At 41.0% G+C, this 72089-nt stretch overlaps 2 protein-coding genes across 2 annotated transcripts; both read left to right on the plus strand.

The window, feature by feature from the left end:
- Positions 1-750: 750 nt before the first annotated feature.
- Positions 751-26166, plus strand: lrrc1 (leucine rich repeat containing 1). The gene is made up of 14 exons (XM_063490878.1): positions 751-1483; positions 10534-10651; positions 11182-11260; positions 14516-14605; positions 17084-17140; positions 17229-17292; positions 17765-17839; positions 18024-18168; positions 19154-19272; positions 20399-20482; positions 22098-22213; positions 22728-22894; positions 23939-24081; positions 24552-26166. The coding sequence occupies exons 1-14, from the start codon at positions 1325-1327 to the stop codon at positions 24708-24710; spliced, it is 1575 nt and encodes a 524-aa protein (XP_063346948.1). The 5' UTR covers positions 751-1324; the 3' UTR covers positions 24711-26166.
- Positions 26167-29909: 3743 nt separating this feature from the next.
- LOC134639625 (uncharacterized) lies at positions 29910-34440 on the plus strand. Its single transcript, XM_063490913.1, has 5 exons — positions 29910-29973; positions 30242-30302; positions 31374-31646; positions 31802-31900; positions 33617-34440. Exons 1-5 carry the CDS (start codon positions 29969-29971, stop codon positions 33737-33739), a joined length of 561 nt encoding a protein of 186 aa, XP_063346983.1. The 5' UTR covers positions 29910-29968; the 3' UTR covers positions 33740-34440.
- Positions 34441-72089: the final 37649 nt, after the last annotated feature.

Genomic DNA, 72089 nt, shown 5'->3' on the forward strand with positions numbered 1-72089 from the left:
TATATTAGTTATTGTGTGTAGGCTTGTAAGAATAAAAAGGTTTTAAGCTCGCTTTCGAATTTAGCTGTAACTGACCTCAGGTCAGCTGGTAGCTTGTTGTGAAGAACAGGATCAAAGTAAGAAAGTCAAGACACTTAGATTTAATTCAAGGAAGAGTTAAAAGATCTGCCCCTGATGACCTGAGAGGTCTGACTGGGTTAAAGATACCGAGATGCACTGGGACTTTATGAACTATAATAAAAGGATTTTAAAGGTAAGTCTGTATTAAACTGGGAGCCAGTGAAGTGGCTTTGTCAGTTTTAAGACATTTTATTTGTACCATTTTAAATGAGATCTAAACATTGGATATATATTATGTGAAATTCATTGCTTTCTGTTTTTATATTGAGTTCACACAGTATTTCCACGCTTTTTTTGTTGTTGAATGAAATAAAATAAAATAAAATAAACAAAGCAGGTTAAAATAGTACAGGATAAAACACTGTAACCCTTTAAACCTGAACCATGGACTAATTACCAGAAAATTCTATTTTTTTAAAGTACTTATTGAACCCAATGGCATTTAAAAAAAGGAAATTAAATCACAATTTGCATATATGAGTAGTACAGGTCTCAAAAACTCATGTATCAAGTATGAGTAACTTGCAAGTGAGTAACAAGTTAAAGTTGTAGACATAATACAGGTTTGAACCCGGATAATTCACATACTTGAGGTCCGGGGTTTACACTGTGGGTGCCCTTCCCCCGCCCCGGGCCGCTGCCACTCATCTGTGCCCTATCATGGCGGCCCCGTGCGGGACGGGATCCAGAGGAGGGACCGGAGGGAGGAGCAGCCTGGAATGATGACGTAGGATTGGAATGAGGGAGTGAATTTTCCGGGTCAGAAACAGGACGGGAGAGGAAATTAACTCCAGGACGAGACGAAAAAAAAAGAAGAAGAAAAAAAACACACGAGTATGCCGCCCTCCTTTACACTGAGATGTAGCCCGTGTGTTTAACGCTTAAGAGGGGGCTTTAAAAAAGGCGGACGTTGGACGAGGAACCGAGTGGAGAGAAAAAACAGGTGTCTGCAAACTACAAAGTGAACCTACGACGGGGACTAGAGCACCCATGTTACTCGCGACCTGCGGAACGTTAGCTCGGTAACGTTACAGCGGCTGACTTACAGCGGGAGTTTCGGTGTTTACTTGCCTGCGAGTTTCGCCTTGCTTGTGTTTGTCGGTGGCTGTCCCGCCATAGCAATCTGTTGCATCTTCCACCACCTCCTCCTCCCCGCTGCTTGTTTTATCGCACGGGTACGAGATTTATTTCCACCTCCCCCGTGATGTTTAACTGTATACCCCTGTGGCGGTGCAACCGTCATGTCGAGACGATCGATAAACGCCACTGCTCCCTGCTCTATGTGCCCGATGAGGTTTTTCGCTACGGACGGAGTTTGGAGGAGCTGTTGCTGGATGCCAACCAACTCCGAGACTTGCCCAAGGTAAGGAGAAAGCAGCTTCCGCTCGCTTAAATTAAATGGCAGGTAACTGAGCTGATCTGGCACCCCGTCTAGGTGGGTCCGGGCACGAAAATTACACAAGATCAGTAAAGTGAGACACCGTAAGGGTGGAAATTTCCCCCAAAGATACACCTTTGCACCGCAGGGTAGCTAGAATTATGATTCACAATCTTAAAAGTTAAGCTCTCAGATATTCATCTTACACTATATATAGCACTGATACTACTATCTGAACTGCTGAACCTGTTTGGGCAGGTTATGATGACCTTTGTGTTTGTGCTTTTTCCTTACATATAGTATCTTTCTGCATGACAGAGAGCCATAAATGCAGATGATGTAGCTTATGTATATTTCCCCCTGAGAGTATAGAGTTAAACAGCACTGCTGCTCCAGGCTGAAATTTATCCATGGTATGGATGTCAGATTTTAATGAAGAGAAATGCAGTCATCATTTATGTGGATGTGGTTGCCAAGCAGGAAGAGGCATTCACTTCTTTAAATGAAACAGCTGTTTTTGCTCTTCTCTAATGCAAATGCTGAATGGCCTTGGATATGTGTTGGCGAAAGAAGCAACCTGTCTGCCGATAAAAGCACTGAAACCTCTATAAAAATTCCATCAAGAAGATCATAATTTTCTGTCTGTGGCAATGAGGTAGCTTGTAATAAAACCAGGAATAGACAATAGATAAATGATAGGACAATCAACACTGTAAGTGGGTATTGTACTATGACTACTAGTCTAGAGACACTGCATGTGCGATTAATTGTTTTAGGGCTATCTGATAGCACAACTTGGCAGCACAAACTAAACTAACTAACATAAATGGGTACTTTGACATTAAAAATAGCAATCTTTGCTGTGGGTTGGTCATGATCATGGCTGATGCTTCATCTGCTGCTAATACAAATTTGAAAAAACAAAACAAAAAATAGCCCTATCACAAGCTTGATATCACAATTTTGCAGAGACCAAGGTGATGCTGTCAGATTGCTTGTCCAAAAAAAAGGAAGCAGAATTGAGAAATAATCACGCTGACACCACACATTCACAAAGTTTTACTAATATGTACGTGAATGTAATCACTTAAGTGAGTCACTAATGGATTGTCTTGAAAAGTTCTGTAAAGCCAAACTGCTTTTCCCCCTGACATTAGATATTATGACTAAAGTACTGGTCCTTCATCCTTTAAGAGCAACCACGTATTTTGATTGCAGGCTTCTCAGTGTGACTTACAGTCTTGGTGAAGTTGGGATACACAATCCTAGTCTGCTTACATTTGACCTTAGAGATCTGGATTACTACTCAGAAGATTTATGTGTTTTTTCCCAAGCGCATGAATGGGTCGTGTAGACTTTTCTGGCTGAAGATACCTCACCTGACATTCGTATTCTCTTTAGCAGAAAAGTTGGTTTTTAGAAGGTGCCCTTGGTTCAGCTCTGAGTACATTTTAAGGTGGAGAAATTGTTACTTGTTCATGCTGTAACCTAGGAGTAGTAATTCATTGGGTTTACAGCTGTTCCCGACAAGCAAGACCTTCCTGAAGTCACGATGGGTCAGATGGAAAGCTTTGGTTCTGGAGGGCAGTTTTCTGCTCAACCTTTCTTCCTTGTGTCAAAAAGCTGAGATTTAGCCATTTTTAAAGCTGATCAACGTTATCTAAACAGGATGTACAGTGATTTAGTCTGCAGTTTTCAGAGAGCCACGCAGGAAAGAAAAGACCACAGAGAGAATATTTTTGGGTCTGGCATGAGCATAGAAACGTGATGGAACAGAGATAATGTGAGCAACCTCCCATGGCTGTGCCACACTGCTTACTTTGTCCATCGAAGAAAAGCACAGGAACAGGTATTCTGTCTGAAAACAAAGACTGCATTATGTGTTTTGTTGTTGCTTCACTAGAGCAATTGTGTGTTCTAGCATTTTCTAATGAAGTCATAATGAATCAATGACCTGAATTGTAAAGTACAGACTGATAAAGCCCCAAACAAATGCACAAAAAAGAGAAAGGAAAAAAATCCCCAACACTTGACAGACTGGATATTTGCACCAGACAGGATGCAGTTAGCAGGTGTAATCTCACTGTGACAGTGGACACAGAACTGTGTGACATTTAAGCTATTTCTACACTTAGTTCACAAATATTTTAAGAATGTTTAGGGGATGGAGGGATTGCATCATTTGCGTGGTGACAAGTGGAAGTGTTGTCATCAATGCCGAGAGAACCCAAGAAATGTTCAACTGGGCAAACTGTTGTATCCGTCCAGTTCAGTGCGCACCTCGCAATCTCGTCACATTTGCCTCGGAGGTGGCTAACTGATCGCACTGAAGCCTCCCCAATGTTATCGTTGTATTGACAATGGCATTACAGAGCCTTGACAGTAACGTATTTCAAGTCGCTTCTACACAGCAGGCAGATAAAAACATGCACGAGGCAGTTTTAATAGCAAGATAAAACAGCAAAGGTGTGTTTTTACTGTGACAAGATGGGGCAAGTTGAGCAGATGGTTTCATAGTTTTACCAAGACAGATCAGCTGACCAAGTCAAGGAACCTGAAGCGTGGGTTTGTGTGAGTAGGGTTAATAGTTAGGCCCTGCTTCTCTTTATGTTGGTTTAATTGTTTTATGTGCTATTTGTTGCCCAGGTACACGACTAAGTTTGCAAACTGTAACTCATGACTGTCTGTTTATTCAAAGTTCCCTTTGAGCAGCTGGCCCTTAGAGTACACACATCAGGCTGGCTGGTAAACAGCGTTCAAACGAACAAACTGCCTGCAGAGACAGAATAGGAATGCAAGACTAGCTAGCTGTTGAAATGCACTTGCCTGTTCATCCAGTTTAAAAATGAATGCAGTTTCCAGCATTCTGAGCTTCACTGAAACCGTAAGACACAGAGGTAGCGGTGACTCTGTTAAAGGTCTTTGAATGTTTTTTTTCTTTACCTGTGTAAGCATCAGTTTGTAATATCAGACACAACACAGAAAACCAAAAAGCATTTAGTAGAGTAGAAACTATGATGACAGCCGTTGATATGAAAAGCTAAGAGCGGCCGATCTGGCCTTTACTGGGAAATTTAAAATAACTGTTTTGCAGTTTAACAAGAAAGTTGAGGACAATGCCGCCCTGATGGGTAGCTGAAAATTAACCTGCGAGGACACGTCCAGGAGAAGTCAGAATACTTGATGACTTTCAGGCTACTGTAAAGCTGAATAAATGAAAACAGACCGATTAATCAATAAGTCAGTCAACTTTCAGTCCACTGAAAATTGGTTCTTGTTTTTGATCACTGTGAATCTGTCACAGTAGCATGGTTCATATGTTTTTACTGTAAATAATCTGCAGATTGAGTGACAAAGTGAAAACAGGCGCTAGTTTTTGGCCTCGGCAACCTTTTAGAGATCTGGTGTGCATTCGTTCAGAAAATACAGACACAGTGACTGTGGTGATGGAAGGAAGAAGCAATATCCGGTCTGAGACAGGAAGCTGCAGGGTTTATGACCCGAGTTAAGTGGTAAAGAAAGTTGTGCTCGGAGTATTCTGTGATCTACAGGAAGAACTGTCATAAAGGTAGTGCAGTTGTTGGCTGTCTGACATGCGGTTGAGACGGTTTTAACTCTCGCCTATGCTGCGATATATAATACTATAGCCTACACTGCAGTGAATTAGACTCCACAACACATTTGACACTCATGTCTTTCACTTAAGCTTCTGTGCTTATAGGATTGTGCCTGGCAGTCAGTTTTGCTAAGTGTGTCAACATGTAATAGTTAAGTTAGTTTAATGCAGTCTGTTGTTTGTATGGACTAGACTAAAATAAACAAAGATATTGTAAAGTAATTGTGTGATTATGTTTCCCGTTTGCAGTCGTTTTACCACAAAATCCCTTCAGACTGCTGCTTATGTTCTAACTAGCGCTGCTGAAGGTGAACCTGAGGATTCAAACGTCGAGAATGGTTAATGTTTTCTTGACTTGCCCTGTTTTGGTTTTTTGCGTTTCATACATGGGTGATTGTTTGGGGCGGAGCGCTGAAAACCAACAGGAAGAACAGGTTTGCTGTCAGGGTTTCAGTTAATGCAGGACTCTGTCACAGTTAAAATAAAAGGTGGTAACAACACTGGTACCGGCTTTGCATTGCTCCCCTTTAACTCTCATTGTCTTTATTGTTAAAAGGATTTCAATGAAACTGTCTCTGTTTTGTCCTTAGCTGTTCTGAATCCTTGACATTGAACCTGTATGTCCTTCCCGTGTTGATTGTTGTGTCATAAAAGAGTTACACAGGAGGAAGTCGGATAGAGAAAAACACGCTATAATCGAGTTTAAAAAAACAAATTTTCCAAATGTGTTAAACTTTCAGTTAGTTTCCTGGTTGGAAACATGACAAATCTCCAGGTGTCCACTTGTAATATAGATACTGGCTTAGCAGAAAAAAAAATGCACCCACGCAAATGTGTTTTTTAGTGAAAGTGAAAAGAAGGGGTTTAGGATGCAAAAGATCAGACATATATTGGACATCAGCTCTGTTTGATTGTTGAAAAGACAGATTAAGAGGTGTTTAAATGTCGTTAAGAGCTTGGAATAACATGTGCATTTTGCAACAGGGTGGAGTTTGACTTTTGGACTCGTGGGTTTTATTTATTGTGCACGGATTATTACAGTGTGATCTGTATCTGGATTTGGTCTGTGGATAATGAGCAACACATTTACACCTCACTGACAGTAACTCAGATCGGATCTGCTGTTGATTTGGCAGCTCAATAACATTATCATTGTATTTGGTGCTGCCTATGGTTACAGCTTTTTATATTGCTTATCAACATAGATAGCATCTGTAGTCTTTATAAAGTTTAAAGGTGGTGGTGTTTAACTTTGAGGAAGTGGCACAATTTATTAAGTATTAGTCAGAAATCATTAAAGCTGGTAATGTGCTGAACAGGTAAGTTTAACTTGGTAATCATAAGCTGCAGGCATTGCCTGTGTGCTAGGCAAACAAAGGGGAACAACTGTCTAGTTTCCTCTAAACTGTAAAGACAAATTTTTCCCATAGCCTGCAGGGTTTCTCTTCAAATAAGAGAATTGTTCCCCTAAAAAATGTTTTGTTAATGAAATGAGTAGCCAAAAAGTTTGTACTAAGCAGCTGCAGTATGAATTCATGTAGTTTTCAGTGGATTACAGTTGTGAGGCATTTTTACATTGAAGTTCAAATACAGTGAACCTAATGTGTTTGGAACAAACCGGACATGCAGCTCAAAAGAGAAGAAGTGGTTGGTTGATTTAAATGATATGTACAAAGTGGATGAACCCTCCTGGCCTCTTGGCACACCTTGTAACTCACAAAGCCCAGAGGGGAAGATCAAGAGTTATTCAGTTCATGCCAAAACATTAAGAGAACCCCCCCTACACACACACACACGCACACACGCACACACACACACGCACACACACACACGCACACACACACACGCACACACACACACACACACACACACACACACACACACACATTCAAGGCTCTGCCTGTTCTTGTTATGGCTGTCAAGTATGTGCCTGTGATAATTGATTTTTGCATTGTAAAGAAGTGTGCTGGCTTTCTTTCTTTTTTGACCTTGTGTCTAATATCATAGTCTGAAGGACACAAAAAAGATCAGAGGGGCCTGTGGTGAACGTAGCCTGTCGGTATTTTCTATTTTGCTTTAACTGTTTTAAGGTAATCAGTGTTTTTATAGTTATTTATTTTATTTCTTTTGTTAATTCATATTGTATTTGGAGTTTTTATTTCCATTCAGTTTAGGACCAGCTAATTCATTACTTTCAGTATTTGTTTTAGTCTTTTGAATTATTTATGTGAATGGAGGGTATTTGTTAGGGGTGAGTTGATATTACAGTGCAAACAGGCTTACAGTCACACAGACATCCCAAGTTTCAATAAAGTACCAAAGCAGACGTGCGCCAGAAAGCAAGGTTAACAAACCCGGAGTCTGATCACGAACTTCTGAGCTCGGACAATTAGACTCTGCTTTTAGTATGATCACCCTGAGTTAAACATGCGCGAGGGAAATTTTTAAAATGGAGCTCAAGGATTGACTGTTTACAGGTAAATAAACATCAGAGCCTCCATTTTACTCCTTTGAAACTGTAAATGTGACTGCATGTCAGTGGGGACCACAACGTTTATCTTTAAAATACAAGAAAAAGAATTATATAATTTATTATGATCCCTTATTAATATAGATAAAGTTGTAATTCCAGCTGAATTTTATATCAAATTTGTAATTTTTTTAAAAATAGAATTTTTCATCTCCGGTTTTTTGTGCAGCTCCCTTTTTGCTGCTAATTTCACCTAATGACAGCTAGCAACCACTCGCCAACCCGCTGGGGATTACACATTTTTCCTTAGTGACCGGAGTTTGCCAGGGGTAGGCTGACTGGTCTCTAGGCTTGCGTGACCAGGATTGCGTTACATCATCTTCAACAAAATTCCTACAATGACAGGAATTTATCCAAGATGGTGACAGGTCACAGCATGAAAAATGACTCCTTATCAGTGTTTATGCGTCTGAAGTTTCATATAGGTTTATTATCTACACAGTGAATAACACATAGTAATAGATAGTAGAAGGTTCAGCACAGAGGAAATGGCTCACAGCCTGACCGCTGCCTTACTGTACACAAGCACAGCGTTATGAAAACACAACCTATAGATCTACAATGCCCAGTGATCGCCATCACTATCCTGTCCTAGAAAACTAACATCTAACTGGGATTTCAGTGTTTGCAAAGATGTACATTTCTTAATTAATTAATTAGTTAATGCGCTCTGATATGAGTTTACAAATCGATTGTATGAATGTGTTTGTACACCACTCTGCATTTAATCATTAGTTATTATTAATCTCTGGCTCTCTGCAGTGAGTCTTCTGTGCTGTCTTCCTCTCCTCATCCCCAACCGATCATGGCAGGTGGCCGCCCCTCCCTGAGCCTCGGTGGTTGGTTGATTGCTGGGGTTTTCTCTGTATTATTGTAGCATCTTTACCATACAGTATTAAGCACATTGAGGGGACTATTGTTGTGATTTGGCACTATATAAACAAAACTGAACTGAACCGACTTGAATGAGGAAATAAAAACAGTGGGTCATACAAATGCATTGGGAGGAGTTCAAAAGAGTTGTAGTTTAAATTAATACTCTTTCTGGAAAGTCTACAGTACTCTTGCCAAAACTCAAAGTTTAAGCTAAACCTGCTCTCTGGAGCAGACCTCAGGCAGGTTGTGTTGACAAATGTAAGTAAAGTCACTAAAACATAGGCTTTTAATTTATTTTCATTTTAATTTGATTCAGTTTTGTTACTTTTTCTGTGTCAGGGAATGTTGCTACTATGTAACAAATTTCTAACAGTGAAACAATTATTTTTCATTAAGTTGGAATAAAATAATAGTGCAAATAATTTTTTTACAGTAGCAAGTTGATGGAAGAGTCATAAATAGCAGCACATGCTTTTCATTGTATTTAAGTTCTCCCTCTTTACAAGACTTTTTCTGAGTGGTTGCTAGTAGCCGTTTTGTTTTCGTTCAAGTTTCTTGTCATGTGCTGCTTACTTTTCAAACACCTCAGCTTAAGTAGACACATGACTAACAATAAGCAGACATTTTGATGTGTCATACTAGAGAAAACACAGATGTTAATACCATTAACCTCCTAAGACCCGACCTCTTTCATGGCATGAATTTTTATTTTTTGTTTGCTATTTGGGTTGATTGGGACCTAAAGAATGTAAAAACAAAGAATTTCCAGGTTTTGTTTTTTTTTTTTTTTGTTTTTTTTAACCTAATTCTTGTTTTTGAGAAAAATGAGATCCACATATGAGGACATTCATTTCAAATTTTGATAGAACAGTGGCAGTATAATGTCCTCGTAAGTGGATATCAAGCCTTATAGAGAAAAATTTAGTATTTTGGTGTAGACGTCTACATATGTGGACGCCAGGTCCTAGGAGGTTAACGTTGGCTCTGTTCTGTGTCCCAGTAAGCCCCGACAGTGAACCACCATAACAACCCCAAGTTCTAGAAACCGCTAAATATGTTCAGCTTTCTTCATTGTATTATTTACAGCTGTGACACAACCGTGGCAAAGGTCTGTAAAGTTGTTTGTGATAGGAGAGCCGTATATTTATCATGACAGACTTAGGTCATCAAATATTTCAAGACACAGAAAACTACTTGATGTTAAGCGTGGGGGACAGGCATAGTGGCTTTTGTGTGTGTTTCTGCAGTACAAAATCAAACCTGTGAAAGATCAGAATAACAGATTTTAAAGGATTTAACAATTGCGTTCTTGAAAATAAAACCTCCTTCAGTATTCAGTTTTTCCTTCCTACAGTTGCCTAGTTCGTCCTTCTAGTGATCATCTGATTGTTGAGGTTTTCTCTCTATTGGAGTTGAGGTTTTCTCTTTATCTTACAGTAATTGAGGAATCAAGGCAACTTTTGTTGTGATTTGGCACTATACAAATTGAACGGAAGTAAAAATGCATTTAGTCTGTTGTTGTGACATTGTGGCAAAAGTAAAATAAAAAGCTCTCAGACTGTTTTTGTTTCTATTAATTTTGTAATCCAGTGTCGTACAGTTTAATCATCACTTATTATTCATCTCTGGCTCGCTTCCACAGCATGTCTTTTGTTCTGTCTTCCTCCCCTCACCCCAACCGGTTACGGCAGATGGCCCTTCCCTGAAGGTTGTTCTGCTAGAGGTTTCTTCCTTTTAAAAGGGAGTTTTTCCTTCCCGCTGTCGCCAAAGTGCTTGGTCATAGGGGGCCATATGATTTTTGTTGTTTTCTCTATTGTATTATTAAAGGGTCAACCTTACAATATAAAGCGCATTGACGCAACTGTTGATGTGATTTGGCGCTGTATAAATAAATAAAACTGTCATGAATTGAATTCATACAAGAATGAATCTTTGACCAGGTTGTGTAATTTGAATGTTAAATATCTTGAAGCCTATTAATAAATCTATGTTTTCCCCCCTTCCATCTTTCAGCAATTTTTCCAGCTGGTGAAACTTAGAAAACTTGGCCTGAGTGACAATGAGATCCAGACAATTCCATCTGAAATAGCCAACCTTATGCAGCTGGTAGAACTGGATGTCTCTCGAAATGGTAAGCAGAGTAAACACTGGTATATCACATGGCTAAACCACAAAATAACAACACAAGTAAACATGTTCAAAGGCATTTCATCTGTCACTGCTAGAACAGGTTTTTACACAGAAGAGCTCAGAAAAAGAATTGCACTTACATATTTAATTGCCATTACAAAAACTAATGCCACAAACAAATTTAAAGATAAATTGACTTATTCTTTTTGATATACTGGTGAGGTTCCTTCTGTAACAGAGCAAGCCTTTCTCAGCTGTAGCTGTAAAGACCTCTTAAGTTCAGAGACAGCTTAAACAGTCACTGTTCAGGCCTTGAATCAATGGTTTGAAACAGTCATACATTCTGATTTGGAGTAAGTACTCAATAATAGAGCTGCTGGATAGTGAAACAGCTTTGTTCTACATAAAAACACGTATTATTTCATTTATGTACTTTTCATTTTGCTGCTTTTTTTTTTTAAGTTGGTACATTTTAAGACCCAATTGCAGTCAATGAGCAGTGTTATAATCAACATATTTTCTCTTGTTCAGATATTTTGGGCATTCCAGAGAGCATTTCATACTGCAAAGCCCTCCAAGTGGCCGATTTCAGTGGAAATCCATTAACAAAGTAAGAATTTGACATACTTTAAAAAACATTACCTGTGATTGTTTTTAATACTTTTACAACAGTCTGCATTCAAGGGTTTTCAAACAGTACATTTCATATGTGTTTATTTTTAAATGAAATTATATATATATATATATAATTTCATTTTCTGCATTGTGTGGTGTTAACCTCTCTGCTGTTAGTAACATTAGTAATATTTATATACCTGGCAGATTGCATATTTCCCATACTCTGCTTTTCCATGTGTGGGTGAGATCATGTCTAATTTGCACCTCAGCAGGGGCACAAAGCCACACAAGTTTAGGAAGTAATAGTGACGCTTTGGTGTTCAATACTGTTAAAGTGCACACACACACACACACACACACACACACACACACACACACACACACACACACACACAACACTACTTTTCCAGAGTAGTAACCTAATTTCCCACTCTTCATTCTACATCAGCCCTATTTTAACAGGTTAATAGTAACACTCCAGGGATGACTGGACTGTGGCTTTACAGGAATGTGACATCATTTGGTTATCAGTCATAAATTCAATGGAGCAATAAAGCCCAAACTAGCGTGTGTGTGTGTGTGTGTGTGTGTGTGTATGTATATATATATATATATATATATATATATATATACAGGGCTCGCAAAATTTCAAAATCCCTGGTAGCCCTTCGGGCAGGGACTCTTCAGTTTTTGGTAGCCCAAAATAAATTTAAGTAGCCCGAATAAAAAAGGCAGCAATTTTTTTTATGTTTTGTTTCCGTTACAATATGATACTTTAATGTATGATATTGTAACGGAAACAAAACATTAATCAAAAAATTGTTGAAACACAAATTACAATATTGTATAAAAATTACAATCATCAAGTCAAATACTTGGTTGTAATTGAACAGAAATTTCTATGAACTTGTAAGAACTGTACAACAGGAATCAGTCTGTGTCAGATCCTGAATTTGAAATTTCCACTGGAGTCACAGGTAAGAGGCAAGTGGAACCAAGATCTAGGACATTTGCTTTTTGAAGTTTGCAAAGACTGCTAAATTTTGCCAGTGGTAGTTCACTCTTTGCAACATAGTACGCTGTTCTAAACAGATTTTTCAGGTTGATTTTTAGTATGTTATTTGCAGACTGAGCAATAATCCATTTCTTGCATTTCTCATGGGTTCTAATGGGGACCTTTCTTAAAATTACTGGTCCCAGTAACAAAGGCACTTGTCGACTCAGAAATCGAGGGAAACCAACAACACACCCGGCAGAACATTATGTTATTTACACGGGTGCACATAAGTGGTCCGCATGTGCGCATTCGCTGTCACAATAAAAGACGCGCACCAGATAAGAAGTTGCAACGCGCGTTTGCGTCCATATAAAAGGCACTGTTTTTGTCTGCTAGAGTGGGATTTTCATGTCACATTCTGCACCAAATCTCTGTGCGTTCATCATTTGTTTAAAGCCAGCTCACCTCCTGCAACCACTTTTCCTAGAATACGCGCTTCTTTTGTGGTTCGGACTCCATCTGACATTTCTTTGGAGGTGGAGGAACACCAAAGTAATTGCTTAAAGGAGCTTCTTCGACATCTTTAAGACTTCTAAACAAATGTCTGTCCTCCTCCAGAAAATCTTATGGACGCAAACACGCGTTGCAACTTCTTATCTTGTGCGCGTATTTTATTTTGACAGCGAATGCGCACCTGCGGACCACTTATGTGCACCCCTGGTTATTTAGCTTGTCATATTCCAGCCACAGAAATTCTTTTGTCCATGAAACCATAAAGCTGCACTTTCTTTTTGCCTTATAGTCTGATTTGTCATAACTTTTCCGTTTTGTGGTAGGCTTTTCTTTGGCTGTCACTTCTTCACACTGACCGGTCTTATTTGGCTCAGCAGAACTAAAATATATATCCTGCTGCCTTTACACACGCACTCACATAACGCTCAGCGATTCTCTGCGCGATCAACCTCTCACATGTTTAAGCTTCCTGCGGGAGATTTCACTTGTCATGTTTGATAGTAAACTAACGATTGATAAGACGATGTCAGAGGAATTGGTGCGCAAATTATCGTCACTCACCAATCAGTACTGTCGCTCTCTATACACAGTTCGCGCGATTGCAAAGTGAAAGCAAAAAACAAGCGCAAATTCAAATGCGATTTCAATATGTCACATATAGGGCCGCTCGATTATGGCAAAAATGATAATCACGATTATTTTCACTGAAATTGAGATCTCGATTATTTGATGATATTTATTTAACAATAACAATGTATTGAATAATGGCTTTAAAGATTGTCAAAAATAGTATAAAATAGTGTGCAAATACAGATAACAGTGCAAATGTTTGCAATATAAAAAAATAAAATGTAAACATCTATGTTTAGTGAACTTTGCCATGTCGCTCTGTGGTGCAGCTACGACACCAAAGTTTACACACTATGTCTACTTGATCCACGTCTGACTCCGCGAACCCATAATGTTTCCACACCACTGAAGGGTTTTTTTTTTTACCTCTCTTTTCAACCAACGGCAGTCACTCTCCTCTCCAAATAACTTCTGCTTAGCTTTCCGAGCTTCCCTCTGTTAGCTCCTCTTAATTGTTGTGCCGCGTGATCGAAACGCAGAGAGGTGCGCTCGATTTGCCACACGGAGCAGCGCGAGAGTAAAGCACGAGGGAGGTGCTAATAATCGGCTCAGTCATTTTTAATGATCGTTGAAAGCCCAGATCGTAATTTAGATTAAAATTCGATTAATTAAGCAGCCCTAGTCACATATTGACAGTGGTTCACCGATGCCAATGACATATTTACCCAGCTACATTTCCGAAAGAATGCAAAAGCATTGACATAAATTTTTCCTTCCTATGATAGCCCGACGGGCAGGGCAGGGATAGATTCTGGTAGCCCGACTGGAAAAATCGCTAGCCCCGGGACGTCGGGCTAGCGATTTTGCGAGCCCTATATATATATATATATATGACAGACTAAGCAGACCAGTTGTCTTTTTCCATTTGTCAGTGGTCTGTGTGGTGCATTTTTGGGATATGCATACACATAATAACACCTAAACTTAAGGTTGCGTATGGTCTTTTGTTTAATATAAAAAGGGCAGAGATGATAAGCAGCAAACACAGATAATGGCAGCAAGGTCATCAATGCTAAAGAATACTGTCTGAAAGATTGAAATGTCTGGATCAAATTATACTGTTAATTCTCATGGATTCACTTTGTGTCTTGTTGTTTGTTCATCCAGGTTACCTGAAAGCTTCACGGAGCTGAGGAATTTAACCTGCCTCTCCATCAATGACATTTCATTGCAAGTGCTTCCAGAAAACATTGGAAAGTAAGTGATTTAGCACAAGTATGTAAAAGTTAAAGTGTATATATATATATTATCATGAAATCTGAAGTGTGTCTAATGGTAACATACTCTGTTCAGGATGAACCCGAATCTTTCTAAGCCTACTAAGGGTTTGTTCTGGAGAGTTTCGATGCACTGGTAGACTGATGTTTATCCAGTTTAAGGGTGACTTGTGTCTGATAATATCTCACCTGCCTCTTTTTGCATTTTCAAGTCACATACCTTGCTTTAGTCTTTGTGATCTTGCCAGAAAGGAATTTGATAATTACTGTAACAAAAGGCACATATTTCTGTTGTTTTAATGGCACCCTCAATTATGTGGTTTGTCTGTTACTCTGCTAAAACAAAGCACTTAGCATAAGCAACAACATTTTTACTTTAAAACACACAAAGCTCCAAAGTATTCCTTTAGGGTGCCACTTCTCTGCGTGATAACTTTGTCTAGTGGCAAATTGTCGAGGTTGGCCTCCTACACAGCCAATTAACACACAGTATGTTCCTTCTGGAAAGCATTTCAAAATCTGTGATGCTCCCAGGTCATTATTCTACCTCCCACTATTCAAAGGTTACACCGTTAGAAACATAGAAGCAGGTTTCATTTGCAATATCTCCTTTTGCCGTCATTTCGTCTTCTTCAGAATCTCCTCCATATCACCGTATCTCACAGGCGAACATACCAACCACATTACTCCTTACCAACTCATCAGTTAGCGTCTTTTGCCTATGTTCATAAAAGACAAAAATGCTTGTTTGGAGATGGCATATAATCCAGAGTAGTTAAAGGCATGCCTGCCAACATTCCCAGTCCCATGGGGTCCCTTTTTAAACGTTGAGATCAGTTCTAATTGAATTTAATAACAAAGCTATTTGCTTTCAGGTCAGAGTGCCACAGGAGATATTGTAGTAGAGGTTTGGTATTTTAAGGTAAACTGAATTGGAGGCCTGACAGGGATAGGATTATTCCAGATGTGTGAAGCTGTTTGACTGTTTTTCTCAAGAACGGTTCTCTGCCAGGTTTTCATTTTGCATCTCACTCTGGGTCTCAAAAAAAAAAAAAAGACAAGAAAAAAACCTGTGGAAGGATTACTGTTTGATTACAGAAAGTCTCTGCTAAGAGTAACTCTTAAAGCTCCTTTCTGAACTGAGCGGCTTCTGTCATATTCCAGGTCTGCTTATAACACACAATGCCACAGCAACCTTTTCAAGTGATCAACAAACCGAGTCTTTATCATTACAGTTCATATTGAGGTGTCAAACTTGTTTTTGAGGGTATAGGGGAGGTCATCAGATGTCATCTTTATGGGAAAAAGAGTTAAGGGAGAATGACAATTCAGCCTTTAGAAGCAGAATACATTTGATTTTTTAATTTCCAGTGTTTGTACTTGCAAGCCACTATAATCTTCAGACTCTTCTCAAAAAAGTGCAGACCAAATAGATAGTTGCTTTTCATATTGTTCACGTTTTTCTCTATGATATGAGATATATATGGCTGAGTTTTATTATTTTGATTGCACAAACTCTTAGGATTGCCTCTCCCCCCTCTTTCTGCCTCATGGTACGGCATGTTCCGCACATATGCCCAATATTTTATCTCGCTTAACACAATGGCTTAAGGCCTGCTCTCTGTCAAAAGGAGAAGGTAATGAAAACCATAGCGCAGCTGGAACAGGATGCCTTGGTTTTTTAGAAGTAGATAAGATAAATGTCCAAGGGGTTGCACGGCAGCAGCGGTTTATCTTGTGAGATGGGAGTGTTTGCTGACGTGAAATGGCACGCATAGAAATCGGAGAGTTGAGCAGTAAGGTGGCGTGTTTCAAATCGAATCTCAGGCACGGTGCGCTGGAATTGGGAAGATTTTCTTTTGTCTTTTTAATATCTGGTTTTAGTGATCTGCTGCGGTGGAAGCAAGGTTAATGAAAACTAGCAGCAGTGTTGGAGTTTTGCATAAATTAATTTATTTGCTGCTGCGTCTGTAGTTTTCCGCAGTGAAATTGCTAACATGCAAGGAATGCCGGCTTGGCGTTTCAGTCAAGGGTGTGCTGTAAAAGGCGTCGTCTCCCTGGTCCATCAATAATAACACACAAAGTCTAACCTATTTAGAGTTACTTCTCGTAAACAACATAGACTTTGTACTGTTCTAGACGGCTACTCTTATAAAATCCTATACCAGCTAGGTGCATGTATAGCACGAAGGCATACATGAATGGCCAGAAGACAACCCTGTCCTTTGGTCTGCGATGTCTCTGTTTTTTGCTCTTCATTTAAAGTAAGCAGACGTTGTTTATCCTGCTGCAATTTTACAGCCTCGATAAGATGGACACGCCTCCAAACTACTTCCTGTTTTCAGATGTCTGATTGCAAAAAGACTGTCTATGGCCATTTTTAACTGTCATTTAAACTCATTGTTTTAAAAACACTCAGTAACATGTAATCATCTTTCTTTTTTACCTGTCATTGCAGCCTCGCCAATTTGGTATCACTAGAACTCAGAGAAAATGTATTGACATTCCTACCAGAGTGAGTACTCATTGCTTTATGTGGATATGCATGTGTTCCTAAGCATTTTTCCATTTTTTTTAACTTGTCTTGCACGTGTCATCCACAGGTCATTATCACAGCTTCATAAACTTGAAGAACTCGACCTAGGCAACAATGAACTCTACTCTTTGGTGAGATTTTTTTGTTTTAACCCAGAAGAATGCTACAAACACAACTTTTCTCTTTGCCTTGTTCTTGTCATGTCCGAGTAGATTAGCATCCCTCGAGAACAGCTTTCACCTCTTATCGTGCAGCTGGGAGGATGGCCATCTGTTTTCAGCTTTGGTTTTAAGTTGTAATCTTATGTGAGAGGTTTAACTCCGATGGTGAATGAGGCACTGGCAGATCATGCAAGGATGAGCTGCCAAGAATTGTCTAACGGAGATGGTGTTTAGAAATTTGAATTGACTCTTTGCTATTATGCCAAAAAGCAGCACAACAGGTGCAGTCATATTAAAGCAAGCAACATTGTATTGGAGGGAAACTCATGTTCAGTTTAAAGCAAATAACTTTTTCTGCTTTGTCCCTTTTTTTGGTCTCTTTCTCTTTTATATTTTCCTGGCTCGCACTCTTATGGTTCCTGCATTTCTTCCTCCCACGCAGCCTCAGTCAATAGGCCACCTTGTCAGTTTGAAGGACTTGTGGCTGGATGGAAACCACTTAACAGAAATACCTGCAGTAAGCTAATCATGCATTTCATGTCTATGTTTTATAGTCTGTTCCAGTATTACTGCTAATCATAAAACCACTGTCATTTGCATACTGTTACATATATAAAGTTTTGAAAAAGACCGTCTCTGTTCCTACTCCTTGATCAGGTTTGCCGTTGTATTATTTTAACATACACAAGTTTTTGCCTTAGGAACTGGGCAACATCAAAAGCCTGCTTTGTCTGGATGTATCAGAAAACAAACTGGAGAAACTTCCAGAGGAGATGGGAGGCCTGGTGTCACTCACTGACCTGCTAGTATCTCAGAACAACATTGATTCTCTACCAGAAAGCATTGGTATGCATATGAATTTGTCAGCTCTTTGATTGTAATAAATCTGAAACATAATATGTGGTTCACAAATGTTCTTGGGTCTCTTATGTTTTTAAATGTATAATAATAAAAAACAATTAGTCATGACTTACGATCCACCAGAGGTGTGTTAAAGCGAGCAGAGAAATCATCTTTGTCTGTTGTCATATTCTTGGTGTGTTTGAGATGTTTCTGACCTTAAACCTTTTGGGCAGTAGGTGTGTAACCAACATCCAATAACAACTGTAGGTCTAACCCTAACCCTGTCTGTTTGACAAGGGTGGGGCTGAGCTACACACACACGTAGAGCAGGATGAAGGGTGACTTTTGTCCGCATTTACACCAGTTGCCCTAGAGCAGTGGTCCCCAGTCTCCGGGCTGGTTCTCGAGTCGTTTGGAACCAGGCCGCGAGAGTTGAGGCTCAGATGTGAAATTTATGGTTTTCAGGATTTTTATCGTTAACTCGGTTTCTCTGGGTCTTTTCCCATGTTGTAGTTGTGTGTCTTATTTTGAAAGAAATATTTACACGTTACCATAGCGACCAGAGAGCATTAAGGGGCAAAGAGGAGGATGTTACTCTCAATGTTGTTGGCGCATTTCAGGAGGACGCTGCTAATAAAGTCACACAATTACACAGTGAATTCGCCTTTATTATTATATTTACAAAATACCACAGTTTTTGTCTTGGTCGTATTATTTTATTTTGTTGTATTTATCCGCGACACCTTAAAGGCAGGTCCGTGAAAATGTTGTCTGACATTAAACCGGTCCGTGGTGCAAAAAAGGTTGGGGACTGCTGGATTAGAACACGACTACCATGAAGATACAGATAAATATGCAAACAACAGATCCCCAAGATTGATGCTGATATAAATACCTCAGTTGACTGACTGCCTTTCAATGCTTACAGGGTTTATAATGTTTAATGTATATCATGTTCAACATATGTATATATTTTCTTTCTCTGCAGGAAAACTACGAAAACTTTCTATACTAAAAGTTGATCAGAATCAGCTGGCGTATCTTCCAGAGAGCATTGGCAACTGTGAAAGTCTTACTGAACTTGTGCTCACAGAGAACCAGCTACAGGTTTGTTTGGGGTCTTTTTCAACTTCATGGATCCTCTTTAAAAACAGATTAATGAGCTCATGGTCAAATGGAAAAACGGCTACAGCCAAGGTTATTGTGCAAATGTTTAAACTAAGCCTAAGGTAAGCCTTGGTAAACTAAGTATTTACCAATAAATATACACTCAGTGGCCACTTCATTAGGTACACCTTGCTAGTACCAGAACTGTCTTAATTCTTCGTGGTATAGATTCAACCAGGTACTGGAAACATGTGCCACAGAGATTTTGGTCCATATTGACATGGTGGCATCACACATTTGCTGCTGAATTTTCAGCTGCACGTCCATAATGAGACTCTCCCATTCCACTGCATCCTAAAGATGCTGTATTGGATTAAGATGTGGAGACTGCGAAAGCCATTCGTCATCAGCCTGAATAAGGCAGAGTGGACTTGTGCTTGTGCTGACAGCCTTAGTTTGCTGTTCTTAGCTGTATGGAGCAGCACCTGGTGTGGTCTTCTGCTGCTGTAGTTCATCTGCTTTGAGGTTCAACCTCAGATGCACTTCTGCATACCTCGGTTGTAGCGAGTGGTTATTTGAGTTTGTGTTGCCTTCTTAACAGCTCGAAGCAGTCTGACCATTCTCTGTAATCCATAGACATTGGTATGTGGGAAAATCCCAATGGATCGGCAGTTTCTGAAATACAGCCATGCCACCTTCAAAATCACTGAAATGATCTTTCTTCCTTATTCTGATTATTATGCCTGAATGCATAAGCCAGATTTAAGATATTTTTTTCTTTGAAGACATGCAGGAGATGGACAAATTGATTACAGTTAGGTTTCTCAGGATGCACACACTGACACACAGTGGTAGCAAACAGTGAAACAGAAAGTATTGTACACATCATCACCAGCGATAAGTCGGCCTGTTTTTATGTTGTTGTTTTGTGTGTAAATGACATGACGACGTGGGCAACACAGTGCATGAAAGCACTACATGGATGATTTGATTGACTTTATTGTCCTTGTTTTATGGATAAATTGATAAGTTGCTTAGTAATGAGAGAAATAAATATTTCTATTTAATATAAAACCGAGCAGACGCTGATGTTTCCTCTAATTTTTGTTTTGGTTTATAATTACAGAGCTTGCCGAGGAGTATTGGAAAGTTAAAGCGACTGTTTCACCTGAACTGTGACAGAAACCAGCTACTGTCTTTACCCAAGGAGGTAAGCTTCTTATATGCCACCTGACAATGCTGGTGTTTTGAGAGCAAGCTGGCAAACTGCTTATTCAAGTTTATAGCCGCACTGAAGCACTTCCTTTCTTTGCTGGTAAATGACACAGATATGAATCTCTTGGGCCTTTGCTGTTACTGGTTTTGTCACTTGTTTGCACAGGTTAGAGTGGAAATTGAAACCGAATCTGTTTTGTACACACTGATGTAATGTGGTTATGCCAGACTGCCATTATTGTAATATGATGCTTTTCTGCAACTGTTATGAGGGAGTTAAAGCTCAAACCGAGGTTCATTCACATTTGACTGGACAATGCTCTTGCTTGTGGTGCTCTCTCATTTCATTTTTACTGCTCGGCCCCCCGGTTTGTTCAGCTTCAGCTCTGTCTCAGTGTGTCCTTTGTGTTTGCATGCGACATTCTTCTCTAACCTCTTGTCTGCGTAAGTGAAGGCTCGCTCGGTTTAAAGCTTCATCTGAAAGGCTTCTTGAAATGTTGGACAATGCCCCTGTGTCTAAATGATGCAAAGCCTGCAGTGTTTGGGGAAAAATAACAGTAGGCACACTTGGCCTAGATAATGAATCCATGGTATCACTGTTTTGCATTGCATGACATGCCTAACAGTGACAGTGTTACTGTGGCGTGTGTATTGATTTGAGCTTTGCTCAGCTACTTGATCACTGGCTAGGGCTGGACAATTAATCAGATTTTATTTTCAATTAGGATGTTGGCTTCCGTCGAATACAAACACAAGGTGATCGATAATTATTGTGTCACATTGTGTTTCGTCGTCACGCTCTTGTTTCGCACCGGATTTCACCCTGAAGGCACTCACTCCCCACCAATCTGCTGCGTGTTTAGCAAAAATAATTAGTTCATAAATTTATTGGTTTTCTTTAAATCTATTGTGTGTGTGTGTGTGTGTGTGTGTGTGTGTGTGTGTGTGTGAATAGCTCCACCATTGGCCCAGTTGTATTAACTTTATTGACTCTATTAATTGATTATTAGATGCACAGCCCTTTCTCCTGGATCTGCATGGATGGAAACCGGTGCATTTAGAGCCCTTATTCTCCAGCAAGGACAGTGCCTTGGTTGTTTTTGCTTATTTTTACTCACACATACGCAAGTAGCTCAGTAAATTTGAACGTTTCTTTACTATTCTTGCGTGTAATTGCTTTTAGCATCTTTACCCATTTACTTTACCCTGCACCTTTTAGCCCGATTGGTCTAATCTGTACTGGTTAGTTTGTGCTAATAAATATATTGCAGCTGGAGTTCAGCCGGCACATTGTTTTCTCTGGCTACCAGGCCTAATTGTTCCTAATTTTAGGCCACTCTGCCACATCTTATTGACATGTAATTGTTCTTCCATCAAGATCACTAAACCGGGGACAAAGTTTCCAAATGCTGGCAACAGATCTATCGTGCTTTTTATTGCTGTGGCATTGTTAAAAAAACATCAGATGTGCATTTAGACTGGATTCATAAAGCTATTAAGACAGACTTGTATTGGCAGTTGTATGTGCGTGTGTTTACTTATGATTAACCATTTTAACTTTGAAGTGCCGGCAGCCTAATCATGTTGTTGTTGTGTCTCCTGTTATTAAGATTGGCGGCTGCAGTAGTCTGAATGTCTTCTGCGTACGAGAGAACAGGCTGACGAGGATACCGTCAGAGCTGTCGCAAGCCACAGAGCTGCACGTGCTCGACGTGTCTGGGAACCGGTACGTTCACTCATCTCGAGCTGGCAAAGTCGGATTGTCAGTTTATTCCGTCTCGATTAAAAAAAACAAACCAAAAAACATTTCATAATAAGTAGCAAAAACATGGTTTGTGTTTCATTTTTATGATGCTGTTTTATAATTAAATACTTGGTTTCGGCCTGCTAATCCCTGAAGATCATCCTGATATTTTGACCATGTTATTCAGTTAGTCAGAGGTTGTTTTGACCTTTTTTCCCCTGCCTGTACCTGTATAGCTCCCAGCTTTGTCTAGAACGAAAGCTGCAGATATCTGCAGCTTGAGTCACACAAAGACACGTTCATCTCTGTGTCTGGAGAGTGTTTTCCCTCCTCCACATAAATAAAACAACTGCCATGTACCTCATCCAAATGTGACACCTTTACTAATTCACACTGTGCCCACAGCAGTGTGTATGTTTTGGAAATAATAACCAGGAGGTATCTTGGAGGTGGGGGGGTTGTGTGGGCAGTGATTTATTTCCTGTTTGTTTTTCAGGCTCACCCACCTGCCGCTTTCTCTGACGATGCTACAGCTGAAGGCCTTATGGCTGTCAGAAAACCAGTCGCAGCCGCTCCTCACCTTTCAGACTGATCAGGACCCTAAGTCAGGCGAGAAGGTGCTTACCTGCGTGCTGCTCCCTCAACAGCCAAGTGATGACAAAGGTAATGTTATTCATCGAGTATAAGCCTGAGATAATTATGGAGGTTTGAGTGATTGTTTAACTGTACAGAAAAGCATTTTTCTCACTGGTTGATTGAAATCACTCTGCTTCTTTGCATGTGAGAACTTTGTGTGAATAAACATAGAAGTGGATCAGCGTCTCCATGCTCTTGAAGTGATGGGCTTCGTCCAGAGTGAAATAACTTTGTGCTCACTCTGAGACATTTTTAGTAATGTTCATCGTTAAGTCTTGTACCGTCTCCTGCAGTTTTCGTGACATTATCACATGATCTGCTTGGAGAAGCACAGTGTGTTCTGCACCCTCTGATCCCTTCCTGCAGTATCTGTCGATTATAAGGTCCTGTAAGGGATCACAGCGCCTATAACAGATCAGGCCCTCTCTTGTCCCTTGAGGCCCTCCTTCAATATGTTTTTCAGAAATGTTGTGGATTGGACAGCTAAAGAGGCTTAAAAGCGCCTGGCTTGCTGCCATTAAAAGCTCACAAACTGAGTACAGAGATGCCGCTGACGGCTGGCTCTATCGCTGCCTGATACAGCAGTTTATTGTAATTATTTCTTTTTTTCTGTCCTGTCATTGACAGATTTTCACACAGATTTGTAAATATTTGTGATATGCTTGCTGATCACTTTATTTTTCATGTTGTTTTCTGCCAGCAAAAATAATTAGCGAATTCATCCGTTAATTTTGAGAAGTGCTGCATTTCTCCTGTCAGAGAAATGCTGCTATAAAGCTGGTGGAAGTTGGGGAAGTGAGGCTGAGGTTGGGGGCAGGGAAGATTGTGTTGCTGTAAGCCTGTGACTAAGCTCGGATTTGAAATGGTGATCTGACAGTTTCAGGCTCGCTCATTAGCACTGGACAGCTTTTATTTCTTGTGTTTGCAGATTGCAAACAGATTGCAGAAGTAATCGTAACCATACCGATTTTGATCTGTTGAAATGTTTGCTTTCAGCTTGTACTAACATTTTTATGTGTATGTGAATTCCAATAATATTAAATATGCTGTTTGTTTTAAAAACAACCCCAGGCTCTGATAATCTTGCCCGCTGCGGAGGTATGGAGAGCTTGGTGAATGACATTGCTAACGAAACATGGGACAACAACGCCGTGAACAGGACCAGCGTCATTCACTTCGTAGATGGAGATGATGTCGACGATGACGACGATCCGGTGAGTCCATAGGCTGTATATAAAAGATGGATGCAATCTTAGAACTCCCATTTTAAAGCAAGATTTGAACATTTGAGCACAATTTAATTATTTAGCAAGCTTTACCAAGTAGCAAGCTTGGTTAGCTTAGTTTCCATAGATTTTAATGGGTGTATGTCCTCATCTGTATTAAATATTACATAAATAAGGTTATGGGGATTGCCTCAAGTGGCTTTTTCAGGAACTCTGATCATTTTATATCCACAGCCTTGGGGTAAGACAGTCATACTAAAGTGCTACAAATTACTGGAAATAATAATAATAATATTTTCTGGGATATTATTTTGACAAATCATGAATGCTAGGCACGTGCATCGACCATCACAGTCTGCTGTCATGTAAACATTGTTCTTCAGCTCTCTCCAAGGCAGGGCAATTTAAGCAGATTTTAAAAAGCATCCCACTAATTAAATTCTGTTTCATCTACACAGGGAACACTACTTCGGCGGGCCACGCCTCACCCCGACCAGCTGAAGAGTATGAAGAGAGCAGCAGAGAACCTCCGCAACGACATGAACGCCGCCAAAGGCCTGGACTCCAACAAAAATGAGGTCAATAACGCTGCGGACAGCGTGACCACGTCTGTGTGACCTTTACCTCAGAAATGTCTTTTACCTCCTGTGTCTCGCCGTGTTGTCCTGCACAACCCAGTTGCCCCTTTTCTCTTTTACCTACAAACCCTGGTGTGGCCTACCCTTCCTGTGATTAAACCCTAGGGCGCCTGTAACCTTACTCTATCTCCAGTCCTGTGTAAATCCCACTCAGTCTACCAGGGCTGCTGTGCCTTCCTTTTTTTAAAAATTATTGTCCACAGGAATTTTCTGCACAGAGAGACTCCTTTTAAAAGACATTTTAGAGATTTATTACTTTTTTAAATGGCTCTTTTTAAGAATATAATTTAGGTAGTTGCACTATTATAAGTCTTTATTAATGTGGTCAGACCTTTTAAATGTATTATTATATATATGTTCTATATATTTTTTAAAACACTGGGTGAATACTTCTTTTTACCTTTTGGGCAAACAAACCAGGATTATTATTTTTTTTTTTTTTTGGACCTACTGATTAAGGATTATTGTACATACTCTTGTGAATATTGATACTTTTATACTTTTTGGCAGCTCAGATGTAAATAAAATGTATAGCAAATTTCTTAATCATTTGCAATTTTAAAACTTTTTTTTCCCCTTTTGCAAACTTGGTACATTTGTCTTTCTTTGTTTTTCTTGGTTTAAATCAAAGCAATGAACAAAACACAGTCACTTATGTCTTATTCAACCAATATAACTGTGATCGGATGAGTGGATGGCCTTGGATCCTCGTATTAATCTATGAAACATCTAGACCCATAATTTTGGAAATAAATAGATTAATTTAGTTTGGATTTAGGTACCGCGCATTACGCATCTGCAATGTAACTATGCAGAAGTAATAATGCTATCTTATTATAATATGTGCTGTGCTTCACTGCTTTGCAATCTTTTTCAAATAGATGCCAAAAACAGATGTATTTTTCTTTGTCTTTAACAAAGAGTACTGTCAAGAATAATCATTGGAAGTTTGAGGTTTTTACCACAGTGTCAGCATTCTTTACAAATGTAGTCGATAAAGTTCCTTTTCAATACACTTTTCAGCTTTGCTCAAATCTTGTTCTTGAGATGGTACACGATCAGTTGTATCATTTTGTTTTTAAAGTGAAAAAAGTGGACCAGGGAAATTGGTTCAAATGTTGGTTTTAATGTTTTTAGCTGTTTTCTGATCAAACTGCACAAAACAGATCTCAAATAGGTGGTGAGCCTGGGGATTTGGATGACTTTCTAACCACTGATCAATAAAATGAGTGCAACACTAAACGATATGTTTGTTTTTCCTTTAATTTCATTAGTCACCCTGTATAATTCAGATTACAATTTAATATTTTCTTCTTTTTTTTTTCTAATTGAAATACATTTGGTGGGATCTATCTCCCTGTCCAAAAATAATATATTTTCAAAGTAAGCTTAGAGTGGACCCGTCCATTTTGAATTAAAACCTTTCTTGACCCTTTCACGCTTGTTCTGTCTGTCTGGAAGTGCATGATGTTTCTGTAATGCTCTGCAGGCATGACTTGTTTATCCTGCATGTGCTGCATGTTGTTCTGCTGCTGGCATGCTTCCACTTCAATGCATATATATGTTTTAAAACGTTTAAGGGAATACTGAATCATCATGTAACACAAAGTCAGGTAAACTTGGGGGGATATCGGCCTGTCTAGTTTATAGACTAGTCTAAGATTTATAAACTACTTTGAATCCATTTCATACTTTGGTTCAAATGAAAGTGACATCAGGTGACCTGGAGAGGCAACAAGAAGATAACCCCCATTAGGTAATGTTTTTTTTTTTTTGTAAGTGGTGGCCACAGATCATCGCTCTCCTTATGCCCACTGGACCGATGTTTCTTCAGTTTTGCTTTCTGTGAATGTCCTCACCATGACGGGTAGCGTGAGATGGTACCTGCAGCAGAGTCAGGTTGCACAGATAGACCAGCTCCTCCAGGATGGCATATATGTTGTTACAAGAAGGTTCAGTGTGTCTCCTGGCACAATCTTAACACTGTGGAAGAGGCAACAGAAGCTATATACAAGAACACCTGGACAGGGGCCATGGAAGGGATCAACCCAGCAGCAGGACCAGTATCTACTCCTTTATGTGAGGGGGAACAAGAAGAGGACTGCCACAGACCTTGTTTAACAGTGTGCCTCCTGTTGTCTCCTCCACACTGAGACTAAGTGGGAGACACAGCAAATGTGACAACACATATGGATGCGCCATGGACGGGAAAAAAATGGTCTCTTCAGGTTCCACAGGTCCTTGTACAATGACAAGGACACCAGAAAAAAGCACAACTAGAGAAAAATCAGTCAGGAGGGATAAAGTGTGTCTCTGGTGTCCCTCAAGGATCAGTGCTGGGACCTCCACTATTTACAATTTATCTCCATCCTCTCTGAAATGACTTTCATCATTTTGGCGTACAGTTTCATTTTTATATTGATGACTCTTTTTCTACAAAACCAACAACCACTCTTTCCTCCTCATATTCTCATCTCCATTACCACAATCAGCCCAAACTCAGTGACAATAAAATGCAAGTTGTTCTTATTAGGTAAAAGGACTCACTTTACAAAATTATGCCCTTTTGTTGTCTCTATAGGTGGATGTCAGATTCACAGTGTCAAAGGTTTGGAATCATCTTGGACAATGCTCTTTCCTCTACTGCCCACATCAGTAATGCCTAATTCCACCTATGTAACATTTCTAGACTACGCCCTTTTCTCTCTGAACACAGCACAGTAGTCCTGGTTCATGCGCTGGTCACCTCTTGTTTGGATTATTGCATTGCATTTCTCTCTGGTCTCCCAAAAAAACCCCCCCTCCTTAATCCATTTCAAATGGAACAGAACTCAGCATGAGTCATCACCTGCACCAAGTCTGTTACACCTATTCATATCCAGCTTCACTGACTCCCCATTCCTCAGTGTATCCAATACAAGATTTCGCTTCTTACTTTTCTTCTCCTTTTCAAGGCACTTGGCACCCCCGTATCTTTCAGACCTCATTATTCCTCACATCCCTTCCAGCAGCTTCAGCTGCTCTTCTGACTGCTGCTCACTTCAGGCACCATGGGTGCCTTTAACTGTGCTGCACCTCGTCTTTGCAGCTGATTACCACTTCACCTTCATCAGCTAGACTCTATGACGCAATTCAAATCGGAATGCAAGAACTATAGCCATCTTGTTTTATATGTTTTAAGTATATATTATTTCCTTGCTTTAAGTCTCTTTCAAGGTTGTTCATGTTGTTAATTTTTGGTTGTAAGGTGACCTTAAGTGCTTTGAACAGAACCAACAAATAAGATGTATAATTATTGTTTTTAGGGGATGAGCAATAGTCTGTTACCACCTGCAAAACCATCCTCTTTTTGGGGAGTTGTCCTGTTTTCGGCTCTTGAGTATAGCTGTTGTCACTTTCATTTGCACCAAAGGAGGTGAAAGAGACTCACAATGGTTTGTTTCCTAATCAGATAGATTGACATCCCTGAAGTTTGACTGACTTCATGCTATATTGAGATGATAAAGTGTTCTCTTAATTTATTTTGTGCAGTGTATATACAGTGTATAAACACAGTATATACAGTGTTTTTGGGCTCTCCAAGCCCAAACACATGAAACTGGAGCTACAGATCAAAGGGGCACACGTATGTATTGATCTGTTATCCTAGTTCGAGGCATCAAAAAGTAAGCTAGTACTCATGCACTTTTAAATTGGATCAAACATTTAAAGACAAGTGTACTAGCCTTGGTACTTAAAAAAGTTTTAATCTTTTTTTTTTTCTGGTGAATTATTAAAAAGCTTTCACTGGTCCTGACCTGTTTGCACTGATAAATGTAGCACTGCCTCAAGTGACCTTCTACCTTTTTAAAGTATGGGCTCCATAAGTGAGACTCCAATGTGTTTAAAGCATGTCATCATTCTTTACTCCTTCTTTGCCTTGCTTCAGTCATACAGTCATAGGAAGGAAAAATTCTGGCAAAAATGAGAGAAAGAAAGATGAATTCAGCTTTTGTCTTTGTGGCTCTTCAGAGCTTTAAAATGTAAGGGAAAAGGTGCTACAGTAGGATAGTGACTGTTTTGATGTACTATGGTGCACAAAACCATAATGGTCTCTCCTAACGAGCATTAACATTATCCCAGGACCAGAATGCTAACCAAGTTGGTCCTTTACTAAAGACAACTGTACATTTGCATTCAAGATTTACTTTACCCTGAGCCATCACTGTCATTAGATTGTTTCTACAAAACATCCCATTGACTTTTAAATTTTCAGCAGCAGGCACTGTCTTCTGACCAACTCCAGGAGTGTAGAAATCCTCATACTAACCCGCCCCTCAGGACCACTCCACAAACCTGGGTCATCCCAGGCTTCAGCTGGGTGGCAAGCAGAGAGCGTCTGCAGGAGGAATCTCAGGTGCTGCCACCCAGTGTCAGTGTGTGCAGTCGCTTCTCCGGCACAGAGGAGGACGGAAAGGAAATTAAACAACCCAAGGAGGTTTGTTGTCCAACCTAGATATCTCAGTCAGATGATATTGCTTAATTTGTTATCTCTTAAAGCTTCTCTGCTCCCCTGCTTCACCAATTAAAGATTTTACATCCTGTGCCAAGAAACTTTCGTAACTGGAGATTTCATTCTTCTAATAATCTGCATCTTTCATAAGCCCAGTGAATAAAATTTAAATGTTGTCATCTATATATCTCACAGAAAGCCAGTAAAACCATGAAATTATTTCTTATCACCAGGCTGGTGCGGGCCAGCTGTCAGAGTGTGATGCCTTACCTCGTCTGTTTCGCCACCAGAGAGTTGAAACCCAAGAGTGCAGGAAATTTCAGCATCACAAAGCTCTTATTAAAGTGGGCTCTTTTCCCCATGGAGACCCCATCCACAGCATAAAGGTCCCATCCATCACAGTGCATCAGAAATCTTCTGTGGTGACCGAGAAGTCCCTTCTTCAGGAATCATTCATCTCCCAAGTGCCATTAAGAGTAACTTCAATCTTTCTTAAATGTCACATTGCATCTGCAGGATTACTGTAGTCACTGCAGAGAAGTGTGTTCATTCTGTCAAATTGTTACTAATTGATTTTAAATATACCATGGAGTGTTGCTCCATCAGGCCTCAAATTACAGGATTTTAGCCTTTTAACTCTAATAAAACTATTTCCTTCAGTTACAGATCAAAGTGTCTGGTCAGAGGGGTAGTTTGGGAATCAGCATAGCTGGTGGAAAGGGCTCACTGCCTTACAAAGATCACGATGAGGTGAGTGCTGGTGGAGAAGAGTCGGGTATTGCTCAATCTCTTGCAACACTGTACATTTATAGCACATCGTTTGGCTGCCTGACTGAAGATGATGAGAAGCAGCTGCCGCGGGGTTCTCATGGATTTGTTGGTTTTAGTCAAACTCGTATAGATCTGTATGCAACTTGAAGAGATTATCCAGTCACAAAAGGCTTTCGTTACATACTAAAACAATAATTTCATCCAAGGTTATTGTGTCTGTTTCTTTTCAGGGCATTTTTATTTCCAGAGTAACTGCAGGGGGGCCATCTGAAAAGGCTGGAATCCATGTTGGAGACAGACTGCTGGAGGTATTTGTAATAATTATTAATAACTTCTGATTTAATCAATATGTGCAAAGGTCTTGAGCCACCTCTCATTTCTTTATATTTTGCTTCCAAGCAGCCTTCTTCACATTTTAAAAGTGGCCTTTTCAAAGTTTTTCTTTCCCACATTTTCAGCCCTGTACCTGAACATATTCAGTTGTATCCACTTTGTTACAAGCCCCCCCCCCCCCCCCCCCCCCCACACACACACACACTTCTTTAGTTGATTCTACAAAAAAATGTGCAATATAACAGTATATAAGTATTTTTGCTAAACAAAAACAAGGTGATTGTCAATGAGCTGGAAATTTGGCATATCTCTGTATGTTGTCTGACAGTCATGTCCTTAAGAAATAGGAATAATCCAGCTAAGACCTCCTTCAGGACCTGAAAGATGGATCTGGTCCTTCAGTTGATCCATCCAAAGTTCACTGAAGTCACATCAGAAATATCAGTGAATGGATGGCTGTGAAGAAGCCATTCCTAAGGAACATTTAGCTCCTTCAAACGCTTGGAGAACTATTCCTGAAGACTACTTAAAGACATGAAAAGATAAGCTTGCCTAAGAAATTTCAGACTCCTTTGAAGATTAAACGTACATACCAAATATTTTGATTTAATTTTTACATTTAATATGGCAGAGTACTGTATTTACAAGTTTCAGTAAATCGCTACACCTTTTTCTCATTTTCCTATAGCCAATTATAAAGAAAGCAGTGTTGGCTCAAGACATCCACACAGTACTGTATGTGCAAGTTTGTGAAATGTGAGTGAATTTAAATAACACACAGAGATAAAACTCAGGTACTTCCCGTTGATGTTCCTCTTGTGACCAGTGGAGGGCATCATAAGACTAACTGAGGAGACAATCACTGCTGTGAGAAACAGAAAACCGCAATTAAGAAGTGAATATCTACCTTTAGACATACTATTTCAGTACTTATGGTGCGTGCGTGTGTGTGTGTGAGAGAGAAAGAGAGTGAGAATTTCTCTCCTCTGACTCATGCTCCTAGTTTCATTGCTCCTCAAAGTGTAATGTGACCATCACCCTCCCAGGTCAATGGCATCAGCATGCAGGGGGCGACCCACCACGAAGCGGTCAGCGCCCTCAGGAATGCTGGGAGTTGCATCAAGATGAAAGTACTCAGAGAGAGGCTTCTACCTCGAGTGGTGCGTGACCTGGATGTGTCTCAGGATCCTCGGGATGTGGCTGGACGGCAGCTGTGCAGCCAGCACGGCGGAGGCCGGAGTAAACAGCTCAAGCTGGAGAGCGCAGAAGACTGTGTATCCAAGAAGATTGAGGCGGTTGTGTGCAATGGCAACGGCATTGTGGGTGGTTTACTCATATATTATATAGCATACAAAACACACTTTCTAAATTCTTCTTGTTTTTCCACCTGCCATGTGTGGATTAAACCTTCAGGAAACTCCTTGAGTAATTCTTTTACACCTCTTCCCAATTTGCTCTGTTTCTCTTGTTTCAGTCTGATTTGGAGAGTGATCTGAAAAGGACTGTGTCTGAGCTGGTGGCGGAGGCTTTAACAAAAAACGATTTCCTAGCAGGGGGGAAACAGACGATGACAGTAAGCAGATTTCTTATCCTTCCTTCTGAAATAAAGCCTATTGTTATTATTTTTCAGGGAAAACTTAGTGTCTTGAGACACATTAGGAAAAGCTGAAACTGCCCCACAAGTAAAAATATTGTATTAACAAAAACATCACAAGAAAAATACATTTTTTTCAGTAATGTCTTAATGACAGATTTAATTGATGTAATATCCTTTTGTGGAAAAACTAAATAAAACCGGCCTTAGACACTAGTTTTGTGCTCTTAGGAGAAGTGGCTTTTTTGTCCTTATTTTTTATCATAAACACAGAGCTGACATTCTAGTAATGCATCTGGTCTCCATCCTGTTGAAAGGTTCATTTGATTTTAACTGTCAGGCAGATGGACTCACATTATCCTCCTAGGACCTGGCATCCATATATGTGGACATCACATTTTGGGTTATTTAGACCAAAATACTCAATTTTGCTCTACAAGGGCCTGATATCCACTTACGAGGACATTATACTGCTACTGTTCTATCAAAATTTTAAATGAATATCCTCATATGTGGCTCATTTTTCTTAGAAACAAAAATTAGGTTAAAAAAAATATCTGGTAATGCTTTGTTTTTACATTCATCAGGTCCCAATCAGCCCAAATATCAAAGAGAAATTAAAAATGCATGCTGTGGAAGAGTTCGGGTCTTAGGAGGTTAAATTCAGTCACTCTTTGACAAGAGGCAGCTTACTATGTGCAAGCTGCCCAGTCCCAGAAGCAGCTAAGCAACCATCAAATTTCCACTGACCTGAGCTTCCCAGTCGTTAGAACATTTTTTATGAAAAGCTGTTTTTTTTATCTGCTGCGAGCACGTCTGCTGCTACCCTGGCTGCTTGATTTGCCTACTCTGATCAGACATACTCATTAGTAAGCTAATATTTCTGCTCTGTTGCTCTTTTTGTACAGCAAAGGTTTCTTCCTTGTGTGCCTGCAACATATTTTCTTTAAATTGTAGCGCGATGGTTGCATGACTTACCTGCAGATCTTGGAGGCTTCCTTTTGCAACTAGAGACTGTGTGTGTGAGCTGAATGTCCTAGGGCAAACTATCTTGGCAATATTAGCAGTCATTAAGAACCTGCATCACTTGTTGCTGATTTTTTTTCATCGTGTAAAGACTTTCAAACAAATTGACTTGCCAGATGTATGCACAACCATGAAGGCTTTGGAGAAAATGCTTAAAATTTGGCATAATGACACCAAACACTTCAACAGAAAGCAGAATGCAAGAATCGGAGAAACCATATTCCACCTGTCTCTCGCTAAGGTAGTGCTGATATTTGACACCTAATTTGGAACTCCTGACTCTAATCTTAATCGATTTGAGGATGTGCACTTAAATAAACCTTTGATTGGATTTTTTTCAGTTGGATTTTGCTCAAAATTATTGCTTCGTGTTTATGAGAGCCAAGAATAAATTTTTAGTGTACTTTCTCAATTAAAAACAAGCAAACAAATAATAAGAAAATGGTTGCAGGGTGTAAATATTTTATGTCTTAGCTGTGAGCATCAATTGATCAAGTAAAAAAATGGGACATGATCATTTTTCCACCTGAGTTTAAAAGAATGTCCTGTCTCCTGGAGTAGTAGATACTACTATTCTTCTGAGACTTCAGCGTCTTCACATCATATCACCTGATAGCTTGCCTCTTTCCTTACTCCATCCTGTTTCCTTCTCTAACAATCATGTGGCAGATCCCCCGGATCATCCTCACTCATCCCTCTACCTCAGATGAAGATGTGGAGCTCTTGACACAAAGCCCCTGCAGAGAACTGCTACGTGACTTTGACGGGTCCTGGCAAACGAGCGCACGCTGACCGCTGCGACAGTGCTTTCTGTCTGCCCTGACCACAGATTGGTGCTGCAGAGATGCAGGACACAGACTGTTACTCTCCAGCTATTTGTTTTATTTCAGTACTGAAGCTTCACTGATGTTACTGTGTAGTCTAGGTTTGAAACAGACTGTTGGAATGTGGTTTTTACTGTCACTGCAAAGCTTGTTTGCCTGTCAGTTTCAACTGCTGCTGATAGTGTTTAATAATTTTTAAAGCTTTAAATGCTTATTAGAAATGTTTGTTTTTTTCTTGCAAAGCTGAATTAAGACGACTGTACAGCTCTGCAAAGTCCACATAAAATACAGGTTGGAGTGTCAAATGTGATCACTTAAACAGCGAATGATTGCTGGATACCTCTGCTTCACACCACGGAGTGTAAGTGTGAAGCCCTTAAACCTTTTATAGCCCACGTTGTGATAAAATGCTACATGGATGAACAGAGTGCACAGCAGGGAGTCTGAATCCCACAGAGACCTGAGTCTGACTGAACTCCGCTTCTCATCTTCACACACCTGCTGTATGAGCAAAACGCACACTTGTGAGATTATACGCAGAGCTGAGGGAGAGAACGGACACATCGCAGGAGGAATCTGCAATCTCGCTTCCACAGCCCTAGAATGTTCAGACCGTGAATGCATAATTACATCGTGTTACTTTCTCAATAAAAAGCAGCAATATCAATATTCCAAGAGGCTTTTATCTGAGTCGCAGGAGGCGTGTTTACTTGTGCAAATGTAAGATTGCACAATGCTGCTGTTTCTGTTTTTACTCTTTCTTTGCTCACAAAAAACTGTCTGCTTCTTTAACATATAGTAGTGATGTCTCCTGGGTGATATTCCTTTAGGGATACAACCTGTTTGGAAAGCACATCCAGTGTGCGAAATTCAATTCAGAGTCTATTACTTGAAACTGTCTCAAGAGCCGTTTGTGTAAGTTCACAGAAGGAGATGAGGAGGATGAACATGGATTTGGAAGACTAGATAATAAACTGTGAATCTGGGAAGATTGTCACAGGGTATATGTTTTCATAAGTGTCTTTACTGTAGGAAACATAAATTCATTTGACAATGTCAGATTTACTGCAGTGATTTTTAGTCTTTAAATAATGAAAAATGGTACATCACGGGTTGGTTTTCTGATATTACTGAGTGGTCAAATATGTATTTATTCATTTACACAAACACAAACTTCCCTACACAGAGCTTTAACTTTCCACTTTAAGTGCTTTTTAAGTGCTTTCTCTTTTTACCATGCACACAACTGGATGATATATGAAGTCCTCTGTCATTCTGTTACATGGTGCGATGAGTCATGTCTTTAAGTAAACATTCCTAAGACAAAAGATATGATTGCTTATTCCTGAAAGAAGGAGGTGCGTTCAATCTCGGACCAATTATTAACTCGAAAGTGAACTTTGAAGCAAACTGTGGAGCTGTGTGCAAAAACAGGCCACCAGCATCTGTCATGCTTGAGGAAACTTATTTATGTCCACAGAGTGGAAACAATGACGATCTTATATTTGATTGTGTTTTTATTGAGGCTATTTTATATTGTTCCTTGGTATCATGGCTTGGATGCTTACCTTTTAAGAACAGCAGCTCACACAGAATAAAATTGTTGAATAGTCTAACAGGCTGATTGGTGAGCCACAGCTGAATCCAGCATCCCTGTGTGCTCGGCAGGTGACTGGTTAGATTAATTTTTTTAGATTAATTTTAGTTTTTTTTAAAAAGATTTTATTTAACAACTCCTTTGCATAATACGTTTCATGTTTGTAATCCCAAAGTGTAGAACAACACGATCTAAAAATTGCTTTGTTTCAGCCGCCATCACTAAGACGACTTTAGGTTTACGTGATTCAGGATAGCTTTGCACCTTGGAGAGTTATTTTTTTTTTAGCCTTAGGTATACCGTATATATATATAGGTATATTATATACTTATTGCTTTCATAACAAGCACATAATATATTACCTAACTGCAGACTTGTTGCCTTACAGGCCATGTCTAAAGACAAATCTTTACAGTTAATATAGTCATATTAGTTATATTAGTTCATATCTGACAAGCTTTTGCCGATATATTTTGCCAACAATTATCATTTTGACAGCAAAAGTAACAATTCCGGATAAAAATGACATACTAATTGCCCATTTTTACCCAAGTCTTGAGGTTTAACTTTGCCAAACTATGTTTATCACTTGACCATAAGGCAAAACAAAATAATTTGAAACGCAGTAGTTTTAAAAATGCATAAACATTTTTGAATATTAAACTTCCAAAATATGTCCATACATTTTGAGACACACAATCAAACACCATTTGTAAAATTTACAAGACAGTTCGCTTGAGTCCAGACAACATTTACTATTCTTAAGGTCATTCATTCATGTGTAACATGAACCAGTGGGAAGGGAGACACCTCCACAGGCTAGAAAATCTTATTCATGCATTTTTTCCACAACCTCGACTGAGAAAGAGCCCAAATTTGTGAAAGCTTCAAAGACGTCAAAATGCTAAAACACAGTTTTCTTGTCTGCTATCCAGTTCCATCCGCACGCATTCATAATGTTACAGAGTAATGAACAACTGAACACGCATGTCTCAGCTGGGTCCATCATTAGCACATGTGGAAGCTCTTGCAGTCTGTGCTTTTTGCAGGGAAGACCTTTTTGCTTGTGTGCTAATTGTGCACTAATCGGTACTATTGTGCCGTCATAATCAGCGTCCCTTAGTGGCTTCAAGAGAAGAATCTAGTTCTGTTTGTTTGGATTAGCCATGATTTTTTGAATTCCTTTACTATTTATCTCCTCCACATAGTGCAAAAGATTGCAACCACTAACACAAGCTTGAAGATGTTCAGTGTCGTCAAGAACAATAACTGTGTCTGAAGCAGAACTGCAGATGTGTGTTCGTGTCTGTTTGAGGGAGAAAATGTAGTTGTGGAAACTCCATCTGTAGCAGGAACTACTGAAAAAAAGCAGTTTTGAGTATTTTGCAGGCAGATCAGTCACAATAGCATCAGAGTCTTGAAAGGCACAGGTGTATGGTTAACACCAAATAAGGAGATAGCGTTCAGGGATACACAAGATCTGACATCTGAGAGCTGAGTTAATGTAATCATGTAATGCAGTAATGACTATGATGACAGCATTATGTCAAGATAATTGCTAATTCAAATGCTGATTCGCTGTGAGTGGATTAGACACACATCTCTGCTGATGTTCACTTATGCCACCCGAATTGATGTGTCACTACACTCGTAAGAAAATCTCCTCAAAGATGAAAGCTAAGAGTCATGCTTCCTGCCTACATGTGACTCCCCCCCACACCCTCTTATGATGGATGCCAGATGTCAGGTGAAACACGATCACATTTATGGTTCGAGGCTATAATTTAAAAGTTGAAGCTATCAAGATTTGCCACTCAAAAAGCATTTCGGGCACTTGTCGAATACTTATCACGGTAAAAGAAAATGCCAATATTCCTGAGAGTCTACAACAGTGTGAGTAAAATAGAAAGGAAGAGGAAGCAGTGTTGGAGTACACTTTATCTTAATGTGTTTTTCTCTGCCATAGACAGGCAGGAAGAGGGAGACAGCAGGGTGGAAATGGACAAGAACAGCTGTGACAGGAATGAAGAATGTAGTGTACGTAAAGGATTAGCATCCACTTCAGAGGTCTGTTTTCACTCACTGATAAGGGAGCCGGGAGGTCGATGTTGCAACAGGGTAATGAATTCTGTTTCTGCTTGATATCTCATTATTGCAAATGTCACATTGGTCTGCTGGCTTACAGGACTTTAGATTATCTGGACACTGTAAATGATCATCTGATATCATTTAGAATTTTTATTTAAAAGTATATAATTGTTGTTCATTCCAAAAAATGACAGTAATTTTATAATGCTGTCCTCGGTGCACCAAACTGCAGCATTCTTGGTGGTTACACGTGAAAATAGGACAAAGCCGCTATTATTCAGTGTTCTCTGCTAATACAAAAGCTTTGCCAAACAATCAGATAAAAAAACAACAACAAAAACATTCATAAACGCCCTCCTTTGAAAAAGTTTTTTTTTCTCAGACACATTTTTTTCACAGAATAATCAATTTCACATTCATCTCTTTTTGTTGAAATCTGGCTTCTGTCAGACAATATACTTTTTTTTATATGTGTAACAGATGATGTCTGCTTCACCCATCAGCCCTCCAACCATCCACTTCAACTCCACACGCACACACACCCACAAAACTGACTTGTCCTTATAAGATAACCTTTATTAGTCCCATTCGTGGGAAATTTGCATGCATGGGAAACACAGAAACATGCCAAGGAAAATCCACAGAGGATCACACACGATGCAATGAAAGACTATAAAGGACTTTAAGGGTTCAAGAAACTGATTAGTGATGGGAGAGAGGAGGGGGAGGACTACAGGTGAGCACATTTAACAACAGGCGACAAGAAGAAACACCAACACAGGAAAGGAAACAAACCTTTCAAAAGCCAGACATGAATACTAACACTTAACAAGGAATCGGAGAGGGGCCAAGGCATAAATATGGAAATGAGACAGAGGGTTGCACAGTGAAATACTAGGAAACAAACGCTTATACAAATTACAATAGACACAAGCTAAAACAAAAGATAACGCAAAACCTATTTAATTCAATTCTATTGATTTTGGTACTTTATATTCTAAGGTAAATGCCTTGCAACAATCAGAAGCAAACACTTGGGCCATCCTCAGCTACCAGTTGGGTGTGAAGCTCTAAAACAATGAAAGTAAGAAAAATACTGAAAGAAAGCATCCCACTCAGGACAGTTTCTTTTGTGTGTCTGACTGTGAAGCAGTAATTTTAGTAACAGTAATGCGATTACTGAATTTTTTGAAAAGTAATGCTTTCTAAAACCGTGTTACGGACAAAGTAGTATTATTACAGTGAAACTGTAAAGATTTGTGGGTGACAACCGGATCAACTCAACTGAGTTGTGAGAAATGTGAGGAAAAAGAGAAAGTTTATTTTAAAAGAAAGTCAAAAGCAAAATGAAACAGTTATGGCTACTTTTCTCCCGTGTGTGTGCTGCTCCTGTTGTGAACATTGTTACCACTGCCCAGCAGGCAGATTGCTGTCTGCAAGCTATTTGTGGCTATTATGTGTCTATAAAAGGAAATCTGCAGGGTGATACACACACCAACAGTAATACACTTTGAACTTCATGAGAGGAGCTGAAAAGTGGGCATCCTGCTTTCCATATCTGCTTTGAGTTCCATGTGAAGTCATTTATTAAGTCTGGACTCAAGAGAAACTTCTGGATGGGGAGACATTTGAGAACGAAATGGACAGTTTAAATCTGAGTACGGGAGAGGTAAGATGGTTTGGAAATATATATACTTTTTTCTTTTGAAGACATTTAAACTTCTTCTTGGGTAATCGCTATAAAGCTGAAGTGATGCGACTGACCTGCCTTTGCCTTCTTTTGACTTTTGTACTTCCAGTGGAGCTAGTTTAAAATTACATTTTTAGAATAATATTTCCCTCAAGACTATTTTCCTGCTAGAAAAAGGAAACCAGGAATTTAATTTTAATGCATTAACACTATTCTGTCTAAACAACACTCTCTCTGTGCTCTCTACCAGCCATCACCACCCTCCAGGCTTACACACATAAACACTTAGACGCAGTTTATTTTCAGATACTTGATACTAACCACTATTTCCCATAGCGGTCGGGTGAATAACGGTTGCCACATTTTCACTCAGAGTAATTTCTGAGTGATTTAATGCTAACTTTTACTACGACAGAACTATAAGTTACAAGAATAGAACTTATAGTATAATGCTAATATATAGCTGGAACTTTATATATATGTGACTTTTATTAGCTACAGTATCACTAAACTTTCATTTTCCTCTACATGCTTTTTTATCCATGTACATGTTGCCCTTAAATTTTCAGGCGTTAACTGAAATGCCTTTACATGCTTTGTTGTTGTTATTGTATGAGATATGTAATGATAATATTTGTTTATAATCTTGAGCAACAGCCTAGTGAGCTCTGAAGCAGCTGGCTGTGAGCTATATTTGCACAGACTACGCTGGAGGGAGGGGTTGTGTGTTTGCTGTAATTAAACTCTTTACTTAGTGGCACACCCAACTCCTTATGCATGTGCTGCGGCGCAGCATGAACTGCTTTGATATGGATTTTAGCATCTGTGGAACACAGCAGTCTGGGCTTTACAGCTGTAATTATGGAAATGAACTGAGCACTGTGAATAACAAAGACTGATAACAATATGTGAGAAGTCAACCCTAAATTTTTAGATATTAAAGAAAAAATGCAAAAAGTGCACAATATTGAGGATATTAAAACTGTGATAATGTTGAAAAAGCATAACATCTTTGGCATTCACTCATAATGCTGAGATTCCTCAAAACAGAGTTTTCATTTTGCAGCAGGTCACTTTATGAGAGTCCCTGAAGGCTCCCACACAGGGTGGTCTCCTTCAGGAGATGATTTAGTGCAGCTTTTATAAGGTCTTTGGGACGGGTCTGACAGACCACAAGACATAACTGAGTGATGGCACTCGCACACAGTGAGGTGACACGCAGCACACTAAGCCAGTGGTGGCTGGAAATGTGATCCATGAGGACATCATGACCTCAGCAACACTCAAACATTCACGAGGGCTTCGCCAGGCAAGTAGGAAATGCCTGTTTTAACCTTTCACCATGTAAACTTACTCTGCTATGACTACAGAGGACTCACAAACAAGGGGGTTTCATAATAACACAAGTACATAAACAAGTTAATGTGATGACTCAGGATTATTTTAGCCTGAGAATTTATTCAGGTTGTTTATATAAAGCTGATTAGTGATACGCTGGATATAACTGAACCTCCTCACGGCCCCAGAAGTCTCAGATGTCACAAAACTCAAAAACAAAATTATTGTTGTTTTTATGGTAAACTGCACTTAAAATTGGACTATTCATCATAGAGACAGAAAAGGTACTGACAGTGTTAAACTTAACCTTAATATTGTTTTTTGGTAAATATAAAAAAATTGAATTATTCATCAAATGCCACTATTGATAACTATTTTCGTCTGTGACATGTTTTTTTTAAATCATAAATATGATTTCAGCAATACAGATCACTCAGATCAATTTTGCATTTGTTTCTGTCATCCCCTTCTTTGAAATGTATCATACCAATAAATACCACAGTAATCGTAGCAATACCATCAAAAACACATTTTTGCATTTAAAACACACACACACACACACACACACACACACACATACACACACACACACACACACACACACACACACACACACACACACACACACACACACACACACACTTGTAACAACGCTTTCACAAAGACATTTGCATCAAATGCAATATCACAGTCATTTATCTCCTATGAATGACCTCTCTGAACATAAGAACATGTTGAACACAGACTGAACTAATATGTTTAACTTAGATGAACCTGCATTTGAAATTGAGAACCTTGTTTTATTGCAGTTTAAATAAATATTTCCTTCTCTCTGCTCTTACTGCATACAATTCATAATTTGCTAGTTCTACAGCTTCTGTATTCACTAAACATGCAGCCTAAATATGATCAGAAGCATTTTCTCCAAGACACCCCCCAAATAAAATGTTATGCAATCATTTATTCAGTTTCCTTATTAATTATTTATGCATACCACCCACCAAAACAGAGGGCATCGCACCAGGAAGTGTTGTTCCAGCAAAGTTATACTAGTATATATGCATACATCATTTTTACCTAATATATAGTGCTGATAAATGGTCAAATAGTTTTTAAAATAATGCATTTGCCAACAATGAGAAAAAGAAACAGAAAAAATTTATTTGAAAATCCGATTCATTAGAAAAAAATATTAAACTCCTGATTTGGAGTATCTTTATGAAGCACTTTTACTGTCACCATTAAGCGCCTTTGCATTAACTACAATCACACCAATCATAAGTATGATGACCCTAAATCATATCCTGCTTTATACTATCTGACTTAATAACGCAACAAAAAAATTAAAGGTACTGCACTGCAGTGGTTTAAATCTTATGTTTCTAATGGACTCTAGTTGGTTCATGTAAACTGGGAGTCTTCTACATACACTAAGGTCAACTATGGAGTTCCACAGAGTTCTGTGCTAGGACCAGTTCTGTTTACATTACACATGCTTATGTTAGGTAGTATTATTAAAAGACATAGCATACATTTTCATTGCTATGTAGATGATAGATGATACCCAGATTTATGTATAAAGACAGGTGACATACACCAGTTATTTAAACTGCAGGAATGTCTTAAAGACATGAAGGCCTCTCATTTCCTGCTTTTATAATTAAGCCCTAATTTTTTTTAGAAACATAGTGTCTAACCTAATACTCCATTAACACTGTGAGGAATCTTCGAGTCACTTTTGACCAGGATATGTCATTCAATGTGCATATTTACTACAAATACGAAGAACTGCTTTCTTACTGTGCAATATCTCTAAAATTAGAAACATCCTGTCTCAAAGTGATGCTGAAAAACTACTACTACTACTACTATTACTAGATACTGGTTACTATTACTTATAGGCTGGACTACTCTCATTCCTTATTTTCATGTTGTCTTAGTTAATCCAGAATATGGTGAGAGAAGTGACAGGGACCAGATTGACAAAGCATATATATCCCATACTGGCTTCTCTTCATTGGATCCCTTTTAAATCCAGAATAGAATTTGAAATCCTTCTTCTCATATACAAAGTCTTGTATAATCAGGACCTTAAAGACCTCATAGTACCATATCACCTAATTGAGTACTTTGCTCTCAAACTGGTGGTTAACTTGTAGTTCATACGGTAGAATAAAATAGAATGAGAGGCAGCGCCTTCAACTTTCAGGACCCTCTTCAGTGTAACCAGCTCCCAATATGGATTTGGACATCCTCCTCTAAGATCAGGCTTAAAAATGTCCTTTTTTTATTTTTATTTTTTTTATTTTTATAAAACTTGATAAAGTGCTGGATCAGGTAACCCTGAACCCTCCCTTAGTTATGCTGCAACAGGCCTAAACTGCTGGAGGCTTCCCATGACACACTAAACACTTCTCCTTCACCCACCTCTTTTCAGTGTCCACAGTATGTGTTTATACAGCACTTTGCATGTAATCATTAGTTATTATTAACCTCCTCCACAGTGTCAAAGTCTAATGAGATAATTTTGAAGAAAGAAAAGAAAAACCTGTAGCTGAACTCTTTATTTCCTGTAAGGAATTCAAACATCACACCTACTTACATTCCACTGTTTGCAATACACATCTACGTGACATACAATATAAACGAAATGATATCCTGAATAAGGGAATGCAGTTTTACATTTAACACGAATAAGAAATCTTGTTTTGTAAATATCTGAGTAAATATTCTATCCAAGCTCCTTTATAAAGTGGTTTGGCTCATTCTCCGACTATGTGAACACTGAGGAGCAAAGGTTTTGTGATCCATTTTTAGCACTGCCTCAAATATCTGCTACAATAACCTCCACTGATTAGGCAAGACGTTTCAGCAGCCTCGCTCTCCAGCTTGCTTTTTGCAGATGACCCCACCACACTGAGCAGAGAAGTGTGATTACTGAGCAGCAGAAACATTTCTGATGAATGTGTGTGAGCTTTGATTGCTGCAGACAAAAACACTTTCACAAACACAGAATAAGAAACGCCATTAAACTCTCATTCTGGAGGGAACTGGAAGTTAGCACTTCATATATATGCACAACACTTGGAGTGCCTCAACACACCAGGGTAATGTTTAGAATGACTTTGTGCAGTTTGATGTCAGCTTTGTAGGTGGAAACAAACATCGTTTTCTGCCAAATTTGAATTTGTACACCTCTCAACTGCACGAGTGGCCTCAGTGAGAGTCAGCTGATTATCACTGCTAGCTAATGTACTGTGTACTGAGCTGTAGAGGCTCCAGAATAGTTGAGTCTTTGATGTAAGCAGATGTAAGCAGCACAGCACAGCATTGCAAGACAATCATCTACACCTCAAAATCTTTTTAAATGACAAATTAACAGAGACAAAACAATATATTTTAATAATGGGCTTCTCAGACTTTTTTAAAACATATTTTGGTAGTGCCATGCTAATCATTTTGCCTCTCTATATCATTTATGCTAAGCTTAGCACAAGAGTGTTATGTCATTTAACTATGTCATTTACTATAGACAGAAAAGTCTATTTACTCTCGTATCTCTTTACAAAGCAGTAAAAGATGAACGTTGGACAGCTCCACAGCTTTATTACTATCCTGCTAAACTTTAAGCTTAACCTTCAAAAGAAGTGTCTGTGTCCTCCAGCGTGGATTCCAGGAGGACTTTTGCAGAATCCGTGACATTTCCATGACCAGCTGGTCCACCAAAGAACTGCCAATCTCTTGCACTTAACAGCATTTCTAGCTGATACACTGTGGTATTTGATTTGATGATAATCCCGTTTAGTGCATTCCCCTTCAGTGTTTTTCTTTCTGATGACACTGACATTTTGACAAGCACCTTCTTGTTTCTTGCTGTTGTCATGACTCTATTGTTGTTCAAGTTTTAGTTCTCTTGATAGATGCAGCTGCTGTTGTGAAATGGTAAATACCATCAGGATAACAGTGATGAGCTAATCACTTATATAGCAGGAACAATAAAAACAATGCCACTTGATTCTGTTTGGCTTCTTTCTTTCTTTCTTAGTTTTGCAATCATTTCTTTTTTTCTATTATCTCTGTATCTCATCAGAGCTGTGGTGAGTGAACACAAAGCCAGACCTTATGAGTTACTAAATTATTTAACCGGCTTCTTTCGATGTAGTTTCTTTAAAAAATACATAAAATATGAGTGAAACAGCCCAGCGCGCATGTCAGTGTGGCCAATTGAATTTAAGGCTTATTACCATTTTAAGTACAGAGTTATATAAAGACTTATCTACACTGTAAAAAGAAGCAAAGAAAAAAATCTTAAAAAGAATAAATACAATCGTAAAAGGTAACATTTTTAATTTATTATATTTTGTAAAATTCAACATGTGGTTAAAATACGGAGAAAAAAAAGCATCTCTGAAATATTAAAACAGGAAATTCATTCATTTTAAAATGGTACATCTTATTGAATTTTTTTAAGTGTAGATGTCATGAGGAGGGAAATTAGTAACAGTGACCAACATTTCTTTTTATTTATTTATTTATTTATTTTTAAACCCCCCCCCCCCGCGCTGTAGAGTCTATGAGGGTTTGACTAGTTTTTGAAGATCTACAGCTCTTGGCACTTTTCAGACTTTTCAGACTGCTTTGTTGTTACACAGACACACAGAAGCACTGATTAGTATTTAGGCAATTTCCTTCCAGCCAGTCAATCTGAGGTTCTCGTCTCAGAATAGTAATTATGTCCAACTCACAGAATGTTCTGGACATTGACAAAATGCACAGATTATCAGTCTGCCTCTGGTCCCTGAAGTTTTCCTGAGCTTGTTCTTAGTGGTCCATTAGTATCACTGCCTGCAAAGCTGTGATTGTATCTGTCACATGCATTTCAAACGACCCGCTGTGCAGCGCTAAACCCATGAATATTCTCACCCAAAATATGGAAATAAAAGCCGGCCCTGTGATGAAAACTCCTGCAGTGGAAATGCTACAGTTTTACTCTCAGTTGTGTTTGTTTAACACAAAGGAGGATCTTTTGGCTTATTTGATGCTGATGAGAACAGGAGCTGATTTAACTGCAATCATCACTCCTTGTTGAGGGTGGGTGTGTCAGGCCACTGAGCTGTAGGGTGCTTAATTACCTCATCTGTGTGAAAGTGTGATGCTGGATAATTAGTGGTCGGGTATAGTTACACAACCCTGTGATCAGAAAGAGATCAGAAATGGGAGCGACTCAACGTTTCATAGGGCGCTCGGCATCTTTCCTTAAACTTGTTTTTGCTTTCTATCTTTTAATTGAGAATAAGCCTCATTATGCTTGACTCAGCATACTCTCCCATACTATATGAATGATTTGTTCCCCTCCTCTCTGTTCTACAGGTTTCCGTAGGAGTGCCGTCGAAGCTTTCTACTTTCACGTTTGTGCCAGCGGTGCAGAAATTGCCAATTAAAAACATTTTTACTGAGGAGGGGAGATCTGGAGCTCTGACAGAAAAACCAGATAAGGTACAGCAGCACCACTTGTCCACAAGATGGCAAAGCAATAATTATATAACTAATAACTAATATTCATCTTTGAAACAATTTGATTGTAAAATATTAATCAAATTTTATGCCTGATATTTGTATTGGTTGTGGCGCTGCTGCAGAGCAACGCTTTCATGCTTCATGTTTTGAGTGGTGAGTCACTAGCACTGAATATGAGCCCACTCATCTGACTTGTTACATAAAAACTTCCTCCAGCTTATGTCAAAAGTTGAAGTAATCATGTTTTTGAAATTGCAGACTCGGTGTTAAAACGGGAAGTTTAAATTTCTGTCCTTACTTAAATCGGATGACAGCATAAAAAGTCCTTAAAAAAAGTTTTCATAGAGCTCTACACAGTTCTGTGAAATACTAATCACACCCCATGATTTAGTAGCATGTAGAAGCATATTTAGCACCGCTAACTTGAAGTAATCTTTTTCTGTATAACTCTCTCTCACATCACTGTTAAAGAATTTTGGCCCACTCTTCTTCAATGTTACCTCATTTTATTGCGGGTTTTGGACATTTGTTTACGCACGGCTCTCTTAAGGTCCCAACACGGCATTTCAATCAGGTTGAGGTCTGGACTTTGACTGGGCAACATTTTGAATGTTTTCTTTTTTTGCAGTTTGCTGCAGTGCTTGGGATCATTGTGCTGTTACATGAACCAGTTTGGGCCAAGCTTTAACTATCAGACAGATGGCTTCACACCTGATTCTAGAATATTTTGGTATACAGAAGCATTGACGGTTGACTTGCAAAGCAACCTCAGTTCATCTCCCCTCCACCACTGCTCCCGATTGTTGGTGTGAGGTGTTTGTGCTGACATGTTTGGTTTTCACAAAATGTGAAAATGTGTGCACTGCAATAATGGCCAGTTCAGTTTGTTCTGTCCAAGAAATCTTGTGGTTGTTCAGATGCAGCTTTGCAAAGCTAAACCTTGCTGCCAGGTTCTTTTCAGAGAGTAGAAGCGTTCTTCTGGTAAACAGTACGGTCATTAACTTGAACCGGGAGCTGAGAGCTGAGAGTCTGAGATGCCTGCTCTTATTTATTTTTTATTTTTGTGCAATTCCTCTGACCTTGGGATGAATTTGTTAGGAAGTTTATATCATTGTGTTAATACACACCTGACTGCTCCACACCAGCAAACTGCCAAATATTCTGCTTCCATAGAGGTGGTCACACCTGCTGATAATCAAGATTAATCAAGTACATTTAGTTAATCTTACTTAACCCTTTTAATTCCTATGAAAACAGTAAGGGTGTACTTAGTTTTTCACATGACTACAAATATATCCACTTTCCTTTTACATTTAACATGACATATACATTGCCAGTTTTCTCTCTCTAATAAGTCTCAAAATGAAATACTTATTTAATCAAACTTCATATATTTTGTCAATGAATTACTCAACTAAATTTGCATGTGACTGTATATGTCATTGGAGACAAACCACACTAACCCTATTTTTTATTAAAGGAAATTGGAATGAATATGTCCCCTTTTTCCATTAAACTCTTCCTCCATGGGGGACACCCCAAGCAACGCCACTACCCCACATCAAAAAGAAAAAAGTCAGTTTCGCCTTAGGTTAAGCTGGGGTTAGGTTTATCACCTATGATGGCTTAGACCTCAGACAGAATATTAGATTCGTTTTAGTGGAAAATGAAACTTAAACTTTCCAAATGACTCTAATTGTAAATGATTCACCCGAGGATCAAAAGACACACCTTAGCTTCTGAGAACAGCTCATCTCACTCTTGGTACTTCCTTCTCAGACAGTGCAACAGACATCTGCATGAATCACCTTCCCAGAGGAAAAGGCTATAATTAGTTCTCAGGTTCACAATGAAAATATTTTATGATGTAGATTTAGAAATGTCCTGTTACATTTCTACATCTTTAAACAAATTGACGGAGTCAAATTATTCTAGGTATTCCAGCAGCCAGACTCACACAGCCTACATAACTATATCATGTTTGAAGATTCATATATCCATATCAAACATATGTCAGAGTGACCTCGGGCATTAAATTAGATGTTTTCTGACTGTAAAGGGCAGAAGAAATGGTTCTGCTGCTAATGATGCTCCTCGGCTCATCGTGTGAAAGTTACATTTTGTATAAAATAAGGAGCAAAAATGAATCAAATGTAAATAATCTCACACCAAATACGTAACATTTTTTCTGTTGGAAACTACTTTAGTGCACACACACACACACACACACACACACGTCTGGTTTGCTATCCTCGTGGGGACATCCCATTGACATAATGCTTTCCCTAGCCCCTTACCCTAACCCTAACCATTAAAAATGAATGCCTAACCCTAACCCTTACCCTAAACCTAACCATAACCTAATTGTAACCCTGACAGTAAAACCGCATTTTGAGTGTGAAAATTGCTTTCAACCCCGAGGGGACCTGGATTTTGGTCCCCACGGTGCAGAAAGTCCCCACCAGGATAGTAAAACTCAGATTTTGGTCCCCACCAGGATAGTACGAACCCGTACACACACACACACACACACACACACACACACACACACACACACACACACACACACACACACACACACACACACACAGACATTAGAAACACCAGCTGATCTTGGGGAGGGGGCTGATGCTGACCATCGGTTGTCATGATTACTGAAGGGGTTAACGTGCTATTGGATGTTGATGCAGCATCAAAATCACAGCAGCATCACAGCTCTGGGTGCCTGGAGTCAGCTTGCTGTCTGCCTCTATATAGACTTCAAAGTTCTTCTCACTAGGGGGGTGACACCATTAGTTTCTCATCTTCCTCCACAGCTATTACCTAAAGGAGTGATAGCCCTTCATGTTATTAATTGACAACATATAGGTGTAGCTACGCTGCTGCAGTGCAGAGAAGTGCAGAGAAGCCTGTGTTCAGTCTTTTTGTAAATGAACAACAGAGAACTCTCTCTCTCTCTGTGTGTGTGTGTGTGTGTGTTTGCATGCTCCAAATTTCTCTGCTGTGAATGCAGCTGATCTTCCGAGTTTTCTTCTCTATTCTATTGGACCTCTACAGTGATCTATATCTTCCTCTCATATGGTTGCATTGTTTTTTTTTCTGTTATTCAATTTGAAAACGATTAAACACCTGTGGAAGTTAGCTACAGAGGTTCTTCTCATATAGATTTAAATGATCAGGTTTTATCTGTCATGATCCTGGGTCCTTTTGACCCAGCGTTTTGTGTTTTTCTATTTAGTGTGATTTTGGTTCTGTTCTTCCTGCTGTTTAGTGTTATTCTGTTCTGCCCATCTGTTCCTGTGTTAAGTCTGCGTTTCCTAGTCTGTGTCTTTGCGTGTTTGTTTCCTGTTTTATTGTGAAAATCTGCGTCTTATGTGAGTGTTTTCTGTTGCCTCCCTTGTCTCGTCACATTAAGTACTCCCAGCTGTGTCCCCCACCTGTGTGTAATCTCCCTGTGTTCTCTGAGTGTATTTTAGTCGTGTCTGGTGTCGTGGTCGTTGCTGGTTCGTCTGTGTTGTTTCCCCTCGGTCTCCCTGCGTCTCTCCATGTGTGTTTCCCCGGACCTCCCTGCATCTTCGTTTCTGGTTTGTTTTGTTAGTTTTCCCAGTTTAGGTTTTCGTAGTACATGCTCACCCTGGTCTTTTGTTTGTCTCCACTCCTGTTAAATAAAACTCACCTGCACCAGAGCTGCCGCCTTTTGGTCCTAATTTATCCCCACACGGGTTGCCTCGGCAATCCGTGACAGCACGAACCAGCCCCCATGGACCCAGCGGCATTGAATCCATCCGAGGAACTCCAGGACGACATCAGTTATAATGTGGAGATCCTCCTCGGGCTGTGGCTGGAGAACCCTCCGGAGGAGCTTCGCCACGCCGTTGAAAGCCGGTTACAACGGCTCTTTTCCGGCCTGCCATGGCTTTTGGAATCGCTCTCCCCGACCATGCAGGCCTTTCTCCGCCTCACACCACACCTTCTCTCCGCCGCTACTACCTCGCTGCCCGAACCGCCGGATGTGATTTTGCCCGGCCCGTCGGAGCCGTCTGCGGGGAAGAAACGGCGATCGCGCCACCAGCGCGCCACCCCACAGCCGGACGTTCGGACTGCTAAATCGCCGGCTGTGGTGAGTGAGGACTCTTTTTCTGTGTTGGACTGTGGAACTGTTTTTTCTGGGGCTATGTTTTGTGTGGCAGATGGTAATGCCAACAGCGTATTAGCTGAGCAGCAGCAGCCACTCTCAGCTCAGTTAGCTGCCCAGCAGCCATTCTCAGCTCAGTTAGCTGCCCCGCAGTCACCCTCAGTGCAGCCTCCAGTGTCACCCTCAGTGCAGCCTCCAGTGCTCCCAGCTTCACCCTCAGTGCAGCCTCCAGTGCTCCCAGCTTCACCCTCAGTGCAGTCTCCAGTACTTCCAGTGCCGCCTGTAGTCCAGGCCCCAGTGCCGCCTGTAGTCCAGGCCCCAGTGCCGCCTGCAGTCCAGGCCCCAGTGCCTCTAGCGTCACCAGTAGTTCAGGCTCCCGTGCCTCCAGTGTCACCAGTGGTTCAGTCTCCAGTGCCTCCAGTGTCACTTTCAGTTCAGTCCCCAGTGCCACCCGTAGCTCAGTTTCCAGGGCCCCCAGTGTCACCTTCAGTTCAGTCCCCAGTGCCACCCGTAGCTCAGTTTCCAGGGCCCCCTGTAGGTCAGTCTCCAGTGCCACCTGTAGGTCAGGCCCCTGTGCCACCTGTAGGTCAGGCCCCTGTGCCACCTGTAGGTCAGGCCCCTGTGCCACCTGTAGGTCAGGCCCCTGTGCCACCTGTAGGTCAGGCCCCTGTGCCACCTGTAGGTCAGGCCCCTGTGCCCCCAGTGTCACCTGTAGGTCAGGCCCCTGTGCCCCTTTCAGCTCAGGCCCCTGTAGCTCAGGCCCCTGTGCCCCCAGTGTCGCCGGTAGTTCAGGCCCCTGTGCCTCCAGTGTCACCGTTACTTTCAGTTCAGGTTCCTGTATTACCAGGTTCACCCGTTCACTCCATGCAGGAAGAAGGCTTTATGTCTACGCAGTGTACCTTTCAGGGTTTAGCCGCCGTTGGCACAGTTAGCCACTCCAGGGCATCCCCAGAGGCTAGGTCTCAGTCCCCAGCCGATTCTGGACCCCTGAAGATTAAGCAGCCCCCTGAGAACCACATCATGTCAGCGTTGCCTGGGCAGAGCCAGTGCTCAGTGCATTGTCAGTCGCCACTGTGTCAGCTAGTGGCCTCCATGACTGCTGGCTTGGTCATGGTTTCTGCTGGAGGGTCCGAGGGACCGCTCCGGCCTTCGTCTCGTGTCTCCGCCGGAGGGTCCGAAGGACCGCTCCGGCCTTCGTCTCGTGTCTCCGCCGGAGGGTCCGAGGGACCGCTCTGGCCTTCGTCTCGTGTCTCCGCCGGAGGGTCCGAGGGACCGCTCCGGCCTTCGTCTCGTGTCTCCGCTGGAGGGTCCGAGGGACCGCTCCGGCCTTCGTCTCGTGTCTCCGCTGGAGGGTCCGAGGGATCTGTCCAGCCGGCTGCGCCTCCGCCTCCGGCTCCCACGCCGCCGCCTGCAGCGCCTCCGCCTCCGGCGCCTCCGCCTCCGGCTCCCACGCCTCCGGCTCCCCCGTCTCCGGCTTCCACGCCTCCGCCTCCGCCCCTCGGTCTCCCTGCGTCTCTCCATGTGTGTTTCCCCGGACCTCCCTGCATCTTCGTTTCTGGTTTGTTTTGTTAGTTTTCCCAGTTTAGGTTTTCGTAGTACATGCTCACCCTGGTCTTTTGTTTGTCTCCACTGCTGTTAAATAAAACTCACCTGCACCAGAGCTGCCGCCTTTTGGTCCTAATTTATCCCCACACGGGTTGCCTCGGCAATCTGTGACAGCACGAACCAGCCCCCATGGACCCAGCGGCATTGAATCCATCCGAGGAACTCCAGGACGACATCAGTTATAATGTGGAGATCCTCCTCGGGCTGTGGCTGGAGAACCCTCCGGAGGAGCTTCGCCACGCCGTTGAAAGCCGGTTACAACGGCTCTTTTCCGGCCTGCCATGGCTTTTGGAATCGCTCTCCCCGACCATGCAGGCCTTTCTCCGCCTCACACCACACCTTCTCTCCGCCGCTACTACCTCGCTACCCGAACCGCCGGATGTGATTTTGCCCGGCCCGTAGGAGCCGTCTGCGGGGAAGAAACGGCGATCGCGCCACCAGCGCGCCACCCCACAGCCGGACGTTCGGACTGCTAAATCGCCGGCTGTGGTGAGTGAGGACTCTTTTTCTGTGTTGGACTGTGGAACTGTTTTTTCTGGGGCTATGTTTTGTGTGGCAGATGGTAATGCCAACAGCGTATTAGCTGAGCAGCAGAAGCCACTCTCAGCTCAGTTAGCTGCCCAGCAGCCATTCTCAGCTCAGTTAGCTGCCCCGCAGTCACCCTCAGTGCAGCCTCCAGTGTCACCCTCAGTGCAGCCTCCAGTGCTCCCAGCTTCACCCTCAGTGCAGCCTCCAGTGCTCCCAGCTTCACCCTCAGTGCAGTCTCCAGTACTTCCAGTGCCGCCTGTAGTCCAGGCCCCAGTGCCGCCTGTAGTCCAGGCCCCAGTGCCGCCTGTAGTCCAGGCCCCAGTGCCGCCTGCAGTCCAGGCCCCAGTGCCTCTAGCGTCACCAGTAGTTCAGGCTCCCGTGCCTCCAGTGTCACCAGTGGTTCAGTCTCCAGTGCCTCCAGTGTCACTTTCAGTTCAGTCCCCAGTGCCACCCGTAGCTCAGTTTCCAGGGCCCCCAGTGTCACCTTCAGTTCAGTCCCCAGTGCCACCCGTAGCTCAGTTTCCAGGGCCCCCTGTAGGTCAGTCTCCAGTGCCACCTGTAGGTCAGGCCCCTGTGCCACCTGTAGGTCAGGCCCCTGTGCCACCTGTAGGTCAGGCCCCTGTAGCTCAGGCCCCTGTGCCCCCAGTGTCGCCGGTAGTTCAGGCCCCTGTGCCTCCAGTGTCACCGTTACTTTCAGTTCAGGTTCCTGTATTACCAGGTTCACCCGTTCACTCCATGCAGGAAGAAGGCTTTATGTCTACGCAGTGTACCTTTCAGGGTTTAGCCGCCGTTGGCACAGTTAGCCACTCCAGGGCATCCCCAGAGGCTAGGTCTCAGTCCCCAGCCGATTCTGGACCCCTGAAGATTAAGCAGCCCCCTGAGAACCACATCATGTCAGCGTTGCCTGGGCAGAGCCAGTGCTCAGTGCATTGTCAGTCGCCACTGTGTCAGCTAGTGGCTTCCATGACTGCTGGCTTGGTCATGGTTTCGGCTGGAGGGTCCGAGGGACCGCTCCGGCCTTCGTCTCGTGTCTCCGCCGGAGGGTCCGAGGGACCGCTCTGGCCTTCGTCTCGTGTCTCCGCTGGAGGGTCCGAGGGACCGCTCCGGCCTTCGTCTCGTGTCTCCGCCGGAGGGTCCGAGGGACCGCTCCGGCCTTCGTCTCGTGTCTCCGCCGGAGGGTCCGAGGGACCGCTCCGGCCTTCGTCTCGTGTCTCCGCTGGAGGGTCCGAGGGATCTGTCCAGCCGGCTGCGCCACCGCCTCCGGCTCCCACGCCGCCGCCTGCAGCGCGGCCACGTGGCCGCCGCTGCCTTCCGCACGGCCGGCCCCCTGAAAGTTTTCAGTTTGGGCTTTGTGTTCTCGAACTCTGGTGTGTTTCCTTTTGTCTTCTTTTGGTTTTTGGACTCGTGTTTTGTTTTTGTTTTTTTTTCTTCTGACCTTCTGGTGCTCCTGTTTTGTTTTGCCTCGTGTCGTGGTCGTTGCTGGTTCGTCTGTGTTGTTTCCCCTTGGTCTCCCTGCGTCTCTCCATGTGTGTTTCCCCGGACCTCCCTGCATCTTCGTTTCTGGTTTGTTTTGTTAGTTTTCCCAGTTTAGGTTTTCGTAGTACATGCTCACCCTGGTCTTTTGTTTGTCTCCACTCCTGTTAAATAAAACTCACCTGCACCAGAGCTGCCGCCTTTTGGTCCTAATTTATCCCCACACGGGTTGCCTCGGCAATCCGTGACATTATCATCTATATTAAGTAGCATTACATGACTGTAATCAAGCCTGATAGCTTTTTATATAATGCTAAAAAACTATAAATGAGAAATGAAGTGGTATAGAACTCCTTTGTACTCAGTTAAACACTCAAAGTGCTTCCTTAAGGCCTTTACACACCAGAAAAATAAAAATTGTCAAATGTTTTTCAGACTCACCTGTTCTTAATGAAGTTGCTCATACATGTAATTTCACTGGACAAATTTGCAGCGTTTAGCTCACATTCTTCTTTTTTTTTCTTTTGAATTTTCTCTTGCAAATAAACAGATCTGACCAATCAAACCAAAGGATTTGGCTGCAACTGCGCTAGAGGCTCAGGCGTGCACCAGTATTGAATATACAAGTAGTAAAATAATATTATTTTACCTTAGACACACAGCTAGACGCTGCTCCGGGTCGATCGGCTTTCTGAAATTATTTCTCTTGCTCCTTGGATGTGGTCCCAAGTCTGCCAGCAAGAGCTCAAACTGTCCCACTGACATCCTGAAATATATAAGAAAGTGGCCGTGATACGGCTTCAACTCCTGGATCAAGCCATGAAATTGTCAGTGCTCCTGCCTTGTACTGAAAATTGGATGAACCCAGAATCATCTCAGTAAGGCCCTTCAGTCTCATACATACATACACACACACACACACACACACACACACACACACACACACACACACACACACACACACACACACGCACGCACTTTTAAGTACACTTAAGTGCATGTATCCTGCCCAAGCCTACTCTCGTGTGCAGACTGGAGGAGCTGGGGGCTCAATCCTCGGACGTTCCAGTTGGCAGACGACAGATGTTGGGGTTATTACTCAAGAAAAAAATCATGTATTACATGATACTAATGACTTTTCCTAAAAGCAATGCAGTAAGTTAATTAATTGCTTTCCGGAGAAAGTAACTCACCTTAATGCTGCAAGCTTAGCTGCTCATCACTGCCTTTGTTACCTGAAGTTCAGGGTCAGGCTGCTGGGTCAGCAAACACTCAGCTTTAACATCATTCTCAGTTCTTGGCTAGCTTTGTGTTGGCATGCTGTTTAGTTGATGTTGTGTCGGGAGTATACTGGATTTGTTTCTGTCCTGGACACAGTTTTCATTTCACCATTGCACTAATGTCCTTATCTCCACTGCCCAAAACTGTCGATCACTCCACCATTGCCCTCCTCCTGCACAGGAACTAAAATCAGCTGACCGTAAAAGGAGGCAAAAGGTTGTTTGATATATTTTCTTTTCTTTCTATTCTTAATGTGCAGACAACTGAAGAACCTTTGTAATGCAAGTAATGACATAATTGTACTGTCACGTAATAACTGACTTTAGTGTAATAAGTTACATTGCTGTGTGACTGATTACATTAACACGTTACACCCAACACTAAAGCAGACCCTTGTGAGTCACAGCCACCCCATAAAGGAAAGAAAATTCTAAATAAATGTAAAATTATAAATAATGAAAAACAAAGCATAGAATTTTGTTACCAGTCAGCATGGTGGTACGGCGGTGCCTCACTGAGTGACATGCTTTTAAATCTTCAACACACACAAGTCGCCCCTGAAATAAAGCTCTCTTTGTTTCCTCCTTTAATTTTTCTCTCCCTTATTTGTTCAAGTCCTTGTCATCCTGGATAAAAGAAAGGCATTTGATAACAGTGAAAAAGGCTGCTTTCTGCTCTCAAATTATCCACTTTGTGAAGCTGAGTTATGAACTCATTTTCACACCACTTTCCATTAAGCACAGAAAAAAAGCCTCCTTGGTTCCACTATTGCAATCTTCCCTGCTCAGCCGCTGACAATTTACACTCAGGTTAACAGGGTGCCCATCAGTTTCACGCAGTGATTCGAGACCAGACTGAATGAGCCATCTTTATTAATCTTCTATTCAGTTGGGCTTTTGTTAAAACTGAAAACTAACACGAACAGTTGATCCCACCATTTGAAGTGCAAGAAAACAACTCCATAACACTCTTTCAAATTATTTCATTTTAATTACTTCTACGGGACTAATCGAATTCTGGGAGCCTTGTGGCCATTAATGGAGGGTTGGCAGCCCAAACACACAGACATTTGACTGGTATTATCTGCCTTCTGATCTAGTTCTTTGCTGGGGAGCAAAAAATTTCCCACAAATCTGGAGAGATATCTTTGACTTGCTTCCTTCCTTTGGCACAGCCTGTGTACACCATCCCCCAAATCCTTTTTTTCCCCCTTTAATGGATTCAATGTCATAGGATCTAAAGGTCCATCTGCAAGAGAGGCAGACTAACAAACGACTGTACTCAGTTATCGCCATCCTTGATTTGTCTGTCTTAATGAGACGTTATATGGTTATTAGAAGTGAAGCTGTAGTCGCTGACAGGCCAGAGTGCAGATTTGACTCTGTTTGGTGCATCACTCACTCACTGGAGGGGGAGATTAATTAATGAGCAGACTTTTTCCTTTTTCCTCTGTTTGTGAAGACACCGGTTTATTACAGTGGGTGCCTGGTTTCTGCTGAGTTGTAGCCTCAAGTTGCACACAGCTTTCTGGGATAACTATGCCTTTCATAATATGCATAAAAATAACAGGCTGGCAGTGCAGTGCAAATATTTCGTTAGTGTGGCTTCATCACTTCATCACAGCTCAGTGCTCATCCTGATATTGTGCTTTCATGTCAGCTATATACACGTTGCTCACTTTGGCTGATCGAACGATCCCATTGTCTACACTTACTGCCTGAATTGAGCTGACTCCTATATTGACATTCCAATATACAGAATGTAAAGAATTCCTAGTGAGACATTCAAGAGCTCTTTCATCCTTCAGTGTGATTTAGAGCAGCCAGATTTAGAGGAAAGACACATGTCTTTGCGATCGATGGTGATAAGTTCTCATTGACAGTTTGCATGACTGGCCGACATTAATTTGAAATGAGGCTGTACAACACAATACTCAGATTCTTCCCATTATTACTAACTCATTTGGACTTTTTTCTTCATTTTTATTCCCACTTAATCTGCGGTGCATCACAGATTCCCTTCAACTGTACAAATGAGCTGAGCAATGAGCACATCTCTTTCTGAAATACCCAGCGCTAAATCTTCAGTTTCTTGCCAAGAGATGGGGAAGCTTAACTAAGCCACCATAATAAAGGAGCTGGTGGTAGACTTCCGCAGGCACAAACATCCTCCACTGCAACCACTGAACATCCAAGGTATGGACATTGAGGCTGTGGACAGCTACAGGTACCTTGGTGTTCATCTGAACAACAAACTGGACTGGACTCATAACTCAGACGCCCTCTACAGGAAAGGGCAGAGCAGGCTGTACCTGCTGCAGAGACTCAGGTCGTTTGGAGTGGAGGGCCCACTCCTGAAGACCTTCTATGACTCTGTGGTGGCCTCAGCCATCTTTTATGGTGTGGTCTGCTGGGGCGGCAGCATCTCTTCTGGGGACAGGAAGAGACTGAACAGGCTGATCCGCAGGGCCAGCTCTGTTCTAGGATGCCCTCTGGACCCAGTGGAGGTGGTGAGTGACAGGAGAATGGTGGCTAAGCTGTCATCCCTGTTGGACAACATCTCCCACCCCATGCATGAGACTGTGACAGCACTGAGCAGCTCCTTCAGTGGGAGACTGCGGCACCCACGGTGTGGGACGGAGAGATTTCGCAGGTCTTTCCTCCCCACTGCTGTCAGACTCCACAACAAAGACTCCAACTGATCAACACACACATTCACACATGTGCAATAACACTAATGTGCAATAATCTTTTCTGGCATCGTTGTATTTTTACTGAGTTGTATATAGCATTTGTATTCTATTTTTATCTTATTGCATATTTTATTCTATTTTATTCTACTGTATATAGTATTTTATTTTATTCTATTCTGTACAGTTGTGTACTGTATTTATTCTTATTTTATTTTATTCTAATTTTTGCTTCATAACTTTTGCACTGTCCACGTCCTGCTGTGACAAAACAACTTTCCCACGTGTGGGACTAATAAAGGTTATCTTATCTTATCTTAAACAAATGTTGTTATATTAACTAGTTAAGAACTAGGCAGACCAGTGTAATACCAGTGTAATACATGTTAAAATACTATATCTGTACCAAAGAGGCAATAATTTATCTTATCATTTACATTACTTTTTTTAATGGCACTTAGTTTAGATAAGAAAACTCACTTTCATATAGGTTCTAAATATAATGACATTTGACACAAGGTGTTTGATAATCTTACTGACATTAGATGAGATTTATGCTGCACACAGTTCCAGAAATGAATATCCTTCTGGCAGCCTTTCATTGCTTTGATTACTGCTCATCTACATTACAGGCAAAAGAAAAATACAGAGAATTTTTTAATTGGTTCAGAAATCTGAAGGTTGTCATTATAAGATGCTGTTGTATGTATATTTAGCATCCTAATTGCCATGCCAGGGAGAGTGTGTTCATATCTATAATGATTCATATAATGAGCAGTTACACGTTTTAGCTCAACATGTATTTTCACAGATAATCCTGTTTTAAACTGGATTCCTGAAATGCATTTATAGTTCACACACTAATATTAATTATATGTAAAACAGTGAAAAGGCCTCATTTTTGGTTATCTGTGACACTGGTTTTAAATAATGTTGGTCTCTGCAACATAAAGTGAAATGAATGTTCTAAATAATGTGAACTTAACTTAATGGAGTTCATTTGAAGTTCTTCAGTGTCTAAAATGTATGCCACAAGGCTGCAGGAATGTGCACTGCTGGTGTCGTGACTCAGGAAACTTAGTTTTACAACTTACCAGTTTTCCTGGAAATATGTGACTAACACTGTGAAACGGTGCATTTTAAACCAAATTCTATTTCTTTTCTTTTTCTTTTTCTTTTTTGTCTAACCACACAGCTTTGTTGCCCAACTTTAACCAAACATCAGAAAAGAAAAGTCAGAAATGAAAGTAAAACAAACAGGTTCAATGCTGACTATATCAAAAAGATTAGCTGTCGCAGCCTCACACCGAAAAGCTTCTTGGTTCAAACCTGCTGGTCACCTGGTACTGTTTAGTGTAGAGCTCTTCCTGCGCCTGCGTGGGTCTTCTGGGTGCTCACGTTTCCTCTAACAGACATTTACTCAATGTAATTAAACACCATAGAAGATTTTATGCTTCTAATATGCAATATATTTCTGAAATTGTAGCTATATAGTCAGAGATGTTTCTTATATAACACTTTTCTATGTGCTTTATACAGCAGACCTCATTCACACAAGCACTTTTTCCTACATGTGAGTGCTTTCTATGTACCAGTTACACAGATTCACACTCTGGTAAAAGCATCAGAGACTTGGGGTTTAGTATCTTCCCCAAACATAATTAGGCATGCAGACTGGAGACTAGGGCAGCCAGAGATTGAACCACCAACCTTCCAATTAGTACATGACCTGCGATACTTCCTGGAAGTCAGCCTTCCCAATGTTTCCACAGATGATTATTTGGATATTCAGTCCTGAATATAAACCTCAGGGTGCTCTGTTATCCTGATTGTTGCAAGCGCTTAATTTTTTGTTTGACTTCATTCTGTCTAAAATACATATAGCTATATATATTTTGATTGGGTTGGGATCTGGAGAAATGGGTTCAGAAGGTGCAAATCCTCAGGTGAGAAGGATCCTGCCAGAGCCTAATATTTTAAAGGTTTCTTATGCTACTACCTCGTCTTTCTAATTATCCCCCGGTAAGAGGATTAAGGTCAAAAGGACACAAGTGCAAAATTTAAATTTCGTCTAGTGGCAAGCACGCCGTGTTAATACACAAAAACAACAAGGCTTTAATGTTTCACACTCTCTGCTGTCACTTTACATTTTATTAATACTTTGGCATGTACACAGACCCTGCGTCAGAAGCTCACATGACGCGTGTACTACGCCGGTGTCTGCAGGACATGTGCGTGCCCATGTGAGTTATATGTGAGGGGGGATGTGGCGTGGAGAAACCAAGCACACCCCCAAGCTCAGAAAGGGTCACTGATGATCAACTCAGGTTTCACTCGCTAAGTTTCTGTTTCACATTTGCTTCATCTTCCCCTGTCAGAACGGAGCCGTGTCCCACGAGAAGACGAGCAGGAAAAGTGTATCAGACGGGGAGATTATCAGAGCAGAGTGGGTCTTAATCAACGAGTCTGTGGAGGGAGGAGCAGGAAATGTAACCCTGCCGCAAGTAAGTACAACTCTCAATGTCACGAGCAAGGCAGAACAAAAAGGCTTTGACTTAATATGATGTACATATGTGTTTGTGTGTTTACATGTATACACACAGTATGTATCTTCGCAGGGGCTTAATTTACAATGTAAAGTTAAATTTGGTAAGCTGACATTCATTAAAGAAGCACTGTCAGGAGATTAATTTGAAAATGTCCAAGGTGTGCGTGTGCTGCTTTTCAAATGTGACATTTTAATTGGACTCTAAAAATACAAGAGTTATAGTGTCTATAATGAGTACATTTTAGTCGTGCTTTTGCAGGGGGTCAGTAATTTCACAAATCAGCCACAAGCTTGTTACAAACGCTAATTTGCAGGGGTAGCATTTTTGGTATATCTGGGCTTTTAAGAATGTGGAGGGAAAGTCCATTTTCAGTAATTGCTTCCTGAGGTGTGAATTTTCAGATAAGACGCAGGAAAGAAAACGAAAAAAAACCTCAAACTCTCTTTTTTCTTTCTTTTTGTTTTTTAGTTGAAGACTTCTCCAGCTCGTGCCAGCCTCTCTCAAACCAAATCCTCTCTTTCAGTCAGTGCCCAGTCTGAAAATACACCCAACCACGCAGCCGCAGGGACGGCCTCCATGGAAACAGGCGCTGATAAACACAGGGACATTTCCCAGCAGCAGTGTCACCACACCTCCAGACATGTTGAGGTTAGCTTGGGTTGCCGTGCAAATAGAACGCCAGGGTCAGAGGACATATTAAGCCCCGCAGACTCTGGAGACCTGCTTCCCACACTGGCTTCTTCCAGGGAGTCCATCCTCTCAGATGCCTCGGACAGAGAGAAGAGCTGGTCCGCCGTGCGGCTTTCCTCGGTCACTTCTCCTGCCTCGTTAAGCCGTACCATTTCTCCCTGCTCATCCGTCCTCTCTGGTGTCTTCACCCCTTCTGTGATCCAGGTCAAGAGGCACTTTCTTGCTCCAGGCTCTAGTCTGATCCACATCCCTCAGACCTGCTTCTCATCCTGTGAGAGCCTCTCCTCCTCTGTCTGCTCCCAGAACCTCCCTCCCCGGCATCGGCCTCCTCTCACCCGACTCTCTCTCCTCACTGCCATCCTGAGAAAAGGTCGTCTTCCTGTTCTGTCCTCAGCGCTGCAAAGACCTTACACCCCCTGCTGGCCTGTTAACCCCGTAACGCTGTCCTTCTGTAACGCGTGCTCAGCAGCCTCCAGCGTGGCCTCCATTCCCCTCGAGTTTTCGTCTCGGTTCTCCTCACTGGCATCTATAGACGTTCAGAACCACCATTGCAGGGAACCAACATGTCAGTCAAATGAGCTCAACAGAACGTGCACGCCATCTCATGTGCAAAGACGCTCAGAGCCAGTGAAGAGTTTCACGCTACCCCGAGCTCCTGTATTTTGCTCAAACTTCCTCTCTGCTTCTCCACCAAAGCATGAAGAAACAGTCTGTACAACTTCCAAAACCTTGCCCCTCACACACATCTCCATTTCCAAACTCCCTGAGCTGAAGCCCAGCAGTAATCACACGTTCCTCAAGGGCAGTGCGGATAATAACCTTAAAAAACTCATCTCCCCGTCCCCCAAACTCATTAACGAGCCACAGACTTCCACGCCCCAGAAATGGAGTCGCAAGCCAAATTCATCTCTCTCAAAGCTTCGTTGGCTTTCTCAGCAACTGAGATCTTCGCCTGTCTTCCCCCCTCATCCTGAGCCTTCTCACTCATGTGCAAAAATTTTCCCCGCTCGTGCTGACACAGCATCACCTCTCTCTCCTCCACGAAATCCCACAGGAAGGTACGGATTAGAGAGGAGCCACTTCGACACCACAGGTGCCACACATTCGCAGGGCATTCGCAAAGCCCCCTGTCTGTCGCCTTCCTGCTACACGCCCATTGTTTTTTCTGGATGGCCGTCACCCACCAGCTCTCCCACGCCAACGCCCTCTCCTGCTCCACCAATCAGAGATCTCGCCCCTTCCCCTTTCTCCCTGCGCTCCACACCCTCACCAAGGCCGGGGAGTGGAATATCAGACTACAGTGACAGGGAGGGTAAAAAAAGAAAGGTAGCCTCTATCCGTGCCGTGTGCATGACTCGTTTAAAGTGAGGATATTTTTTACTGTGTTCCCTCTCACATACTGTTCTCACAAGCTGCGTGGCTAAAAACAGACTTCTCGCACTTGACATGTGGATATCAAGCGGCATCGTCTATGTGGAGCTGATTTTAGATGTGTCTTTTATCCATTTGTCTTTGTCAGTGCTCATTTGTTCCTTTGCAGCAGTTTCAAGTGCACTTTTCCAATGCCTAAAAAGTTTTTTTAAAAGCTGAAATTAACCGAATGGGTGCAAAATTCAGAGTATTAACCACCAGGAATTCAATTTATTTCGAGCCAGCAGGGGGAAAATAAGTTGATAACACACTCATCCAGTTTTCTTGCCTGTCAGTGAAGGAAAACTAAGCTTGTTCATAATGTAATCCATCAAACAGGCCTCCTCTGCAGCAAAGTGATGTAGTTTCCACAGGCTAACACACTTCGGCTCACACTGCTGGGCAACTCTGAGTTTGACTGTTTTGCATGATAAGCAGCCAGCACCAACAGGAGACAGAGCATGCCTATAAAACAATTTCCACCAGACTGTCTACAAAGTTTATCTTCAATAAAATTAAAATTGTAATTACATTTATATTCATATTGTTTGCTCTTCTGTCTCCAGACACACAAAATTACGCTAAGCTACAAATCCCTCGCCGCTATTCCCACAAACACCCTGCTACTGGATCAGCAAGTGAGTTCACCTCTAGCTCTAATCCCATTAATTTGCCTTGTTATCCTGTTAAATTGCCAACCATACAGTACAAAGCACTAATGATGCAGCCAGTGTTGCTATGGTGAGCATGATGTGAGTAATTTAAGATAAATCTTGAGATGCACTAATCAGGTTTATAAACTGCAAAAAAAAAAAGACATTTTGTTCCTTCATTTCAGAAGGACTTAACAACAGCTGCAAGGACAGTTGTTCTTAAAGCTTTATTAAAAGTCATATCATGCTCAGGGAGACATGAAAACATATTTACACCTCTGTATGATACATGTAGACGAAGGAGTTCTGCCTGTGAAGAATATAGAGTGGATCAACAGGAATTGTCTGGAGGAGATGTTGTAATGAATTGCGTGCTATTGCTCCAGTGAAACCATTAGTCTTGGAGGGGAGCTCAATCTCTTTCCTCTCTTTGTATTCACAGGCCATAGATGAGCAGGTCGAGAGAGAAATGAGTTCCTGCGACACGCTGGACACAGGCCTCGCATCAGACACCCACACTGAGGTACCACAGCACACATCACTGCCGTTTTTTACCGCACACGTTGCGAAACGGCATCAATAAGTCTGTGCTCTCCACAGATGTGCTCGCCTGCTCAGCTCCGGCAGCAGTCTGAGGAACTTTATGCCGTCATTGATGAGATATTGGCAAATTCTGTTGCTGCAGTGAGTTTGGTGTTTTATTTCACTATTAATATGAACTTAAACAAGTACAAATGTGGTGCTGAAAGTCACTTAACAGGTTTCTTTTTTTTATCCTTTAACTCCAACACAACCCTACTACTGTAGTCTCCCAAGTCACCAGCAACCAACAATCATCTGCAGGTAAAATATCTCTTGTCCTTGAAATTTTTACACCAAGATATTATCACTTTAAAACTAAGAAGTTGGAGGATTAAACACGTTACTTAGCTAACAAGTATTTAAATTTGAATATAATGTGAAACGGAGGAAACGTGGGATCTGAGCCCACAGTGAAGTACGCACCTGTATATGATCATAACCTGTCTTATTATCTGTTTTCTTATCAAAATGGTTAAAACTGTATTTTTTTGAGATTAGCATCGTGCTGTATTAAAGACATGAAAAGCTTAACTTGGCAGTAAATCCAAAAGTATGGTAATTTTTCCACAAACTTCTATTAAATTGAACTTGAGTTTGTTGCCACATGAGTTACTCCTATTACACAGAATGCAGCTTTAATTCAAATGTTTCACTCTCGGAGCCCATGTCATTTTTTTCCATACACAGTTTATGCTTAGATAGAGTCAGGTTGCTGTTTCTGTCTTTATACTAACCTAAGGTGACTGGCTGCTGACTCCAGCTTCATATTGAACTGGGACACATCTGAGAATGGTGTCAGATCAATCTTTGGCCCAGTCCCAGGTGAAATCAGTCACAAAGAAGTTTATTTATCTCCAAGCACACTGCTGCTTGCAGTTGTCGTTCACAGGCTCAGAATCTCTTAGTTGTTTCTCGTACACAACTAAAGAGCTTTCAGTCACTACAACTGCACTAAATCGACTCTGTGGAATCTTTTTAAAGAAGCAGTTAAAAGCATTTTAGACTAAACATTCCTTCTGTTGGGGATTCTATTGATTGCATTTTATGTCTTTATATTGGCTGCTGAAATGTTCTTATTTATTTGACTCTTTTCCGGTTGCTCACTGCTTTGTGACTGTCTGTCTATGAAAAGTCTTACCTTACCCTGCACTGGCAATATCCTCTGATTGCTTTCTTCACTGGAAGATTGCAGCACTCACAGTTTATATGGAAGATGTCAACTTGTCTGCAAATACTCACCACCTGCTCGCTGAGCAAATTGGAAACAGAACCCATTTTGCAATCATCACAAAAGCTGCCCCTTTTGAAACACGTGGGTTGCAGCGGTGGGCCACAGCTTTTACTTTGACGGTGAACATCCTCCTGCTTGGTGGTTAGTTAGCAAGTGTTTACAGACAAATGGCATCTTGAATACAAACTACAGATGACTGTCTGCTGGTGACCAAATCAATCATGAGCAGATTCTTGGTGTAGCCCCCCCCCGCGCGCTCTGTGAATGATTTCTCCAAGCAACAGCCAGCAACTCAAGCAAACACTTGACAACCAGTTAGGGAACAGACGGTTTCCCCTAGCGACTGGTGGTTACCATGAAGGTCACTGGCTCTTCTCTAGGCCTCTGGGACTAGTGGTAGCTGATTGCGTCTTTGTCAGCTACCACTCTGAAATTACATCATCTTGTCCAGTTTGTGATGATTAACAAAACTTAATTTATTTTTTCTTCTTTTTCTCTTTGTTTTAGTCTTTCTTTTTGTAAAAACTGTTAAAAGTTCACACTGCAAATTTTGCACACACAGTGATGCAAAGCTGACTAAAGCGTTGTCATCTCAGTTCTTTAGTGCAGAATTTGTTTAGGTCAATAAAAAGCAAAAGAGTAAACACATGCTCTTTGCACCCAGAATAACAATGCGAATCAGTGTCATCATTTTGCATCAGGCAAGCAGCTTTCACACAAAAACACTCCCAAAAACAAATAAAGAGAGAAAGAAAATGTATATTTGTGTCTATATATAACTAAAAGTGTAAGCCATTAAAGTAAAAATGAAATAGAAAAGATAAATAAAGAACTGCAGTAGCTTTGGAACTGAAGAAATGAGTCCTCTGTACTGTTTTACTGAAACACAAGCAGGAAGTTGGATAAAAGTGAATTTTAACTATATGAGCACAAGAAATGAAAGGACATCTGTCCATTATTTATCAAAGGAGAATGCTTCCTATAGTTTCCAGAGAAAACAAGTGTGTGTGTGTGTGTGTGTGTGAGAAAATGTCATCCATGGGATGCGTGCTCTTAAGCTAGATGCTTGTGTAAACTCAGCAGGGGGGAAAGTATGCATGAAAACATCAATTTTTCAATCGCTAACAAGAGAAACTGTGTTGTGTAACAAGAAAACATGTTAAATTCAAGTCTGAGAAAATAAAGAGACGCGTTCTGGAGAGACCATGATTCATGTTCTCCAAGGACTTCTTTTGATCATCTTTTCATTAATTTCTTTTCTAAAAAGTGACCATCACAGTTACAAATGAATGAGTCATTTGATGATTCTTTTTCTTCAATTTTCCCCTGACATCCGGCTTGTGTCATTCAGTTTCTGTTATTCTTCTCCATTTCCAGCTGAAAAACTCATCATTTTCAAAATCGTTGGGACGTGAAACCAAATATGTGAGTAGAGGTCAGGTAGTTTTGCACGTTGAATTAAAGGCAAATGCTTTCTTTTTTTTCTAGCTTTTACCCCACAGGATAAACAACCTGCTGCTGACGGTGCTTATTCGCAGTGCTTGTTCAGATGCTTTTATTCCAAAATTCACAGGACATGGCGAGCAAATATTTTTTTCACTGTGAGGTGTGAGCTGAGATATTTTTCATCAGGAATTTGAAGGTGGCTTGAAGGTTTCCGCATGCCGAAACATTTGCTCTTTCAATATTATAAAATAGAACTTGCCAAATTTCAACCAGCTTCAAAAAACTTAAAGGAATAGTTCACAATGGGAATTATGGGTGGCACAGTGGTGCAGTGATTAATATCACCTCACAGCAAGGAATTTGAATCCGAGTTTACATATTTTCCCTGTGCCTACAGTGTGTGGGTTCCCTTTGCTTCCTCCTGCAGTCCAAAGACATGCATGTTGGGTTCACTATTGATTCTAAATGGGCTGTAAGGTGTGCTCTTGCACTAGAACAGCAGGGATAGACTCCATCCTCTCGATCTGTGTTTGTATTGAGCTTCTGACAGATTTCACAGTTCACCAGGAACATGGGCCATTTATAAAGTAGCTTACTGCATAAGTATAAGAGCTTATAGGTCTTATACGCTCTTATACTTATGCTCTTATACTGCATAAGTATGCACGCATAAGAGCTTCAGAACAGCATGCTATCATGTGTTGAAGCTACTCCATTTCATAGCAACAGTTTATTAGCAAGCTCACAAATAAAACCTCATTCCTGGGTTCATTAAACTCCAATTTAAAACTTAATTTTCCTCTAAATTGTATATCTTCTTGCATGAACTGAATAATTTTCTGTTACTTTGAGCAAGAATAATTAATCCGATTTGCAACCAGATGTTTATGTATTTATGCTATCATAAAAACTCAAAAATAAATTACTTCTCCCAGTTGTGTTTGTTTTCCCTCTGATGGCAAGTATCATAATTAGTTGAAAGAGAAGAAGGCGGGAGTGCTTTCGGTTATCAGTGTTTAACTTTTGTGAGAGGCATTAGTAATTGTGTTAATATTTCTTTTTTCCCTCTAACTTATTTATTCAGGCATCTTTATGCAGCTTGCACCCATCTGCCGACGTGGAGAGAAAACTGCTGGGTCGCAAACATGTACGCATTCTTTATTTGATCACGCTCCTTCATCTGCTGAATTATGAGAATTTATTTGCTGCTTATGAGAATTAATTCCTTTGTGCTGTCAAATGTCTGAATTGTATTATCCAGACAAAACCTGGGGTCAGTCGCCCGATGACGGCCATTCCAAGACTGACAATAGAGGATAAAGATGAATTTCATCCAAAGCCCTTCAGGCAGTTTGCCAGCAAGCAGACCTTAACTGACAAGAAAAGGGTAAGCTTGTGGCATTCAATCAGTTTTTATTTAAAGTGATAACAAGACTTCACAGTCTGCACAATCCTCCTCATTGACTTGAAATGTGTCTCGTTGGTGCCAGTTGCACTGAACTGCAACTGTCAGACTCAAAATAAACTTCCAGAAACTACTCAAACTATATTCCAATCTCCATATCATGGATAGCATGGATACTTTTTTTTTTTCACCAAAGCATTCAGTACATTTACAGTACAGAATATACATCCATCAGGCATAACATTATAGTCACTGACAGGTGATTATTTCTTTATCATGGGAAGTATTTGGGATATATTAGGGAGCGTGGAGTGAACATTTTGTTCTCAAAGCAGGAAAAATGAGCAAGCATAAGGACTGAGCGAGTTTGAAAAGGGCCAAACTGTGATGGCTAGATGACTGCGTCAGAGCATCTACTACAACTCTTTTGGGGTTTTCCCAGTCTGCAATGGTCAGTACTGTATCTATTGAAGGTGGTCTAAGGAAGGAACAGTGGTGAACCAGCAACAAGGTCATGGGTGGCCAAGGCTCAGTGATGCACGTGGGGAGTAAATATGGAACAGAAGAGCTACTGTAACTCAAATTGTCAAAAAATGTAATGCTGATTCTGAAAGAAAGGTGTCAGGACAAACAGTGCAGCGCAGTTTATTGCGTATGGGGCTGCATAGCTGCAGACATCATGTGGATGGCCCAGTGGGTTTGGCACCACAATGAAATCTGGGTAAAAAAGCCAACCAGTGGAGGACATGTGATGCTTTGGGCAAGTTCTAATAGAAAGTCTTGGGTCTTGCCATTCATATGGATTTTACTTTGAGGCGTACCACCAAGCATTGTTGCAGACCACCCTTTCATGCAAATAGTGTATTCTGAATGGCCGTGGCCTCTTTCAGCAGAATTGCTCCCTGCCACAAAGCAAAAATGGTTCAGAAATGGTTTGAGGAGCACAGCAACGAGTTTGAGGTGTTTACCTCTGTGGGATGTGCTAGGCAAACAAGTTCAATCCATGGAAGCTCCACCTCTCAACTTACGAGACTTAAAGGATCTGTTTCTAACATCTTGGTATCACAGCACACCTTCAAGGGTTGAGCGGAGCCCATGCCTTGACCGGTCAGCAAATGAGGGACCAACACAATATTAGGGAGGTGGTCACAATGCTATGACTAACTGGTGAAAATTTCTAGATTCACCATAATATAAAATAACTTCAAACATACAAGAAGACAAAAAGTTTTAGAAAAAAGACAAATTCTGGTAAAACTTCTGAACTTTTGACCGTATCCTATCTCTTGCCCTTCGTTTCCCTGAAGACACAAGGTAATTTGTCTAAAAGCTCTTACCATGCCCTGTGCTACATTACCAATTTTCTTTTGAGGGAGGCAAAAATGAGTTAATCTTACTCCTTATGCTGAGAAAAAGATAAACTTGAACACCTTTGCCTTCTATTATCAGTCTACTGTTCTTGTCTTCCTTTGTTGTTTGTTATTTTTATACATATATTTTTTTGAACACTTTGTCTCAGTATCAGCTGAGCATCATTTGAACACCACAACTTACCTGAGGATTGTTGCTGATGATCCTCTTATCACCACAGTGTAGCCATCGCCTAGTGGCTGCTTCCTGCAGGATAGCACACCATGTCACAAAGCTCAAATCATCTCAAACTGGTTTCATGAACATGACAGTGTGTTCACTGTACACCAGACTTTTAAAAATATTTTAACAAATATCTTTTTATTCCCAGGTTTATTACATCTGAAACTAACAGGGCACCTTCTACATTTTATCACAGCTTACAGCAATGCAGAGTATTCGTGCAGGCCTTCGTGTCAAACATAACTTTAGCGTTTAAGGTGAAAAGTGAGTCTGTTCCAAAGATATTTTTAATGTTTTCCCTCATCGCTCTGTCATCACCTGATCTTGTCAGATTCTCTTAGAAGATGAGTCTCTTTCCTTCACAAGCCACTGAGCTTCTGGCTTGTTTCCAAACTGTCTCTTTCTCACATTAAAAAAAAGTGAAGTGATGCAGAAAGCGGTAACTGCTTCACTCAGCATCATGCTGGACGTCCAAAAAGCCATCTCTTTAGTGAAGTGGTTTTTCAAAAGAAATTAACTTTTTTGTTTAAAAAGTATTGTGGAAAAAACGCTAAAGCAGAAAACGTAATGAGCTGTAATGTATCTAACAGGGGAAAAAAGTAATTATTCTGCTGACTGTGGGGGAACACGTTTAGATATTACTGGAGCATGGATAAATGACACCTGATCAGTCCAAACTCATAATTCACCGACAGGATCAAATGATGGTTTGTTCCTGTCCTCTGTAACGACTAATAAACTGTCCTATTAACTGGAAATTGAGGCAATCTGGTAATGGCTTTCATTTCAATTGTTAACATTTTCTCTTAATAGTGTGGTTGAGTTTTGGCACAAAAACATCTTAATGAAGGCTATTTTGTTTTAAAATATACCCCCTTTATATCATCACACATTAGGAAGCTTCATTCTGTAAGCTTTCCAGGGTGGCGACTTTAACCTAATCTCCACCTAAAAGTTGATGACTCCACACTGTATTTTCTGTGCAATTATTCCTTTAAAGGTCGCTTAACCTTAAAACATAACGATGGGTCATAATTTCTGCCTGCACAAATGGCTTGTAACCTATGGTCTCCAAGGGCTGCAGTAACAGCTGTTAAAATATGCAGATTTAGACGGCAGAAGAAGAGTACAGGGTGCTCTGCTCTGGGCCACGCAACGACTCAGGGTGTTAAACCTGGTGCTGCAAAGCAACAGCCACAGAATTAATGTGAGCGTCCTAAACGTAACGTCATTTTTTTTTTCAGCATGCTTACAGAGATAATCAGAGTCAGTGTTGTAACGAACACATCCCTTTAAACAAACTCTTTATTGGAAAACTTTAGCACTTGCTGTGTTTGTTATTGAGTCCTAATTCTGATCTTAATCTATTCAGCAACAAGGTTTTTAATCTTTGTCATGGGAAAATAGTCTGAAGTCTTTGAAAACATTTTATAAATGTATCTATTTGTTGAGGAAATGCCAAGGTCAGCATGATGACTGGCAGACAAGGCAAGCATTTGCAGATAGAAAGCACAGATGAGATAGAAACACTTAATGAATGATTGCAAGCTTTCACGAGTGTTCCGGAGGAAAAAGGCTTTTTAAGATGCCACTGCTGACACTTCCGATGCGAAAAACATTGTTTCTAATGTGAAAGTCACATCATCAGTGAGACAAACATTAGCACCATTTCTATTGGAGAACATAATAGTGGCAGCTCGTTTCCTGGCTATATCGATGGAATATTTTGTTTCCCAATTGGTTTGTTACATTTGCAGAAAGACTGTTTGGAACCACGGGGAGCAGCAAGAGTTATATTCACCATCCGGCTGTATGCCGTTTATACAACTGCTGCCATTTAACATGATGGTGTTGTTTACCCATACAAACACCCACATGCTGCAGCAGATTGTGAAGAAAAGAAAGGTCAAATATATGTAATAAAATATTCATTTCTTCTTAAGTTTAGGTGTGGGACTTGGAAGGAAGTGTTTCACATTTTGATTGTTCCTGCAATTATGTCACTGCAGCTGCAGTCAGAAGGCTCCAGCCACCAGTAAAACAAACAAGAAAAACACCACTGTATATAAAACTCAGCCATTAGCACATTTGAAGAAAAAAAACCCCCCAAACTTTTTTGTTTAATTAGTACTTCCATTGAAGCATTGTCTAGAAGGCTACAGGCGGTCCAGCGTGTCACATTCATCCAGTTATTCTAATGGTGTACTGTGTTGGTACAAAAATAGGATGTTGCTGTCTGCCACAATACTTTCTGACAGGGTGCCTTCTTGGTCAATTTTAGCTGTCATTTTTTGAAGACTTGTGGCAACAACAAGCAGTTGCGTCAGTCCGTATTTATTGCCACATAACCGAGGCAATTTCTGTGACTATTTTCAGGGTGTATCTTTGGCTCTGTCGCAGAGAGAGGATGCCCCCAGCTGTGACTTTTGACAGCAGTGTGGAGTTTTGAGGTCTGGCTAGCATTTATGATCAGAAGTGTGCAGTTAAACAAATTATTATATCAGCAAATTGTGAAAAATGAAACATTTGACATTTGAAAATGCTACTCATAGACCAGATTTATTGTATTCATAAAGAGAATAAAGATGCTTTCTTATTTCTTATTGAGAGATGTAGTGTGGAAAACAGCAGACATCACTCTTACTTGACTGAGCAGCAAACAGTGTTAGTTTATTGTCCTCTAATCATCACACAAGTAGCAACTTCCAAAATGGCAACCCATCCATCTCCCTCTCTGTCATCCAGCAGTCCAAGAAAAACAAAGAAGATTCATTTTCACAAATAATCCTAAAATTATCATTCATTTGTCAGTAATGGA

Source organism: Pelmatolapia mariae, linkage group LG13 (assembly GCF_036321145.2).
Source record: "Pelmatolapia mariae isolate MD_Pm_ZW linkage group LG13, Pm_UMD_F_2, whole genome shotgun sequence".
In the NCBI taxonomy this organism is placed as follows: domain Eukaryota; kingdom Metazoa; phylum Chordata; class Actinopteri; order Cichliformes; family Cichlidae; genus Pelmatolapia; species Pelmatolapia mariae.

Coding starts and splice junctions, on each gene's coding strand:
- lrrc1 (XM_063490878.1), top strand. CDS start 1,325: ATGTTTAACTGTATACCCCTGTGGCGGTGCAACCGTCATGTCGAGACG. Junction 17,141..17,228: donor GTATTGACATTCCTACCAGA/GTGAGTACTCAT, acceptor TGTCATCCACAG/GTCATTATCACAGCTTCATA. Junction 22,895..23,938: donor ACAGCCAAGTGATGACAAAG/GTAATGTTATTC, acceptor AAACAACCCCAG/GCTCTGATAATCTTGCCCGC.
- LOC134639625 (XM_063490913.1), top strand. Junction 30,303..31,373: donor TTGGAGACAGACTGCTGGAG/GTATTTGTAATA, acceptor TCACCCTCCCAG/GTCAATGGCATCAGCATGCA. Junction 31,647..31,801: donor TGTGCAATGGCAACGGCATT/GTGGGTGGTTTA, acceptor CTCTTGTTTCAG/TCTGATTTGGAGAGTGATCT.